This window comes from Canis lupus, chromosome 34, assembly GCF_003254725.2.
Source record: "Canis lupus dingo isolate Sandy chromosome 34, ASM325472v2, whole genome shotgun sequence".
Taxonomy (NCBI): Eukaryota; Metazoa; Chordata; class Mammalia; order Carnivora; family Canidae; genus Canis; species Canis lupus.
The window spans coordinates 10,827,515-10,895,148 of NC_064276.1; the positions used below are offsets into that span (position 1 = coordinate 10,827,515).

Below are 67,634 nucleotides of genomic sequence, written 5' to 3' on the forward strand. Positions count from 1 at the left end.
TGTGGTGCCCAGGGTGTGCGGGAAGGAGAGGGAGGGGGTGCCGCCCAGTGTGGCACCCAGCTGCCCTCAGCACCCCAGTGACTGCACTTGGTTCCTGGGTGTGGACCGAGGGGAATGGGCTGGGACAGGCGCTGGGAGGAAGGACACTGGAGCGGCGTCCTCCAGGGAACATGGGCACGTGGGGGGTGCGGCCAGGTGCCCCTCAAAGTCGTGCTTCGACCAAAAGCATGTTCAGGGGACAGGCTGACTGTGCATTGGCGTCTGGAGTGGCCGGCTTGCGCGGAGACGCCATGGGGACTTCAGGTCCTCCCTCTGAGGCCTCGATGGAGATAGTCTAACCAGCATGCCTGGGCTCCGCGGGTAAGAACAGAGGCCCCCAACCCTGGACCCAGGTCCCCCTGCCTGGCCCCTCAGGATCCAGAGGACACCTCCTCCACGCCTGACCCCATGGGGCACTGCCTTCTCCTGGTCATGACCCCCAGGGCCACCAGGGTGTCCCTGAGACCAGACCCCCACTCAGCTGCTGCTCAGGCTCCCAAAGGCTGCAAAGAGCCCGGGGTACAGACTGTCACCCCTCCCTCCCACCGCCCGCGGCTCCTACCCCTCTGTGGGGCTGCTTCCCAGCAGCTACACAGGTGTGAAGAGGCCCCGTGGGCCGACTCGGGTCGACCCAAAGGCGCAATCATTTCAAAGTCCACACACTGCCCCCGGCTGTGTCTCCCCCACTTCCTCCCAGCCGGCACCTGTTCCAGCGGAGGACCTCATGGCAGTGATGGCATAGCTCCTGGTCCACACTGGTCTCCACTGCGTGGGAGCCACGCCGTCCTGTGCTGTGTGCCCCACACTCAGCGCAGTCCACAAGGCACACTTGTCCTGTCATCTGCCCACATTTCTCCACTGCAGCCCCGGCCGCCCAGCCTGGGAGTCCTTCCTTCCTCCCGGAGTCTTGCCTCCCCTGCGTGCCCTAGTGGCCCGAGCACACACACACACACACACACACACACACACACACACGTCCGTATGGAGGTATGCAGTCCACATGCTTGCACAGGTGTGCACACACACAGGTACACACACACATGCACACACTTGCAAGATGTACACTCATACACTTGCACAGGTGCACACACTCACGCACACTGACTCTGGCAGAGGCCAGGACCCTGGAGGTGAGGGGTGTCTGTCCTGCATCCTGGCCTCCATCCCTCCTCCCCAAGGCAGGTACCCCTGGGATGGATCTTGGTTCGCCTGTCTGTCCTCTGTGAGGAGGGGGGTCTGGGATTTGGGAAGCCGTCTTAGTTCATCATGGTAATCCCTGTTTTGGGGGATGTTTATCTTGCCATAAAATCCAACATGTTATTACTATTTTGGGAGTAAAAAGCTGAAAATTGACTTTTTTCTTGCATTATTGCCTTAAATATTTTTACGACAATAACAAACACCTTGGACTAAGGTTGGATTAAAGAAACGTGAAGAAGGGTAAGTCAGTAACATCCCTCACAGAGATTCCGCATCCAGCCGCAGCGAGGAAGTGGGTGTGGAGGCCGGGCAGGTGCGGGGGGCTGGGGAGGGGGCCAGGCACCCAGAGGGACACGTGCTCCTGGCCCTGGACGTGCAGTGGCTCCACACCTGTGCGGGTTTGCTGCGTGCATCCAGTGACAGCCGCAGATGGCGGGGGGGGGGGGGGGGGGGGGTGTACCACACACGCATTCTCCCTCACGCACGCATCTGTTATGCTTCATCCCTGGTCGATCTGTAAGGCCTCAGAGGGGACAGTTTCCTGAGGCTCCTGCGCCTGTAGGACTGTGGGCGCCGCGTCCTTCCCTGGTCTGCCGCTGACTGGGGTTTGGTGTCCCCAGTGTCCCCGGTATCCCCGGTGTCCCCAGGGCAGAGATGCTGGGAGGCTCTGGAGCACCAGGGAGCGAGTGGTGGTCTGACCTGAAGCCGAGGCCCCCGCGCCCCACTCCCCACCAGCCACCCTCCGTGACGCAGCTTCATATCCAGCCTCTCACCCATTTAACAGTGTCTGGTCCTCCTTGGAAGGAAAGGCTGTGTTGCAGTGGAAGGTGTGTTCGAACAATTGCAAAATAGCCAGCGATGCTTCCCTCCTGCCCGTGTCCACATGCCCGGCCATGCTGCTTCCCAGCTCCTCCCACTGGAACGTGGGGCTCATCCCACTCTTTCATTCCAGGTGCCCTGTGACCAGCTTTGACCATGAGAATGAAGCCAAGCATGCTCCCCTGCCCTGTGAGCAAGCCCAGGAGGGCCCCCTGGAGGATGACACACACCTTGAGCCGACACGAGGCATCCCACCCGCAGCACCTGGGGACCAGCCCGCAGTCAGTGGGCAGCTGCCTGTGGCTCCTGAGTGAGTCCAGCCGAGCCCCATCTCACCCTCGACCCACAGAACTGTGCATCGAGTGATGATGTTGTTTGAAACCCCTGTGGGGATGGCTGGCACGTGCAGCTGTGCGGGGCCTCCCCTGGCCAGCACTTTCCCCCACACAGCCGCACCGGCCTGCTCTCTGCCCTCGCTGCACCCCGTGGACACACCACTCCTGCCGTCCAAGCGCCTCCAGACACCAGGTAGCTCCATTCATGATGCCAGAGACCACGCTGCTCGTCAGGGGAAAGAGAGCCTTGGGTCAATCACTCGGGGAAGCAAGGAACCCCGAGATGTGACCACAGAACCCGTGGCTTTCTTGGGCGTTCCCAGCGGCGGGGAGGCTCAGCACAGCCCAGCGGGCGGAGGGGCTGTCTCCACCCTCGCCCCTCCCACCAAAAACCACCCAACACACCTGCCCATCCAGCTGGTCGTTTGTGTTCGTCCTCCTTCCCAGGGCCACTTCACACCCCTCCTGCCCCAAGTCCCAACTGTCTTCTCCAAATCCTCTTTAAGATTTTATTTTTTCTAAATCTTGTGTTTTGTCCTCAAAAGTAATCCCATCAAGTTTTACTTCTCATCCTGCTGTCCCTTCTACATGAAGAAGCCGGCCAATCCCCCCCACACACACACACTGGCTCCAGGACAAGGGTTCATGAGGCACAGGGGTCACAGATGCTCACACTGCCTGGCCACAGCTGTCATACCACGAGAGGGCCGTGACTTGCACCCCCACTGTCCCGGGCCTCTGAAGCAGCCCTGCAGGTGAGGTCTGAAGCAGACTCCCTCCACCCCGCAGGGAGCACATTGGAAATCAGGTAAGTGATGGGTCTGCTAGGAGCCCATCCTCCCTTCCCATGGGCGTGGTGGCTGCATGACTGGTGGCTGACCGCCATGCACAACGCCTCGCAGCAGTGTGGCGGCAGCAGGATGTGGTGGCCCGGGGAGGCTGGTGCCTGGAGAGTGTCCCCACGTGCCCTGGGGCGGCCGGTGGACCTCACCCAGGATCTCCCCCCAGGCTCGCGGGTCCTCTGGGACCCCAGCCATCTGCCATTACTGAGTTAGCATCCTGCTTTCTCCTGAAAAATGCCCCCAGAGTCAGCTGGGACTAGTGGACTGCCCCCCACACCCCGTGTCACGGCAGATGGGGACTCAAGGGTGGGAGGCGCCCGCTGTGCCGCTGTCGGCACCGAAGCCCAGAAGCCACCCCGACACCATCTTCAATGAGCAAAAGAATTGCCTGAGTGAATCATATAATCTGAAAATGCTGTTTTGGAGAAATGCCTGCTGTGCTATTTATCTGCTCGATTTTATTTCTCTCTTCCACACGGACCTTTTTAGGCTCCCAATCTTACGGAACGTGTCTGCTTTCCAGCCCAGCGGGTTCCATCTGCAGACCCACGCCAGCCTGTTGTCAAAGTCCTACTGAAGCCGCGTGCTCTGCGCACGTGCTGTCGTTCTCTCCGCTGTCTCAGGTCAGCGGGAAGCACGCCAGCTGTGAAATTGGCCCGCACGCCGCGCGTGAGCGCGTGAGCACGGCCCAGGAGGCGGAGACGAGAGCCCACTGGGCAGCCGCCGTCCGGGCACTGGCCTCTGGTTCCGAAGCCCGTACTGAGGTGGAAGCTTCCCATACTTGCCTCAGCACCAAGGTGAGTTTGTTCGGAAAAGCTTCAGTAAAACCCACGCGTCCGTTGGTTGTGCGAGACCAGGAGCCAAGAAGCAGCAGTGGGAAGTGAGAAACATCAGGGTCACCCACAAAGTCCCTCCCTGGGGTTAAAAGGGAACAGGTCCAGGATTTACAGAGGAAAATACAGACCCCAGAGGATGTGCTCCTCACTGCTGCTCTGATTCTGTCCCTCGAGGAAACGCCCCACGCCCCTGAGAGACAGGGACGTGGTACTCAGGACGCACGGCTCCTGGCACGGTGGCCACGGCAACACTGCAGGGTCTCACGTGAGGACCCCAAGTGCGGGGTGTGTTTTCGGGCAGCAGGTCACTTAGGAGGACTGGAAACAGAGGCCAGGTTTGGTATTTAGGGCGAAAGCACAGGATGGAGGCTCACGCGTTAAGGATTTACACGCAGGGTCCCGACCGCTCTCCGGATCCCTGGAGCTCCTGCTGGTGCCCCTCTCGAGCAGAGGTGCCGTCCCCCTCCTCATCTCGCCCTCCATCCTCTCCTGATTTCCTGTAATCCTGCCTCCCACGCAGAAGGCAGCCACAGAAGGCACCCCCGGGTCTGTCCCCCCTGAGCTTCATCACAGAAACCGCAGAAGAAATACAACAAAATTTCAAATCTACATCTTTTCTGGATTTAACTCACCGACCCTCGAGCTGCCCTCTGCTCTTCCTTGCGGGCTCACTCGTTCATGCCTCTGCATTGTACGCAGTTCCCACCAGACCCCCTGGCTTCACCACGTCCTCCCTGGAAATGCAGGGAGATGTTTGCACACCACAGATCACCTGAGATCCGGCCACGGAGCACTTTGTTGGCTTTCTCTGAAGGCATCTTCACAACCTTCCTCCATGAACACCGTGACTTGACAGTGACCTCTGACCTTCACCTCCAGCCACTGCCCAGGACCTTCTCAGCAACCTCCAGCCACCAACATCCAGGACCGCTGACCAGGACTGCAGAACAGCCGTCTGTGGATCTCACAATGCAGGACACAGGACAAAGGAGGATCCAGGCTTCTCGTTCTTGGAGAGAAAATTGATGCAAACACTTCACCTGGGCAACATGCACGGAGGAGTGACCCTGGCAGCTGCATAGCCTCATGCTCTCTTCTTGTGCCCTGGCAGCCCTCGGACACCCACTGAGAGCCGGTTCCAAGGCTGTGCCAGGTGCCAGCGAGGCGGCTCTGCCCAGGTGACACACACCCCTGGAGCATCCGTCCTGCAGAGGTAGGAGCCTGGGAACAATAACTCTTCCCGAGCACAGCATTTCAAAAGATTTGCTTCTGGTCACTGTGAAATCCAGAATCTGGCATTTCCAGTAAACAAATTAGGTTCATTTCACAATATATGAGTTTCCGAAGAAATGCTATTTATTAACCTGTGCACCACACCTAACAGAAAAGGTGAGGAGATATGGACCCAAATACATACCTGCCTTGTCCAGTGTAACAAGAACAGTGATTGCAAAGAATATCTGAACATGTTTTGTCCTTTTAAAAAGTAAGAACTCTGGGGCATCCCAGGTGGCTCACTGGTTTAGCGCCGCCTTTGGCCTGGGGCGTGATCCTGGAGACCTGGGATCAAGTCCCACATTGGGCTCCCTGCATGGAGCCCGCTTCTCCCTCTGCCTGTGTCTCTGACTCTCTCTCTCTCTCTGATCTCTCATGAATAAATAAATAAAATCTTAAAAAAGAAAAAAAAGTAGGGACTTTTTTTTTATCTACTCAACACCAGGACAAATTTTAGCAGTTGGGAAATGCTAATCTATGGTTAGAGTGCAACAGCCCGCTCCCCCAGGCGAGCTCCACACTCCTCATCCTTCGAAGCACCCAGCTCATTTCTTAAATCCCATTTGCCTGGTGCATCTGACTTTGAAGGCTTCAAACAGAGCACTTTCCCTCCCATTCACCCAGCAGGGCAGGTGGACAAGGGTGCGCGAGTTCGGCCTTTCACTTTTACTGACCCTGTTGGTTATCGGTTGTTATCTTGCCTGGAGTTTGATTACTTCCCGTGGAAGAGATTTAACTTCTTATTTAATTGCTGAGCCTCTGTTTTAAATTAAGCCCACCTGCTCTTTCCCACTTTTCTGAAAAGTAGCTGATGAAATACAAACGGTTAAATATTCAAAAGCATACCTGGTACTTGTGACCATGTGAATAAATATCTTTGTGTGTATAAATATACGCATGTGTATAGACACAGGTGTGTACAGTGTGTGTGTGTGATTTACACGTCTTGTTTTGTGTCCAGATGGCCCCTTGGTGTAAAACTTCACCTAAGTGGGAAAAAATAAGTCAAAATTGCTTGGATCCTGGAGGCTTCACATAAGAATCTATCCTTTTGCGAATCTCCCTCCATCATAATGCAGCATAGAGACACACAAATATTAAAGATACAAGCTTTAATATTTAACCAGCGGCCAGTCCACTGAGGTGTGCCTCTCGTCTCCACGGGGGCCCCGGACAAGCCGCGGCTCGTTTTAATAGACATCACACATTAAAGCGGGGAGGACTGTCGAGTCACGGCGCAGCCGGGAGCCGCAGGGCACAATATGTTCTGTGGGTCACAAGCACGCGTCCTAAAGGAGCTGGCGAGCTAGAACAGCGCCTTTGTTATTAATCCGGAAATTGGCTTTTTAGAACTGATACTGTCGGCTACATAAGTCCCTCTACTTTCCCCGTGGAATTCCTCCCCCTGAAAATCAAACAACCTTCCCTTTGTTTCCTCCAAGGTGCATTCCCGCCCCAAACGTGCTGAGGCTCTGGCCCGCGTCCGTCCTTCTGCGGCCGGCACTCCGGTGGCACAGACGAGGCCCATGCTGCGTCATTCCCCCACACGATGACCTGCACAGATGGCCCCTCCAGGAGGCTGGGCGGCGGGGCTGGCTGCACCTCCAGAAGACAGATTGTCGGGCCAAAGGCTAGCAGGGCAGGTGTGGGGCGCTTGCCGACTGCTGCTCCAGACGCGGTGTGGCCAGCGCTTCCTTCCTTGCATCCAGGCTGAAGGTCGGGCCCGGAAAGCAGGACAAGATTACCCAAGGGACCTGCAGCCCGTGCACGGCTTCTGAGAGAGTGGACTGCGTGCCTGGTGACGGGGATGCACGCTGCCCAGCCCTCCCAGCCCAGGACAGTTTACTCAGAGGGAAAGAAAGCCAGAGGCCTCAGGGAAACGTCCACTTCTGAATGTGTCCACCACCCCGGCCCCTCTCAGCTACTTGTGCTGCGGGGTGTTGTGGGGTGGACCATACTTGAGGGAACCACAGGCCATCCACCTGGGCTCCAGGGACAAGGCTCCTCATCTCAGCTCAGCCACTCGTCCGTGAACCCAGGGATGACCACACACTGCGCTCCCTGCCAGGGCACGCATAGTGTGGCTAATGCAGCATGCTCTGCAATCGCAAAGTCTCATCCAGGCTCTGATGAGCCTTCTCTTCCCACGCCATCCCCCGCCCCCCCGCCCCAGGTGCTACTCCCTGAGGGCGTAAAGGGGGCAGAGTGGGGGCCGGCCCAGGGAAGCGGGGAAGTGGTCTTAGGTGGCACCTTTAGAAATCGTGAATGCCACACTCATGGAAATGGCTGAGCAGTGAACCTGCTGACCTGTCGTGTGGATCCCTCAAGCAATGACCCCTCCATGTGAGGCTGAACACTCACCTCCCCACCCAGCTGTGTCCTGGCACCTGGCGCCTGGTGCCGGGGGCAGGTGCACGGCCTGAGCGCCGGCACGGCTGCTTCTGTGGCAGTTTGTTAGAGACGCGTGAGGAAAGGGCTCAGACATCCTGCAGCCGCTGCACAAGCCATTTCAGGAAGAGTGGGCACTGGAGGCCCTCGCCTGACGCAGGGATTTGTAATTGCTTGAATGCATTTCAATTAATACCGCCTTAAACGCTTCCCATTTATTTACACGGCCGTCATTAACCCATTTGGTGAGGCTGAGCAGGCTCCAGTATCAAAGATAATGCAGACAATTAACATAATGTAATGCGTGCTGAGTGTTCCTTCGGGCTCCTGCGCACCGTAGCACTACGGCAATAAAATAGTTTCCTGTCATTACTTAAACGGTGAGAACCAATGTTCAAAACACATAAAACATTTCTTTAATGTTAGGAAATTACTTGCTTGTCCAAGACCTTGAAGCTCTGCAGAAAGGACATTGTTTAAATTTCCTCCGGTGGAGACCCAAAAAGTTGACTTGGGTTCCAGACATTACAGTGGGTTTCAAAACGGGCTTTTACAAAGTCATGCAGTCATTAATCAACACTCCGATTTGTTCGAACAACTCCTGGATGTGTCCCCACACCCTGATCCTTGGCCACGTATTTCAAGTGGACGTGAAGTTATCTGCTTTTGCAATTAAAAAAAAAAAAAAAAAAAAAAGCACGCCCTGCCGCTGGGCTCCCCAGATGTCTCTGCTGGATTCCTGGGAAGCTGGTGTCTGGCAGTGTGTGGAGGGACCACCTCCTGCGGCTGCCCGGAGCCTGAGTTCTGCGCTCCGGAACGAGGGAGGTGCCGGGACTTCCACCCCCAGGTGACTTGGTTCCCTCCTTCTGTCAGAGGATACAGTGCTGCCCACGCAGGCCAGCGGCGTTCCATGGCTAGGAGCGCCAGAGGCCGGCGGGCCGGCTGGAAGACCAGCGCCCCATCCTGGGGAGGCCCACCCCCTTATAGGCACCATGTCTGGCATGAGCTGCCACAATCAAGCTACAAGTGGCAGATGTAAAATTAGACAGTGAAATAGTCAACATGAGACTATTGTAAAGATCTGGAATTTCTTCAAGATGCGCTTGTGTTTCTCTTCTCTCACTTTGGATTTTATCTGCTCCTGTTTTTCTTAAGTGGACTCTGACATCATTGATTTCAGACTTTTTTTCTTTTCTAATAATACAGGAATTTAGTGCTATAAAATTTCCTGTAAGCACTGCTTTAGATGCACCTTCCAATCTCTCCTTTGAATTTTTATCTGACCCATGGATTATCTGGGGGTTTTGTTATCTAATTTCCAAGTATTTGGAGATATTCTGGACATCTTTTTGTTACAGAGTTCTAGGTAAATTACACTGCAGTCAGAATATATACTTTTGATTATATGTTTTGTTGTGTTAATGGGCGGCTTTGGGGGACACCATCCCAAGATGGCCCCCAGGAGAACCAGCCATGTGACTAAAGAACTAGAACCTTCAGTTCCCAGCGCTGACCTCTGGAGAGTAGAGAGGGGCTGGAGGATGAATCCGTGTCCAATGACCCAAATCTCCACATAGAATGTAAATGTCTTGTGACAGTGTACGTCATAAAAATGAGCTAATAGTAGCCTACGGGTGTGTTACCTGTAAGTCGCTGCAGTGACTTGTGTTGTACCCAAACCAACAAAGATTTGCTGACAGTGTGCGGCATACACGCTATGTGAGTGCTGTCCTTGCTATAAACCCTCCACAGAGGGAGCAACTTATCTTTTCTTTCAGGGCAGGGGATACACTTCAATCCATCACAACAATGCTGTGTTAGAATAGTTTAAATCAATGTACGTGTTTTGTAAAAACAAGACTAAATTCGAGTCCCTTATGTCAGGGATGAGATGGAGACAGTCAATGCAGGTTCATAAAGGAAGCAACCTAATTTTACAGGAATTTGTAGCTGCTCTCGAAATCAGCAGAAACGCCCATGGGCCATCCTGAGATCCCTTGCTCCCCTGACTCAGCTGCCCCGATCCAAATAGGAGACAACACCACTAAGCAACCAATCAGCTGGAAAAGCCAAATAATTTCCCACATTTACCCCATAAAAACCCCTTAGTCTGTGAGCAACTCAGATCTCATCGGTCCCATAGCCCTGAGACTCCAGGCTTAAGGGACAAAGCTTTGCAATAAATTCATCTTTCCACCCTGTTTTATTTGATGTGCACAGCTGGGTTTTTGACAATTCCAATAAAACTATTATTTTATTAAAACATTCATTCTTATTAAAACATTCGTCATTTTATTAAAACATTGACCATTCTAGTAGTACAAATTGGCTAGGGTTTTTTTCCATAAAACACGCCTCTTTAAAGGACTTTTCTCTAATGACGGCTACAGGAAAAGTAGTGAAGAATTTGGTGCAAAAGGAAGAGTCCAGCATCTGACCGTGGCAGGTGACCAGCCGCCAGCAGGGCAGGAGCAGCTGAGAGCCAGATGCTGTACTTTCAGGGGAGGACACTAGAGTCACCCAAGGACGGGGGAAGGACACTGCAAATGTGCCCACTGCCCACCGTATACCTAGTTAGTGGCCCCAGAGGAAAACTCAGAACATGGAGGAAAACTAATGGCATTGATGGGGCAAGTCCACATGGAGCGGCAGGTCTGCCACATGGAAGACAGAAGATAAATCACCAGTCCTCCGATTTCTGCCGCCCCATGGTGGCTGAGGGTGTGCCTGGTGGCAAGTCCAGCTGCATCACCACCTCATTAGCAATGAGGACCCATGGCCATTGCACATCAGAACCCCAAACATGGCTCAAGACACAGTCCACACCAAGTCGACTGTTCATCTGGGAGACTAAGGAGAAAGACAGAATTAGGGGCGGCTGGCCTGGATGAGCAGTTTGGTTGACATTAGTGCATACACGTGGCATCCCATTTGTGACAGTGGCTGGATGCTGGCTCCTCTCATCAAGGTGATCACAGCACACTGGGAGCTCACTCTGATAATTACCATGTGTTCATCATGGTGACATTTTCACAGAAAGCCATGTGATGAGTTCCAGTCTTGGAGGGCAGTTAGCCACGTGAGAGGTAACCAGAGGACCTGGTGGTCACGTGTGGGGCTCTGGCCGAGGCCGTAGGGCAGCCGTCAGGGTGGGGTGCAGCTCGAGCCCCATCCAGGCCCCAAGGAGCCAAGGACCCTACCACCGATCGTTTTTCTTTTCAGTCCCTCCTTATTTTTATACAGCAATAAACACAAAAACATAATCCCTCATCCCAACACCTTTATCACCTCAGCTGTCCCCCCCACTGACAAGATGTTGACTAGGCCAAAGTCATAACAACGGGCAATTTGGATTTTGCTTATCAGTCATTATTATCTGTAGGTTGAATATATGAAAATTTAGTTCCCTGCAGTTTTTTTCCCCTCAAACAAGATGATATAGGAAGACTAATAAATATATCCTCCCACCCGCATCAACTTGTTACTCTCATCTGTTGCACTGTTGCTAACTACTGCTTAAAGCAAATACTGAATGTTTACGAAAGCAATCATATATGTATGTTTATTGTTTGGGCAAAAATTTTTTAAAGACTTTATTTATTTATTTGAGAGAGAGAGAGAGAGGAGAGCAAGAGAGCGAGCACGATCTACAGGAGCAGCAGAAGCAGAGGTTGAAGCAGACTCCCTGTAAGCAGGGAGTCGGATGCAGGGCTCAATCCCAGGACCTGAGATCATGACCTGAGACAAAATCAAGACCCTGAAGCTCAACCCGTTGAGCCACCCAGGCGTCCAAGAGATTTCTACTTCTGCTTCATCATATTAGAAACATTAATTACAAAAAACCTTAATTTCCTTTATTTCTACAATATATCATACTAAGTTTTTCCATATTAATTTTTTATAATATTGTGAAATACTGGTGAAAAGCTGAAGCTCAACACCTTATGATGTGTCACATTTTAAATTGAAACGGTGCTCATTAATTTTTAACCTTTACTAGAATACAGTTTTGTTTAAGCTGCCGAAATCACACTAAGAAACATAACAAGTTATATACATGTTGTACTTAATGAACTAAAAATGGATTTGAAATCTCTAAGGGACCTAACAATTTAAATGCAACAAAGATTTTAGTTTTGGGGTGCCTGGGTGGTTCAGTCGGTGAAGCAGGCGGTTCTTGGTTTCGGCTCAGGTCATGATCTCAGGGTAGTGGGATCGAGCCCCATGTCAGGCTCTGCACATAGCAGAGAGCTTGCTGATGATTCTCTTTCTCTGTGTCCCACCCCCACCCCCCACCTCTCTCAACTAAATAAATAAATAAATTTAGGGGAAAAATTATTTTTGTTTCTCTGAAATTTGTTTTGGTTTGTTTGTCCCCTTTAGATACTTTCCCACTCACATTCCTGTCTGCACAGAGCCTGCACCGTGACCAAACACTACCCAGGTGCTGGTAATGAACATGGGGATCCCGTGGATCAGCACACATCCCTGGGGTACCACTGCAGGACATCCCTGGTCCCTTCTGGGGTAAATGCTGTCAGGAGAGTCTGAGCTTGTGTTTACAGCCCCTTTTGCAACAACTACAGCCACAATCAGGGACAGGAAAAGACGGGTTTGGATTCGCAAGATTAGAGGAAAGAGACACAGGGCTGAGTTGTCACACATCTGGGTGGCGATGGGAGTGAGTTTGCACCACATGTCCCTCCATGTGGAATCGCATCTGCTTTCACAGGGATCCACTTCCAGGGGTTTGCTTGCAATTGAGTTTAATGTCCGATATCCCTAATTTCAGCAATGATCATATTAAATAACTGTTTAAAGCAGACTTCAGGGATCCCTGGGTGGCTCAGCAGTTGAGCAGCCACCTTCGGCTCAGGACATGATCCCGGGGTCTTAGAATAGAGTCCCACAAGGGTCTCCCCTCGAAAAGCCTGCTTCTCCCTCTGTCTCTCTGCCTCTCTCTGTGTCTTTCATGAATAAATAAAAAAAAATCTTAAAAAAAATAAAAATAAAAAATAAAGCAGATTTCAAAAATGCCACAAAACTAACATATTCAACTGAACAAGGCAGCTTCACAGTAAAGTTATTGGGTGGCACCTTATTAAAACAAGCATTGACAGAGTTTTGGCTAAGGACAAAGCCTGATTATCCTGAACTAGAAAAAAAAATCCATGAATATAATTTCATTTTCTTTAATGTACTTATCTGGAACAAATGTTCTCTACATTAGTGTTGAAATTCAAATGAAACACCTATTTTAAAAGACCTGGTTCTCTCTACATGCTATCTCCTTTATTAAACTGAAGTTCTTGAAGGAAATATTTACATTTTGCATTTTCCTCTTCCCAACATTGTCTAATATATTGGTGATGATAAATATACCTATGAATAAACAAAACATCTTATTATATTAATAGTAGTAAGCTTAGAAATTTTAGGATAAATCAAAATAAATACGTTTCCTTCCTTATTAAAATAGTCAATAGAATGAAAGATTTTAAAATCTGCTATAACTATGAATCCCAAGGAAATCAAAGACTTATTCAGCATATGGCAACAATTCAATATGTGTATTGCCAAATGTTTTGATATAACACTTTATCTATTAGTATTGTTTGGTTTTTTATCTCATACTCAAGTTTTCTGATGGCACAAGTAAATGGAAACAACACCTTTCTACCATAAAATAAAGAAATTGAAATAAAAATTTTAAATCACCTATAACCACACAGAACTAATTTCATCTTTTCCTTTTCAGTCTTTGCTTATGTATATGCTGTTTTAAAAGTTGCTATTATAGTATATATGCAACTTTGTACTCTCTTTTTTTCTGAGCATGATTACTACATTTTGCTACATATTCATCATAATCTTTAAAATGTCTATATAATACTCACACGGAGTATAGTTTCACAATGTTTTTTTAATAATAAATTTATTTTTTATTGGTGTTCAATTTGCCAACATATAGAATAACACCCAGTGCTCATCCCGTCAAGTGCCCACCTCAGTGCCCGCCACCCAGTCACCCCCACCCCCTGCCCTCCTACCCTTCCACCATCCCTAGTTCGTTTCCCAGAGTTAGGAGTCTTCCATGTTCTGTCTCCATTTCTGATATTCCCCACTTATTTTTTCTCCTTTCCCCTTTATTCCCTTTCACTATTATTTATATTCCCCAAATGAATGAGACCATATAATGTTTGTCCTTCTCCGATTCACTTATTTCACTCAGCAAAATACCCTCCAGGTCCATCCACGTCGAAGCAAATGGTGGGTATTTGTCGTTTCTAATGGCTGAGGAATATTCCATTGTATACATAGACCACATCTTCTTTATCCATTCATCTTTCGATGGACACCGAGGCTCCTTCCACAGTTTGGCTATTGTGGACATTGCTGCTAGAAACATCGGGGTGCAGGTGTCCCAGCGTTTCATTGCATCTGCATCTTTGAGGTAAATCCCCAGCAGTGCAATTGCTGGGTCGTAGGGCAGGTCTATTTTTAACTCTTTGAGGAACCTCCACACAGTTTTCCAGAGTGGCTGCACCAGTTCACATTCCCACCAACAGAGCAAGAGGGTTCCCCTTTTCTCCACATCCTCTCCAACATTTGTGGTTTCCTGCCTTGTTAATTTTCCCCTTTCTCACTGGTGTGAGGTGGTATCTCACTGGGGTGTTGATTTGTATTTCCCTGATGGCAAGTGATGCGGAGCATTTTCTCATGTGCTTGTTGGCCATGTCTAGTTTCACAATGTTTTAACCATATGTTGTTATGGGGTATTCAAGTTGTTTCTAGTTGTTCACCGTGTAAAATAACATTCCAGTTAATATTTTTGTACATGTGGGGATTGTTAAATCAGTCTCTTATAAAATTCATATAACATTAAATTTACCATGTTAATCACTTTGAAGTGTATAATTCAGTGACTTAGTACATTTACAATGTACTGCCACCATCACCACTGTCTCATTACAGAACATTTTATTACCCCAAAGAGGAACCCTGTATCCATTAATCACTCACACCTCACTTCTCTGTCTCCAGACCCTCACAACCGCTTATCTGCATTTTTACCTCAAAGGGGTTGCCTTTTTAGGACATTTCTATAAGTGGAGCCATACAATATGTGCCTTTGTATCTGGCTCCTTTCACTTAGAATGTTTTCAAAGTTCATCTGTGTTAGAGCAGGTGTCAGTACTTTATTCCTTTTTATGATTGAATAATATTCCATTGTGTATATGTATCATATATTATATCTTGCTTATCCATTCATCTGCTGATGAACATTTGGGTCGTTTCCACCTTTTGTCTATTGTGAATAATGCTCACACACACACACACACACACACACATACAAGGAGTGGAATTGGTGGATTGTATGGCTAGTCTATGTTTAACCTAATACAATAATAATAATATTACAATGATGGATACATATCATGGTAAATTTACCCAATTCCATAGCATACACATAGCACCGCTTGTTGAAAAAAACTATTGTATTGTCTTTGCTCCTTTGTCAATGATCAGTTGACTGTATTTATGAGGGTCTGTTTCTGGACTGTCCACTCTGTTCTGTTGCTATATTTGTCCTTTTTCACCAATAACACACTGTCTTCATTACTGTAGCTTTACAATAAGTCTTGAAGTTGAATGGTGTGGATTCTCCAACTTTGTTCTTCTCTTTCAATATTGTGTTAGCTAGTGTGGGTTTTTGCCTCTCTATATAAACTTTAGAATCAGCTCATTATATACAAGACAATGTTCTGGGATTTTAATTTGTGTTACATTGCATCTATAAATCAAGTTGAGCAAACCAGGTAACAATGCCGACCTTCCCTATCCATGAACATGGGATACCCCTCCATTTACTTAGACTTTCACTTCCATTCATGGGAGTTTTGTGGTTCTCCTCATGTGTCTTGTACGTGTTCGTTAGACTTACATCTATCACTTGTGGGGATGATAATGTTAATGATATATGTTTAATCTCAGATTCCCCTTGTTCATCGCAGGTATGTATGAAAGCAATTGACTTTTGTAGATTAACCTGTGTCTGCAGCCTTGCTGTGATCAGTTGTTACAGCCAGGAGTTTGGTGTTGTTAATTCTCTCAGATTTTCTATACAGATGATTGTGTCATCTGCAAACAAAGATAGTTTTATTTCTTCCTGCCCAATTTTTTACATCTCTCACATCCCTCTGTTCTTCTTTTTCAGGATTGTTTTGGTTTTCAGTGTTCCTTGCAATTACATATGCATTTTAGGATCAGGATTTTCATTTATGAAAAAACAAAAGGCCTTTGGGATTTTGATAGGGATTGACTCAATTGCTTTTGAGAATATCATCTTTACAATATTAAGTCTTCCAATTCATGGGAATGAGATGCTTTTCCATGTATTTACTTTTTAAAAATATGTCTTTCAATAATGTATTGTGGTTTTTGGTATACAAGTCTTGCATCTCCTTAGTTAAATTTATTCCTAAGTATTTTGTTCTTTGTTGATACTATTGTAAATAGTACTTTATTTATGATTTCATTTTTGGATTGTACATTGCTTATGAATAGAAATACAGCTGATTTGTGTGTGTTGGTATTGTATCCTGCACCTTGGCTGACTCACTTATTAGGTCTAATATTTTTTCTGTGGACTCTTTCAGAGTTTCTCTAAGACTCTGTAATCTACAAGTGGAGATAGTTTTGCTCCTTCTTACCTATGTGTTTTCCTTGCCTAATTGCCCTGTTTGGAGCTCCCAATATGACATTGAAGAGAAGCAATGAGAAAAGGCAATGTTGTCTTGTTTTTGACCTTAGGAGTTAAGATTACAGGCTTCACTATTGAGTGAGATGTTAGCTTTGGGTTTTCATAGGTACTCTATCCACTTGAAAAAATTTCCTTTTCTAGTTTATTGCATGTTTTTATCATGAAGTCGTGTTAGATTTTGTCAAATGCTTTTTCTGCATCAATTGAAATTATGTTTTCCCCTTCGTTCTACTAATATGATGTATTACATTGTTTGATTTTTGTATATTGACACACCCTCATATTAATGGGATAAATCCCATTTAGTCATGGTGCTTAATCCTCTTAAAATGCTGCTACTGGGTTTGGGATGCCAGCATTTTGTGGAGGATTTTACGTCTATATTCATTGAGGATACAAACCTTTAGTTTTCTTTTCATGTGATGTGTTTGTCTGCTTTGGTATCACAGTAATTGTGGCTTCATGAAATGAGTCAGGTACTGTCCCCTTTTCTCACATTTTTGGAAAAAAATGAAGATGATTGGTGTTAATTTCTTCTTTAAATGTTTGATGGAATTCAACAGTGATGCCTTGTGGTCCAGGGATTTTATTCATTGGGAGGTTTTTTATTATTGATTCAATTTCTTCATTTGTAGATATCTATTAAGATTTACCCTTTCTTTCTAAATCACTTTTGGTACTTTGTGTGTTGCTAGGAATTTGTCCGTTTCATTTAGGTTACTACTTTATCAGCATAAAATTGCTCATAGTGTTCTCTTATGATTGTTCTTATTTCCATAAAGTCAGTAATCTCCTTACTTTCATTCCTGATTTTAGTAATTATAGTTGTCTCTATATTTTTTTTCTTTGTTGGTCCAAGTAAAAGTTTGTCAATATGTTTATCCTTTTAAAAACTCCTACTTTCATTGATTTTTCTCTGCTGCTTTCGACTCCACGGCACATTTATCTCTGAGTTAATCTTTATTATTTCCTCCTTTTACTCCCTCCAGGTTAGATTTGCTCCTCTTTTTCTCATTCCTTTGGGTGGAAGCGAGGTTGTTGATGTGGGATCTTCTCTCACATAGACGTTCGCAGCCAGGAGCATCTTTCTGAGCATTGCTTTCCTGTGACCCCAAGTCTTAGTACATCATTTCCACTTCCATTCATCATGAAGTATTTTCTAAACTCCCTCATGATTTCTTTATTGACTCATCGGTTGCTTAAGAGTGTGTTGCTTAATTTCCACATATTTCTGAGTTTTCTAGATTTCCCTCACTTATTGATTTTTCATTTTATTGCATTGTGGTTGGAGAAGATACTTTGTAGGATTTCAATCTTTTTAAATGTATTAAGACTTGTTTTACAGCTTAACGTGTGGTCCTGCTACATCCCCTATAATGATAAAATTGACAATGCACTAAAACAATATAGCATTCCACAGTAATATGCACTTATACCACAGCTTCAAGTATATAAAGTAAAAGTTGAAAAAAATTAAAAAGCATAAATAATCAAATCCACAATTTTCATGAGAGATTTTAACACAATATACTCAGTGATGCCAAAAGGTATATGGATACAGAAAATCAGAACAATGTGAGAAACCACCTGACCTGATTGGCATGAGGAGAATAATCCATCTGACCCTGTAGAATATATATTTCCTACAAGTGCATGGATTGGCGTGCAATGATTCTTCATAGATTGTGTTATAATTTAGGTCACAACAAATTTGAAAGGACTAAAATCACTCAGAGAATGTTGTCTCATCACAATTGTGTCTCATCACAATACAATTAGCTTGGAAAACAATGATAGTAAGACAACTAGAACATTCACATATGTTTGGAAATTAAGAAGTAGAGTCCTAAGTAGCCAATGGATCAAAAAAGAAATCATGACAGAAATGCAGCAATAGTTTGCAATGGTTTTAATTGATTGTGATGAGCATATTATATATGAAAAAGCACAGCATACAGTCATTTATGCACAAGGAGATATTTGAACCTTGAACTCCTATGTTAGGAAAGAAGAAAAGCTGAAAAACGATGTTGCTCTCAATTTATTCAAATAATATTTATGTGTCTCAGTAAAGTTTCTAGTTTTCTAGGCCCTGCATACTTCTGATTGGGGTTTTCTTCTAGCACATCATGGTTCCCACAGCCAGCACACTGATTAGGATGAGGATGATGAGGTGCTGGCCTGGGCACAAAAGTCTAGGAGATATTAACAAGACTCAATAATTTAGTAGACAATATTGTAGTGTGATCTTTTAAAAAATAAAAATTAATGCAAATAATTGATAATGACTAAAACACCAACATTTTAGAGACCCAATCAATAACACTGACCCTCCCCATTGCTTCCAGCCTCATTATGATGAGGCACAGCCCTCCTGGGCTTCTGTAAATTAAGTTATTTTTCTGTTTTATCTACCATTTGTCTTATCTGGTCTCTGGTCAAGGTTTGTTTTCAGGGAATATTTTGGGAAGAATGGGCTTTATTAGGGTTTTGACTGGCCTTCAGGACTGTTGGAAAGGCTGAGGAAGCTTGTCCTCTGCTCTCAGAGGACTCTGGCTCGGGGGCTGTCATCCCAAAGCCCCTGTGATTGGAAACAGTGGGATTGGAGAGCCCCTTGATCTGAAGACCACTGCAGAGTTGGGCACCAGGCACAGCAGGGCCTGCCCCATGGGTGAGGAGGCAGGCTTCACCCTTGCTGCTACTACAGGGTCTCAGGCAGGTGCACTTGACAGGTGGACAGGCTGGCTGCATGGGAGCTTGAGGAATGTGGGATTTGGCATTCTTGCTCAGTGATGATACCAGCAGGGAGTCCTCTAGCCTCTGGACTGAAATAGCTTCTCATGAGTGTCCACAGCCCCAGACAGAGGACTGCCTCTCCTGTAACTGGGCAAGGTAGCACCTGAGGCCTACCCAGTCAAAAGTGGTGCCTCATCTGGTCAGTTCAAAGATACAACAGAGTCCCAGTAGACATGGATGCTGGTGACTTTAGGGGCCCCAGCTGCTCTTGTGAGGATGTTCTCCCCATGGAGCTACCCAGTGGCCTCAGTATCTCCATGCCACTGGCTCAACAGGAAGTATGTTTGGTGCTGTGGGCAGGCTCTCAGGAAGCCCGAGGTCCCTCTCCCCACAGCAATTCTTTCCTCCATGGGGACTTTCTCCAGAGACCCTGGGAGAACCAACGGTCTTGTTTCTTTTAAGCTTCTGGATCACGGGAACCTCACAGAGCTGGTTTTTTCATCCACTGCCAATCTACACTCACCTGTGACTCCTGGAGGTGGACTCTGGTCATGGATTAACATTTGTTCCAGGGGAAGCTCTGAACTAGTGCACTGAATTAATGTCCATGGTCCCCCATCTTTCCATTCAATGAAAACACTGTGATCCCACTACATGTAGCCTGAGACATGTCATCAAATCAAACTCCCAAGATGGGGGTGCTTGATCTTAGTCTCCAGCAAAACTCTTTAAAAGCAGGACTTTGTTTTACTTGTCAATACAATATTAACAGGAAAAGAGGATCCTGTGCTAGATTTAAGATAAACAATCTCAGTGTCTCGACATTTGCCACCTGGCCTTCAGAGGAGCCCCCAAGCTGTGTATGTCCCCGAGGACCACCACACATTGACGTACTGTTTTAAGAACCCCCCAAGGCAGTGAGTGCCTGGGAATATTGGTTACCTTAGAAAGATGGTTTACTGGAGCAAGAAGGCTTCAGAAGCTGGTATAGATGTAGAAACTCCATGTTTCCAAGCTGAACAAACAGCCCGTTCACACACCCCTCTGACCAAGCTTCATCCTGCTCCAATCACTATCTGGATACTTGGGTTCAGATGAGGTAGGCCGAGTTTCACAACTTGCTCCCATCTCACTGCTCTTGACAGGGAGGAGCTCAAGTCAGCAAGGAAGCATGGCCCCGTGATGCATCAGCACTTCCAGAGGAAGAGTCCTTAGCCCATCATTCAGTCTCTCTCTCGCATTTCTCCATTCACGCATGGGGCTGCTCAGAGGAAGATGCTGCACCCACCATTCACCAAGCCAGGACACAGACAGGTGAGCAGGTGGTATCAGGGGAGCACAGGTCCCACACCAGCTCCCTGGAGGTAGGGTAGGGATTGCTGGAGGAAGGGATGGATGTTTGCAGACTTAAGGAGCTGGAAACATCTGAATGGTGGGGCTCCAGCACAGCCATGGCCAGGATGTGTCTGGAAATGCACTGCTCACAGCCCCTAGGACGTGCAGCTTACCTATCAGGTGTGTGGGGCTTGACCCCATGACCCCCGACGGGCCTGCAGAGCAACACCTCTACTTTGTAGACAAGAAAGTGGAAGTCAGAAAACAGAGGAGACCCACTCCAGGGAACCTTCCAGCTCCACTGCGGCCCCCAGCCCCCAGGCCTATCTTCACACAGGGAGCTCTCCCCTTGCAAGTCTGTGTTTGCACATGGCCACCACGGTGATGGGAGCTGAGAGGTGCAGGATCTAGACCACAGCCACCTCTCTGTGCACCATCACCAGGGCACCTGCCTCCCTGCTCACTGGAAACAGAACCGGCCCCCGCCTATGGGCGGGCACTGTGCATCATCTCCGGTCAGCCACCACGGGCACAGCCATGGATCTCAGCCTGGGGAGCCCAGTGGGCTCAGGAATGAAACCCGGGATTCTTTCCATTTCCTTGGTTGTGTCTCAGCTGCGTGGCTTGTTTTAGAACTTCTTGGATTCCTTTCAGACACGGAATTTGCGCTCTTCTGTATTTCCAAAGGTAGAGGAAGACATTTATTGATTGAATGACAAATGGATATTCTTCCTTTTCTCTCTTTTGGGTTCCTAAAAAAGGTTCGTGGTGGAAGCCAGTTAATTGGAGGAGCACACTCCCTGGGCACGCCTGCTGTCAGCCACCCGAACCCATGGACACCTGTGGTCACATCCCGGGCAGGAGGGAAAACAAGGCTTGGATTAGCTCATGTCCAAAACGCTGGGAAAGGAGAAGTTACAGAAGCAAAGACCTCGTTCAGATAAAGACCTTTCCTTAGAGCTTAATCCTCTGCTGTTGTGTTGTATTACCGTGTGCGATCCCAACGAACCTAGTCAGCATATTCCCTCAGTCCTATGTGTTGGAGTATTTTGAGAAGACACTTCCTTATCACGCTCATGTTTGCTGTGCCTTGGGAGGGGCCCACTAAGGACCCAAAAGATGCAGCTTCAGGACTAGGACAGCACAAACTCTTACTCCCCCGAATCACAGGGCAGAGCTGCTCCATGCAGTCATCCGGGGACCCAGCCTCACATGGCCTCACCAGCAGTAGCACGTGGCCTGAGTTGGCACATGAGAGTAGAGGAGGGCTTCCTTCATGGGCGAGGGCTGCAAGCAGCATCCTCTCTCCACCCCCAAACTGCCAGGCATGTCTCGGACACAGAGGAGCCAGGAGACGGGGATCAGCAGCCTAGCCATGCTCCCTGCAGGGAGAGACGCCCCGTGACCACCAGGACACCCAGCACCGTGTCCTAGTCCAGCCCTTGAGGGGACAGGTGCTGGGCCTCCTTCTGGGAAACACAGTTCGCAGCTGGCCTGACCCAAGTGTCAATACACATGGCCACCACTTGGGAATGCCCAGCAGGGTCCTCCCAGCCTCCCCTCCGTCCTCCAATGTGAAGCTGAGGGAGACGGCGGATGAAGGCGGAAGCACCTGAAGTGATTTCTTCAAGATAACCAGTGTTCCCAGGCCATTCCTGGGCTTCTCTGGTCTCAGGGTTCGCGGAGCCCACTGGCCTGCCCTTCCGTTCCTTGAGTGCCCACGTCACCCTTCTTCCCAGGAGACTCCATGGAAACCAGGGCTAGGGAGCGAGTCCCCAGGGGCAGGTCCTGAATGCTGTGCCCTTGGGGACTGTGGTTGGATTCTGTCCTCTGACCAGAGCACCACTGGCCCAAGGCTGCTGGAGGGCAGGCCCTGCATCCCACGCACGCTCGTGCGCGCAGCGTGGCCCGGGGCAGCTAACAGTTCACAGCGAGGCTAGCGCAGGCTCCCAGGGCAATTCCTGGCGAGGCCATTATGGTGCTTCCCTCCGTTGCTGCTGCCCTGACGTGTCAGGTCTCATCGGTCGGCTCCAACTCTCTGCCGTAGGTTTCCGCGGCCGTGACATTGTCTCCGTTGTCCTCACACCATCTGTTCCACGATTATACCCAATGATGCAACCCTTAGACCCAAGGGGGTTAATTCTCACCACGGTCGAGGGCATGTGAGGGGGGCTCCGTGTCCTCTCCCAGCTTCTCATTTTTGTGGCTGCTTTATTAAAACGCACAGACGTAATTCTAAAAAGGAAGACTCAATGAAAAAAAAAGTTATAAGCAGGGAACTGGCAAGATTTTTTGACCTTCAGATGGTTCTCACAAAATGTTTTAGATTAGCTTTCCCTTAAAAAGTCTCATGGACTTAAAATTTGGTGAGGAGGGTGTTTCAAGAGGAGGGCTCCACCCAACCTTGGAGAAGCAGAGCCGGAGCCGGTGTGAACTTCAGAGACGACGGGATCACCAGGAGAGCTCCGGAGAACTCCAATCTTCCTCCAGGGAAATTTTTTTTGTCCTCAGGACACTTCATGAGATGCCTTGTGGTATCTGATAGGACAGGACAAGGTTTTCTCTGGCTGTCCTTCCAGAATTCCCGGGAGATATCGTGAAGTTAATTACAAACGTAATTTTGAAAATGACACGATCTGGGCCTCGCACACCCGCTTCGCCGGATGCTAACGTGGGCCGCCTTCCTTGGCTGCCGAGGACAGGTGTTCAAGTCACAACGAAATCACACCTCCCTCCCTCCTTGTTGTAAAATCACACGGCTCCTGCCAAGCCACCTTTAAATACACCCTTCCTCTCAGCTCGTCCCAAACGAAGCAGACTTAATGAATTGGTTTGCGGGGAGGCTGGTGAGTCATCAGCACCTGGGTACAGACTACGCTGCATCAGATCATGGCTCCTGGGTGCTTCCAGGTGCCAGAAGATGCCAGGAGGGAAGAGCCCTGCTCTGAAGAAACACAGACGCAGGCAGAGCCGTCACCCACGCACAATGGGCAGAGCCGAACCTCGGGGAGCCTGCCGTGAGATCAGATGAGGCCTGTCCTTGGGCAGGCGCAGGCGCTAGGGTGCGGGGCCCCTTCCTCGGCCACAGAGGCAGAGCCAAGACGGCCCAGGAAGATATTGATTATATCTGTATGCATAAAACCAGTCCGCAGCTCTTTGAAGCCCCAAGCACCTGGCCTCCTTTAAAAACAGCAGCCTGTCTGGACGGAGACTCGGGTCGGTTAGCTCAATTCCTGAGCCGTTTACATGGAACGTGGACAACACTCAGTGCAAACAGAGGGCCACTGCTGCACCTGAAGACACATGATTCTGAGGGGGGAGGTGTTCAAGACAGCTGTTGGGCACCAGATGCAGAGCATACAGCTGACCTGCCCCAGGCCACCTCCACTCCAGGACTGGACTGGAAAGGTCTTCTCTCTTCCTTGTGATTTTCTTAGTGATGTTTTTTCTCTTGCTGACTGTTGTGAGAACACAGCGTATAATACATATTGCACGCCAAATATGTGTGGATTAACTGCTCGTGTTATCGTAAGGCTCCCAGGCCACAGTAGGTCATTTGTAGTTATGTTTTGAGAGATTCAAAAGTCATGCGTGGACTTTGGATGGCATGGAGGGGTCAGGGCTCAAATATAATCATCTTAATATTTTGTAGCTTCAATGGCAGCATTGTTCTAAGGCTCCTGAGCTTCGTGCCCCTACATAATGCTGCTACCTGGGCTGGACCAGAGTCATCAAGGCAAGAGAAATGGAGAGAGGAGGAGACAGCTCAACAACAGAGAGATTTGCTCCCCGGGGATACCTTATCCTCTCCGAGAGTGAGGATCATTTCCTTTCTCTTTGGTCAGAAAGCCTAGAGGAAAGTTTTGTGCAGTCTCCAAGCACTCCTAGCCCATACACTTCAGTCAGCCCCGCTTCCCAATGACCCCAGGGTCACTACACTTTCCCCCAGGTCAGGGTGGTGCTCGGCCAAGGAGAGGAGGTGCCACGGCCAGCACCAAGGACGTGTGGCCCCAGCATCACACAAGAGCCATGCGTAGAAATGCCTCGCTCCTGGTTTAATTCTTTGCCATGGCCGTCTTGAAATGCGTAACCAAGTTTTTTTCTAAAGATTCTATTTATTTATTTGAGATAAAGAGAGAACGTGAGCAGGGAGGAGGGGCAGAGGGAGAGGGAGAAGCAGATGTCCCACTGATCAAGGACCCCGATGTGGGGACTCGTTCCCAGGACCCTGAGATCATGACCTGAGCCCAAGGCACACGCTTCACTGACAGAGCCACCCGGGCACCCCAATGCTTAATCAACTTTGAAGAAGGAATCCCAAGTTCTCGATTTTCACTGGGCCCTACAATTCCATGGCTGGTCTTGCGTCAGGCTGGGTGCGTCTCAACTGGGTCCAAGAAGCAGCCACGCGCTGTTCATTTCCAGCCCCACAAAGGGCTCGCTCGCTGCTGACACAACCACAGCATCCCCCAGCAGTGAGACCAAGACAGTGCCCCACCCATGGGCACAGTCTAGTGAGGTGGGCAGAGAAGCCTGGCACGGGGACCCCAAGGACTCCACCATATTTTGGAGGATCCTGAATCACCTCTCAGTCACCTGAACTCTCCCTCCGATTTTAATCATACTCACACAGTCTTTTGAGGCAAATACAAGGACTTCATAAGCAACAACACAGACAACTCTTCAAACTGCTGCCCCCCTTGAGCTTTCCATCTCGTAGATAGCACAATTGGCTTCAGGTTCCCTCTGATAGCCAAATCTCATGATTTACCTGAATCCTTCATCAAATGGACAATTCCCAGATTGCCTTCGTTCTGATTTTTATAGGAAAAAAATCACAATTGTCTTTATTCAAGGAACCAGGGTCATCTAGCTCATGGAACAGAAACATAAGGCATGAAACAAGCTTTACGTTTGATTGACCCAAAGAGTATGGCGGCCACTGCTCTTCCTCTGGTTTTTGGAAAGATAGGGAGGAAACTGTTTAAACTGCAAATATGAAGAGGAGTTTCCTGCCAGTGGGGCTGCTGAGCATTCCAATGCCGTACCCGCGGGACAGCGTGGAATTTCCTCCTGCGAAGATCTGCCACGGTCCAGACGGAGTGGATGGTCCCCAAGCTGCATCTTCCAGATGTGCTTCGTGTGGGGTTAAAATCACCCTGGCTTGCCAATGACATCAGTGCTCATGGCACCACATCCAGCCAGAGCCCAGTGAGAAGAATGCTTGGAGGAGCTGGAGTGGGAAACACTGTTCCAGAAACTTCCTTCTCACATAGGGAGCCCCATGCCCAGCACCGCCAGGGCCACTGGTGCCTCATCGGCTTTGGTTGTCAAGCCTGCTCTCTCCTTCATCCTTGTGAGTCCTTCACTGTTTTCGGTCCTTCAGACCGGCGCTAGCCCACAAGTCACATGTGCATTAGTGAATTTTCCACCACCACATTACAGGAAACAAAAAGAAACAGGTGAAAATGATTTTAGTAACATGTTTTATTTAACCCAATAAATCCAAGATACTATCATTTCAACATGTAATCGATGCTAAACAATTATTAATGATGTGCCTCATATTATTTGTTTGCACTGAGTCTGATATCACAGAGCTCACTGTTGGGCACATTTCAATTCGAAGCAGCAGTACTTCCCTTGCTCAGCAGCCATGTGTGGCCCAGGGCTGCCCTGTGGGACAGCTAACTCTGCACAACGTCCAAATCCCCTTGTGTGATCTCATTTTAAGTATAAAATTGATATTCACATGATTTGAAAAAAAATCTCCCAATGAATGGATTTATTTCCTTCTGTGATTTTTTTTTCCTTTGACTTTATTGAATTTTTAAAGGTAAAAGATTGGGGGTGGAGGGTTTTAGCAACTTCTCTGATTTGGAGATTGCCTGATGCAGTGGGAAGAATCAATCTCAATGGTTTCTGGAAGCAGAGCCTGGGGCAAGGATGCTTGCACAAATGATCTCCAGGGGAGATGCTCCAGGGAAGGGTGTGAGAGAAGCAGAATGGGGTGGGGGATGAGGCTGAGCAAGGAGGGGACCCAGCTGCAGAGGAGATCCACCCTGATCCTGAGGAGGCTCTGGAGCCCAGCAGGGCTGGCTAAACATAGATTGTAGGCCCCACCCTACAGAAGCGGTTCAGTAGGTCCGGTTGGGGCCTGAGAAGGTGCATCTCCAGCAAGTTTCCAGATGGTATATCGATACTGACTCCATAGGTTGGGCTCCCTTTGAGAACCAGCTCTAGTCTGGAGCATTAGTAGCACCATGGAGTACAGCCCACGTGAGTCAAGCAGTCAGGCCTGTGCTCCTCGCCAGGTAGTCACTGGCTGTGTGTGGTGGTGCACGAATTCCAGTCAAGGTGGCTCCCGGTGGCTCAAAGGAAATCGTAATTGCTATTGAAGCAGATGGCTGCCCTGTCCCCTGGGCACTCCCTGCTCTGGGGACTGGGAACATCAGCCGGGAGAAAGGACCTGGACAGGACCCCAGCCCACCCCTGACCCCCAGCAGCTCCATGCATGGAGGCCGCCAAGGCGCTCTCCGACACGGCCCAGGCACACGTAACTGACTGAGCACAGTTTCACCTGCCACAGACTCACCTGCCTCCTCTTAGCTCCAGGATTCCTCACCCGTTTTTGAGCTGCCTGCACCCAACCAGAGAGGATCGTGCTGAAACAAAATGCCCCTGCTAGCTAGGGGTTCAAATTTTCATTTTTTAACATGTGGAGATGGGCAAGTGCCTATGAAGGGCACCCACCATCCAAACAAGGTGGGCTTTCAAGAATGTTCGAAGGCTCCCTGGAGCCCTCCACCGTCTGAACAGGGAATCTTAGGGACACTAAGGTGCTGGACACAGTGTTCAGGGCTCCGGTCCCCAAATGGGGTGAAGGGAAATTAGGGGCTCCGGGAGGTCTAGTGAACTGAGGAAGGGAGGCACACGAGATGCTGGTGCCACAGCAATCCTGAGAAAACCTCGGCGAGGGGCTCAGAGCAGCGATCTCAAGGACACCAGGGTTGGGACACTCAGCCGGGCTGTGATTTTCCAGGGAAGTCCCTACTAACTGGGAGGAGATCTCTTCAGATCGAAACCTGCCCAGGTCTGCCAACAGCAGCCCGGTCTGCCCTCCTGCTGCAAGTGCTGGGCACACATTCTCATGTCCTGCCAGGATTATTTTAAGAGAAAATTAATAATAGGTTCCAAATTAGATCAGCGAAGACACAAGTGATAACAACTAGTAATCTTGTAAAATGAAGACATAGACAATGCCTCCTTTCTGAGTTGTGGGAAATCTCTTTAAAGAGAACCATCAGCCCACTTTATCTTGGCGGATTTCTCAGGCTGAACTGAAGCCTATTAAAGAGGGCGAGGACAGCCATGATACATGACTGAACAGAGAATATTCTCTGCAACAATTTTAAGTGAAAATGAAGTAAACTAACTTGACCTCTGCAAACAAGAGATGTTGTGGACAAGAAGGGCCCCGGGGCGGGGCAGGGGGGGAGGGCGTGGAGGGCCGCAAGTGATACGGCCTCAGGTCAGGTGGCCCTAGGCGGTGTGGTACCAGGCGCCGTGGTATCAGATGACAGCATCAGGCAGTGTTGTTTTAATTGTCAACTTACCTGGAATCAGACCAGACCTGCAGTTCTCAAATGCCCATAGAGTTTTTGCTTATGTGGGTTGTATCGGACCTTTTGTGCTATTAAAATTAAAACTGAGAAAAAATTAAATATGCATGTTAGTCTTTAAACAGTAACTATAATGAATCTACGCATCGTGCCTTAGGATCCCTGTTGCATCTTCTTCTGTGTTTCGTTTTTCAAACAGCTAAAAATGTGAAAACTGTCCTTCACTCGAGGGCCACAGTGACCAGGACGACAGCACCATCCGGTCCATAAGCTGCGGCCATAACACCCAGTTCTGTGGCCCCTGGCTCCGTGTGGCCCCTGGACACATGAACTGTGTCGATGTAAAATAGACACTGCATGTCAAGGAATTAGTACCAGAGGGGACCTGAAATACCTCCCAACACTTTTTATATTAAGTGCATGTTGAAACAATAATATTTTGGATGTTTCAGGTCAAATAAAATACATACTATAATCAAGGTCCTCTCTGTGTCATTTCTTTTTTCACTGTGAGTACCAGAAAATTTAAAATTCCCTGATGTGGCCAACATTCTATTTCTACAAGGCAGGGCTGATCTGGGGCAGCATCATATTGTACCAGTTGTCTTGCATGTCCGTTAAGAATCCACAGTCTTAAGAACTCAACCCTAGAAACAAAAGTACAAAACAACACCACTTGGAAAATACTGGAAAAAACAACCTCTAACTCTACACCAGTTACACAAATGTATTTGTCAAGAACAAAAATACTTCCCAAGTTTACAAGGCAAGATTCCTAAAAATGAAATATGCTTCATTTTGGAAGGAAAAAAGAAAGAAAAAGAAGAAAGAAAGAAAAAGAAGAAAGAAAGAAAAAGAAGAAAGGAAGAAAGAAAGAAAGAAAGAAAGAAAGAAAGAAAGAAAGAAAGAAGAAGAAAGAAAGAAGAAAGGAAGAAGAAAGAAAGAAGAAAGGAAGGAAGGAAGGAAGGAAAGAAAGAAGAAAGAAAGAAAGAAAGAAAGAAAGAAAGAAAGAAAGAAAGAAAGAAAGAAAGAAAGAAAAAGGAAAAAGGAAAGAAGGGGAAAGAAACAGTCCTGCAGTCCTGCCGAGGCTGAGGCGGTCGCCCGGAGCACAATCGCGTGGCAGGCTGAGAGCCACTCTGGGTCTGCATTGATTGAGGAGGCTATGAAGTCGCTCGTAGCCAGCAGAGAAATGATTCTAATTCCACTGCATGTTTGAGCAAATTGCCAAAATGTAGCGTTGGTTTCCCTGTGTTACCAATTAGTGACCTGGCAGGATGACGAGTTAGGCTCCGAAAACACCACGGACGAGGTTCTGTGTCTTTGGGAGGGAGGAGCCTTGCAGGGAACTTGGTGGTGAAACAAACTTCCCTACTTCTATTTCCGGGGTGACCGTGTGCCACGCTTGGGAAATCACCCTGCCTGCACGTTGGTGTGACATGGACCACAGGTGACAGGCATCCAGAAGGACGGGGCCGCCTAAGTGATGGTTATTGCCCCAAAGACTGGGGAGGAATGCGGGACAGCACTGCTGCGGGGTGGGGGGCGCTAAGGGGGTGCGTCTGAGCGGGCCTGGCTGACACCACGGAGCGTGTGGGTGAGGGGGCAGCGGCCCTTGTTGGAGGGACAGCTCAGAATGGCAGGTGGGGACCAGGGGGCACAGAGGTGGGGATGCAGGGAGCCTGCAGCTCGCCTCCCTGGACGTGGACGGCCCAAACCCCCAGCCTACCTGCACACGCCTGTGCAGCGCGTGGACTGGGTGCACGAGGGGGACTGGATGGGCAGATGCCTCAGCTCCGAGAACTGCAGCCAGGCGCCAAGGGAAGGAGGGCAGGCAAGGTGTGGACGCCTGCCGAGCTGGCCCAAAACGCTCCTGCGTGGGTCCTTGCCCCCATCCTCATCCTGGGCAGGTCCAGCCAAGGGCCCACGGGATGGACGGCCACAGACGCCAGGAGGGCGGCTCCCAGGCCAGCCATGGGAGAGAGCTCTGGGCCACCGTTTGACGGAGTCCTGAGCCAGCACATACGTCTGCTATAGCAGCGCCCGTCTCTATCCCCACGGCGTGTGCCATCTTCAGGCATTGAGGCAGACACGCGCAGTGTGCGCAGTGGGGCAAGGCTGGAGAGGACGCTGGGGAAGGGGCCCGAGCAGCCAGGAGGATCACAGTGGGAGGGGGCAAACAGCTGAGGCACTTGAGCTTCACGTGGCCCATGTCAGCGGCTGAGCTGAGATCAGACTGCAGGGCCGCAGTGTCTGCAGCTTTCGGATACGTCAAGAGAAATTGAACCTTCCTAGGCTTGGGTGCATGAGGGAAATCAAGTCACAAACCTAACCAATAGGAATAGAACAGGAAACCAGTGTCCTCGATAGGCCCAGATTACACGCTTTGCCCCTAAACTGTGAGCAGGTTCTAGGATCCCCGTGACCCTGATCCTGTGTTCCCTGAGATCCCGGGGGGTGTCTGTCCCACAAGAGAGGGAGGGTCTTGCTCACTGAGAACCACTGGTCAGGGCCCCTGCGGGTGGTTGTGAACTCATCCTCTGCCAGGACCTCCTTCAGGGTCGTGCTACCCCTTCTCATGACCTTCCAGATGCTCCGAACAAAGTGTCCACACTCAAGTCTCACTTCCCCAAACACGGTGATGCCACCATCTGCCTTCCCATGCAGAAACATCTCAGAACCTGTGCCACCTTGCCATCTCCAGCTGCTACCACAGGCCAGTCTGTCTTGGGTCTGGACATGGGGATGGCCAGCTGCCCAAGGCGCCCACCAATGGGGGGCTGCCCACATCAGCCACCCCATTATCATCTCACCATCAACAGTTGTCTTAAAAGACGATGTGAACACGGCTGCCAAGCTCGTGGCATCGTCCTCCGCCAGAGGGAACCTTAGCCTGAAGGCCCTGGCCATCTAGCTCCATCTGTCCCGGTGCCTCCAGCACACGTGGCTATGGACACAGACACCTGGTGGCTCCTCCGACACTCGCTGCCAAAGCGGCTGGGTTCCTGCGCCCCACCTGCCATCTCCACTGCGCTCCATTATACGGTGCTGGAGGCACCCCTCCCCGCTCTACTCACTACCTGGGCCTGCGCAGGGACATGGTGGGGAGATCAGGGGACCCATGGGCTCCTCTTGGCCCCTGCTCTGTCCCTGAATCCAGGTTGTCACCAACAGGAATTTCCTCCTGCCCCATAAGGTGGACATAGTGAACATGCAGGAGCAGCGTGAGATAGGTGTGTACACCTGCACGTGGGCCGTGACACTCCCCACAGTGGAGACTAGTTTCAGGCTCGCTGACTCTGGTGACTTGCAGTGCTGGGTCCCATGACCTCACAAAGATCAGTGAGCCAGTGGCTCCTGACCCTGGGAGGCCACGGGCATACTCTGAGAGCGTCTGCCAACACACAATTTTGTCTTGTGAGTGTCTCTGTGCAACGACACCTGTTAATACATAATGTAGATTCACAGATGTGGACGTCACAGCCAATAGCTCGAACCTCAGGCCCAACGAGGTGATCCTTGCACACGTGTCTTCCCTGAGGGGCACTCCCAGTCCATTGTGCTCAAGGACACCAGAAAGCTCTTCTGAACACTTACAGGGGACATTCTAAACAGCAACATCACCAACAAGAAGGAAAAAAAATGTGGGGAACGTGTTTCTGAGCAGACCACCAGGAAGACACGTGCCCAGAGCAGGACAGCCGAGACAGGAGATGGGCACATGGGTGTCCAGAGACTCAGTGTTCATGCTACGCCCTTCGGGGGGTGTAAGCCTGGTGCATATCAGTTCCATTGAGTATGTAAACAATGAGGATCTCTTATGTGTGAGCATGTCGGGTTGTAGGGAAGACATGGGTGGGAGACCATGGTGAGGCCTAATCCAGTTGATACAGAAAATATGAGTTGCAGACATGGTGCTGTGAGTTCAGACCCCAGAGGGAGGCCAGCACAGATCTAAAAAGTCAGAAGAACATCTACAGAAGACAGGAATTGTGTGGGTCTCACAGTTGAGTGGATGGTGGACAGATAGTGAGGAAAGAGATGGACGGGGAAGATGGTCAGGGGAGGAGCCCACTCACCGTCCAGGATGACTGTGAGGTTCACCCAAAGGGCAGCAGGAGTTTGGTCCAGCCCTAGAGCCACAGATGGACTGGCCTCACTTCAATAACCTAAGCACGAAAGGTGGGTCCATACCAAGTAAAATGTAAAGAGTATATAAAATGTACAGAAACTATTTCTAATTTAGAGTGCAACATTTCTTAACAACTACATCTGTCTTGGTAAGAAATGATTTCCCAAGTGGGCTCTCATCACATGTTCATAAATGAAATACTTGCCTATGAGTGTCCTGATACAGCACACTCGGATTTCTCTCTCAATTTCCCCCGCCTTACAGAAAATGAGGGGGAGTTCCGTTATGTTCATCCCCCACACACAAGCAGAGGATGGAGAGGCAGCAGCTCCCCTTCCTGAAGCCCAGGCCCCCGCACTGAGGGTGCGGTGCACACATGACAGCTGAATGATGCCTGTCGGACGTCAGAAGGGCTACGTTAGTGCAAGCACTGGAAAACTATCTGCAGGAAGCCTTTGATTTCTGGGCTGCCCTGCATGCAGGGTCCACTCAGCACGTGTCGTCACCACTTGAGGCAGGACCAGATCGGTGCATGCGGGCAGGTGGCAGGCTGCTCAGGGGGCTCCCACCCATGCGCCTTGCCTGCCCCATCACAGACAGCAGCTGGCTGCTGAGCCACAGGTGGTCGGCCCTGGAAGTTCTGAGATGCATTACCGTGGAAGAGGGATCCTGGAAAACACTCCTTTTAATCAGCTAACTATGGTTGCAGATGTGTGTTTCTTCCTTTGAGGGAGTGAGGACAGGAGTCCGCGGGAGAGCCTCTCTTCAGGGAACCCAGGGCTTGGCGAGGCTGCTGGCCATCACCATAGTAGATGCAGCCTCGCAAGGTGGCCTCGGATCTGCACAGACTGCCCGCCTAGACCACAAGGCCCCACTATCTCGTCCCCCCCCCCCACCAGTCACTCTGCCTGTCCTGGCCTGTCAGGCCATCCAGAAGGTGAGAGGCTGGCCGCCGTCCACGTGTGAACCCTGGCCTTCAAAAGGACCTCAGTCCACAGCGACAGTAACAAGAGGAGCAGTGGCGACCACAGCAGCAGAATCAGAAGGCCAGCACCTTCGTGTTACCTTTGAAGTTCCCAGGAAAGATCCCTCCTGTAGAATGCAGCCAAGACTGAGGGTGCCGAAGGAGCTAGGGACACAGGGTCCCAGGGATGACGGCGTGGGGGCTGCATACGGCAGCAGGAAGCCTGCAGGATGTTCGGGAGCTCCCTTTGCCAAGGGCCTGGGAGTGCACGGACAGCAGCAACGCTGCAGATGCAGAGTTCAATGCATCTGAAGGAAAGCAGTGAGCAAGTGCTGCTGAACCAGTTTACACCAACACCACACGGGACCAAACTGGGGCCACAGGACGGGACGGCAGGGGCAGCACCCAGAAATGCTCCGTCCTCTCTCAAGTCCCACTGGCTTCTGGACATAAGCAGAGGGACAAACGTCTGTTTCCTTTAACGCATCATAATTGCTACCACACAAAGCATCCTACAGCCGCCGGGTGCCTGGGTGAGCGTAGGGCACGGAGCAGGGCATTGGGACAGCACATGGCGAGCCTGGGCTGGGCACCTGAGCAGAATCCAGGAAGGAGCTGGCAATGACATCCTGACGCAGGGGCCAGCAGGCAGCCCCAGGGGGAGGCATGGGCTGTGCAGCCGCCCGGGCTCTGTCCCTCTTCACCCACACTGGCTTCTTTCCCCAAGTGTCACTATCGCTTTTCCTGAAAGAACACAGCCCTTGTGAAGGCCATTCCCAGCCCCAAACTCTCGGTCCACCTGCTCCCAGTCCCCCGGGCTGGCAGGCTAGTGACACCCCCGGAACCCCCAGGGCTGGACCCCGTCCGCCCTCCCTCGGCCCAGGTCGTCCTGGCTCTCTGTGAACTCAGGGCTGAGCTGTCTTATCTTCACGCCCCTGAGCCTGAGGACGAACGGGCTCGCCAGTTCCCAGAGCTTGTTGGCCACAGGATGGGAGGTCACGATGGGTGTGGACAGGAACCACATGACCCGCAGGGCACCACGTCCAAATCCCCCATGACCTACTGCCCTCCACCATTAGGACTCTTCATGTGTGAAGACACCCACGTGTCATCGTGGATGCGAACAATCACGACCACGCTTAGTACCTTTCATCCATGGTTTTAGATTCCGTGCTTGAAAAGGCCTAGAGAACCTACTTTTGTAGGCCCCCTCCCCCCCCGCCCCGCGAGGGTCCAGCAGAGAAGCGGGGTCACTGGTCTCGACAGGGAGCGCTCCAGGGGCCGCCATTGTGAAAACTTGGCCAGGTTCTCCCCAAACATTCCAGACTCACATTATCTCAACCCAAGGAAGGTCACTCAAGGTCATCACCCCCGTTTCCTGGGGAATTGCTAACTCTGCCAAGAGCCCTGCTAAAACTGTGTTTCCTCCACTAGAGATGCCTCAGCGAGCAGGACAGGGAAGCTGCCCAAGGGCCCCGAGTCCAGGGACCGACATTGGGAGTCTTTCCTTTTGTTCCTCGCACGTGCCGGGGCACGTTGGCAGGGGACGCCGTCAGTGGGGGCAGCCCTGGCCGCTGCAGGAACTGAGGCCACACACAGGACGTCCTGTGGGTTTTGTCAGGCCCACTCCACGGACAGGGTCACCGAGGCTTCTGGTCAACAGCTGGAAGGTGACACACTGAGGCTCTCATCCAGTTTGTCTGATGCGAGCCCCGAGGACGTTGTGCCTCCACAGGTCACTCTTGAGAACCTTGGGACACCATTCAGTCCTGGCTCCACGAGGATACCTGGTAGGACCCCGCCTGGAAGGGACTAACACAGCTGTGAGGGCACCAAGCCATGCTCTTCATCAGGGACCACGGAGGAGTCCCTGACCCGGGACAAGCCAAGGCACCCCCGCAGAAAGAGCCACACGTGGTTGGGCGCTCAGCCACACTAGGCCTGAGATCAGGAGCTACACAAACGAGGCCTTGTGGGACCATCAGACCCTGAGGGTGGGAGGAGGCTCCAATCTGGAGCAGGGACCCAGCGATGCAGGGTGCTGCCCAAGGTCACCTTCCAGGAGCAGTGGGGCCAGCGGCTAGTCCTGGCCCTCAGACACTCAGGCTTTCCTCCTCTACCCCTTCTCTTTACCTGGAGCTGGAAACACCAGGGAACGTGAGGACACGGTGAAATCAGAGAGGGAAGCACGCAGGGTGCAGACAACCTGACCTAATCTCTTAGACTGAAAGCACTTGGTCAGGGCTGACCAGTCAGGCTGTCCGGCTTGTCCGAGGAGGGCATCCATGCATCCGCTACCCCACGTTCACTCAGCATCATCATGTGCCCAGGCCCAGGCAGGTGCTGGGGGAGCTCCAACCTCGTATTCCATGGGCCGACCAAGACTCACCTGTGAATGTCTCCTAACTACACATGTCGCTGAGGGAAACCCGCCCTGGGCTGACTCCAGGGACATGCGCTCAATTCTTTTTGCACCAAGTAGAAAGGTAACATCCTCTTGTTAGAGAATTATGCCCGACAAGCCTGATTGCTGCAGGGTCCTTGCAACATTTCCGAAGGTGTGGTGAAGGTTCTTTGTTAGTATGAGGTGACGCGTCTCGGAGCCCAACACCTGGAGTCAGAAGCTGAGAGTGAGAAATAAAGAAATACCTTTAAAACAATAATTCCAGATCCTACAATGAGCCACTGGGTCCCATATTCTTCTAAGCATCTTATAAATAATCATGTTCTGGGTTGGTTTTTTTTATAATAGGTGATTAATCATCATAAAGTGACCTGTGGTAGCGTAATTAAATCTAATAGTGTGCTGCGGCTGTTACACGAACAGACCTCTGATTTATGGAGGGGATGATTGGGCGTTCAGAAGGCCAGTTCCACTTGTAGCACAGCCCCCAGGGGAGCTGGTCCAGGATCAGTACCGACCCTTGGGAAGGGACCACACGCGGGGAGCTCTTCCACAAAACTTAACCACATGAAACGTTTCACAAAACTTGGAGTTTCCCATTCAAAGCAGGACAATAGCTTTTCCCTTGGGGCAGCAGAAAGGAGATGAGGCCACCTGAGAAACATTCGGGGTCCTGATTAGAGAGAGGTTTGGGGTTTGCAGGTTCTAAGGTGATGACAGGTCAGACCTGGTACCCAAAAAAATACCGTCACGGCAGGAAGTGAGTTCTCCTAAGTCAGGACACTTGACACCTGGAATTTCTGAGAAAAGTTAGAACTGTATTATACAAAAAGAAGAAGTGACCTCTGGACACCTGGATTTGTGGCCCCTGCGGCCGGGAGGGAGCTCGTCCTCGGCAGAGCGCTCCTCGCACCTGCACACGGAAGGCCTCCCGCGTTGTGTGAGCGCAGAGAGGCCCCTCTAAGGAACCGCATGCAGGAATGTCTTTTTTCTAGGATCCCAGTGAGCGCCCAGCATCCAGTCCAATCCCAAGGTGACAGTGGGGACCTGGATGTCAGCCCCCTGGGAAGGGAAGTGGGCAGATTGGGACTTCCCTTGTTTGTTTCTCGTTTGGACACGTGCTGAACCGGAGCCCCCTGGACTCAGGGTGTCTGGCGCTCGGTCACAGCCGCCCGCCGAGGGGAGGGGTGCGAGGGGAGGGGGCAGGTGGGGACAGGTTGGGGACAGGGTGCGGCTGTTTGAAGCGGAGCCCCCCCCCCCCCCGCCCCACGAGGGTACAGGCAGGGCGCTGGGAAGCACAGAGCAGCTGGAACCGGCGATGACAGACGGGAGGCAGGAGCGCCCAGACCTGTGATCACAGCCCCCGCCTGGGGCAGCACCCAGGTGCCGTGGCGCACGGAGGCAGGGCGTGCAAAGGCAGCCTCCAGAGACAGCCCTGGAAAATCCCCAGAAACGCCGCGATCTGACGCCACAGCGGGCTTGTTTGGCTGAGCACGAACAAAAGGCCCAGGGCCTGCCAGCGTTCCATCAGCCGCCCTGGCGCTGGCCGCAGAGAGCCGGTCCCGCCTCAGCCTTCGGGCCGAGACGGGGCTCTTCCCCGACTTGAAAGAGAACCGTACGAATCGGGGACGTCACACACGATTGTGGCAGGATTTGCCTGACAAAGGTGCACACATCGTGCTCTGAGCCTGGCTTTTCAAAGAATCCACCAGTCATTAGCTGTGGATCTCTGTCCTCACGCCTTCAGCCTCACGTTGTTGATAGTACACCAGGTAGGTGACTGTTCACTCGTCCCCGAGGGATTCATGTTGTACAAGTGCAAACACCACTGGTGTCCCAGGGCCCACCCATCCCCTGCATCTCTGCGGTGCTGTCCCAGGGCCCACCCGTCCCCCGTGTCCCTGTGGTGCTATCCTAGGGTCCACCCATCCTCTGTACCCCTGAGGTGCTGTCCCAGGGCCCGCCCATCCCCCCGCGTCCCTGCAGTGATGTCCCAGGGCCCACCCATCCCCTGTGTCCCTGCAATGATGTCCCAGGGCCCATCTGTCCCTCGCATCCCTGCAGTGATGTCCCGGGGCCCACCCATCCCCTGCGTCCCTGCAATGTTGTCCCAGGGCCCATCTGTCCCTCGCATCCCTGCAGTGATGTCCCAGGGCCCACCCATCCCCTTCGTCCCTGCAGTGATGTCCCAGGGCCCACCTGTCCCCCGCGTCCCTGCAGTGATGTCCCAGAGCCCGCCCATCCCCTGTGTCCCTGCAGTGATGTCCCAGGGCCTGCCCATCCCTCGCGTCCCCCACAACCCTTCAGTGACACCCCTCAGCTCCACGCCTGCCGTGGGGGGAGGCTGTTCTGTTCATCATGACCTCTCATGCCGGCCGAGCTCAGTGGACGCTGGCCGGTCCTCCCCCAACTAAGGGGATCATGAGGAGGCCCAGTGAGGAAGACTGTCCCCGTGCCTGGAGAAGCGCCCTGGCCCAGACATCCCCCTCACATTACCAGCTGCCTCTGCATCATCAAACCCACATAGAAAGAGGGACACAGCGCCCGCAGTATGGGGTCTGAGCCCCTGACAGCAGAAGGGGCCTCTCTCTTCTTGCGAGACCCTGGCTGCATCAGCTCTACTTCCCATCCATGCTGCTCAGGGCTCAACCCTGAGACACGTGGAGTCACAGTTGGCTGGGCCCAGGGCAAGGCAGAGGCTTAGAAGATCAGGGTCTGGCTAGGCAAGTGTGACGTCACTGGGCGGGCCATCGGGAAGAGCACCCATGCACGCTGCCCTTCCCAGGCAGGACTTCTGCTTCCCTGGAGCCCTGGCTCTATGCTGAAGGCACTTCACGTGATTAGGCCAGGCTCACCCCAATGACTCAGGATACTCTCCTTTATTCAGCAACTTAACTGTGGAGTTTAGTCCTGTCTACACAGTACCTGGATGAGTGTTTGAGCCAATAACCAGGACATGGGCTCCAGGCAGACACAGGCCGCTCCACCCCACTGTCTGGAACTAAGCGTGAATGGCCAGAAGCTCCAGGGAGGAAAGCATGCCACATGCTTCACTAAATTAACAACAAAACTGAGGCTCCATCTGCTTCCTTCACCTCAGAGGCATGGTCAACCGGGCTCTACCTGCCAGCCGTGGGGACAGGTCAGTGCAGGGGCCATAGATTCATGACCACAGGACAGACCACAGGATGACAGCCCATACCGCCGTGGAGAAGCAGGTCTCCTTCTTGCCCAGCGTGCACACGGCCTACAGACCAGGCCGACGCAGCATCACGTGAGCTTTGTGCCTTGGAAACAAAATACAGACGCGGAGCTTTTGCTGTGAGTGAGAAGCTCTCCCGTTTCTCCAGCGCACACGGCAGCCCCTTGGTCCCCAGCAGTTGGCGTCATGCGCCTGAGGAACCCAGGATGTGGTTTCTCCAGAGCCGTGAGGGCTGCGAGCCCAGGGGCCTGTTTGCACCCTCACAGGCTGCACACTGAACCAGCAACCAGTTCACCTCCAAGCTGCCGGAGCCGTCCCTGTAGCCGCCTGCTCCCTGCTGTTTGTTCCAGCCCTGGGTCTAGGAGGATGGATTTCCCACCGTGGGCCCTCGCCTGGCAAGGAGGGAAGGGACACATTCCAGAGAAGGGACACAAAGGCAAGACTCACAGCAATGACCAGGGGAAGGTACAGCCCCTGAGCTATGATGAGCAACATGCATGGGGTGGCTTGGAGCTGGGGAACAGGCCTGGCCCTCAGGTCCTGGGGGCTCAGGAATGGAGCGACCCGAGTGACCTGCACACCCATTCCCCGGGTGGAGGGGTCAGGGGCTGACCCCTCGGAGGTGCGGAGAGCACCCCCACCCCACCGCCAGAAGTACCGAGGGTCCCGGCGCACCCTGGGGCTCAGTGGGAACAGCAGCCACTGCCCCCACAGAATCCTAAACTTGGCCCCATGTGACTGACTGTAGGGTCTGAACAGAAGCCACCTGCCTCGTTTACAATGCTTAATAGGAAATGAAACTAAGAAGTGATCTTAAACCAGTAAAACTCTCACCTGCTGAGAAGACCTGACCGTCTGCGTGGGGGCCAGTGAGCCCCAGACAGGACGGGTGACAGCCGGGCTCTGGGAGGCTCATGGGCACAACTGGCAAAGGAGCTGCCTCGGCAGGAAAGATGAAACTGGAAGTAGGACGAAGGGGTGAGGAGAGCTGTAAGCAAGGAAGCCGTCAGGTGAACGATAGTGGCCTGCAGGGAAACCGCGGCCCTGGACGAACCCAGCTCAGTGGGCAGCGCGATGAGGGCGCCAGACCAGAGCCACAGCTCCGAGGACGCTGGCCAGCTTCAGCCAACTCCCAGCGAAGTCTGGCATTAACCCAAAACCAGGAAGAGAAGGGGAAAAAGGGGGACGTGTATTCACGTAAGAGAGACAGGAAAACGCAGGAGCAGAGCAGGAAGGCCACGCAAACAGGCAGTGAGGTACAGCACGGTCTGTGAGGCGGCCAGGCCTGCGCTCCTTGGGACACGTCCCGCGACAGCAGCAAAGCAAGCGCGCCACATCGGACGTGATTGAGACGCAAAGCTTGAGGTCACCTAGATGCAGCTGAAGAACAGGGACACGTAGCCACAGAAGGACAGAGGGAAAGTACCCCAGAAGCACGGGCCCCACAAGGGTTTGCAGGGCGCGTGGAGAATCCCAGGACCGCAGAGCGGGAAGACAGCCTGATCCAACGGTGACAGGAGATGCGCTCAGTAAAACGTGTTCGGCATCATCAGTCATCAGGAAAATGCAAATGAGTCCACTGGGCAATCTTACAAATTGTTGTAGAAATGAGAGACGGTGCCACCACATCGGGCCGTACCGTCTAGAAGCCTCTTAAAATTAGGCGTGCTCACCATCTCCCCCAGCCAACCTGCTCCCAGCTACTCGTGTGGAGTGGACGCAGGCATCCCAGGGAGTCCCGGCCACAAATGCTCATAGCATTTTACTCACCCAAAGCCAAGGTCTGGCAATGCCCTGGGAGCCCCTCGGTGGCAGAATGGAGACACCAGGCAGCGAGCTCATGCGGCAGTGACTGGGGCTTGTGCCTGCGGCCGGCGGGGACACGGACCAGCCTCATAGAAGCCCCCCCGGGCACCTGCACCAGGAACCACCACATGTCATGCTCTGGATGAGGCTTTTTGTCCAGTCAACAGAAAAAAAGTGCTGATGGCAAACAGAGAGGCTGTGTCTGGGGTCCCAGGGACTCGCCGGCCGGGGAGCCCTCCAACCTCTCAGGGGTTTGTGTCTCCCCATTTCCTGGGGATCTACATTTGTCAAAAGTGAGAGGGGGTTAGCTGAGTTTTGGATGTTTTACCTACACTTGTAAATGTTCATAATACGGACCTCTATATAAAAGAAGCTGTCACAGCACAGAGCTCTAGGTGAGGGAGCCTCGGACTCGTGGGGAGGACATGTCCTCGTGTCTCTGCCCACCCAGATGTGCGTCAGAGACCAGCCAGATGCGAGAACGTGTCATAAAGCAGGTGCAGGAAGGAGCAGGGAGGGACCCCAGGAAGCAGACCTACATGCATTTAGGATGAAATCATAAAACTCTCTCAATGTCTCATATTTTTAACTTTCATAAACATGTTGATAAAGTAAATGTGAAAAAATAATTAAACGGTGGCTTGTGGACCGAACGTATCAGCCAACCAGACAGAGGGGAGCGGGCGCCTCTGCCGGCTGACAGGTCACAGCTGTCACCTCCTGCGGAGGCTCCTTGCAGACAGCCTGCCCCTGGGGTACACGGGGAAAGGGCTGCCAGGGGCGCAGGGAGCGTTTCGGGAGATGGCCTGGCGGGGTGGCCTCCGTTGGGGTTCAGATCCTCCCAGGTCCCCTTGAGGTCCTGCTTCAACCATGTGCCAGTGCAAGACCGCCCAAGCCCAGAGGCACACCCCAGGCCGCACCCCCACCCCAGGGCAGCGTCACAGACTCCAGGAGACCAGCCTCTCTGTGAGTCTGTGCACGAGGATCTGTGCACACATGGCTCAGCCTTCAAGAGGCCGTGAGGCCTCAGCTTTCCACACCACGAGCCTATCAGGCCCACCATTTGTTCTCCAGGCCAGTTAGACCCAGGGGCTGGTGCCAAGCTCCCACCATCGGGCCATGTGGACGTCTGCCAACTGGGCTCTGGGCCCTTCCAGCCCCGGGTGTGAGTGCATGCTGTGGGGACCCCACCCCTGGGCCCCATCCTGCTCCTGCTATGGAACGCCATGCAAACAGTCCTTCCAGACGCCGCACTTTGAGAAGGGACAGCACACCTTCGGGGGAGAGGCCGCCCCGTGTGTCAGAGGCGGAAACACTCGCTGCGGTGCTCCTGTGGCAGCACGAGGAGCAGGACGTGTCCTTTCCGGCTGCCGCTCGTGGTCAGGGCTCCTCCTGGCACAGAGCTGACGGCAGCAGCCAGGTTCCTGGACACGTGATGAGACCAGAGGGAGAGAGGACGATGCCACAAATAAACGAATAACAATGCTCCATTCTCGAGCTGAACTCAGAGGCAGTCTAAGCCGGCACCTTCTGGGCTCACGACTCAAACCATCCCCTTTGTGTGTCCCCTGGCTGCACAGAACCCTATGAGCACTGACCCCAGAGAAGTGTCAGCCCACAGTGCCGGCCGTTAGGGACTGGCCTGGGGGTGAAAGTCTGCGGGGCATGCTGTCGGGCCCTTTGCTGAGGCCCTAGGAACATTTCCAGACATGCGTGTGAAGACCGCAGGGCCTCCTACGACTCTGCCCCCCACCCCGGGCCCTTCCAGCCTGAGGGAAGGGCTGCTGAGGATCCCTGAGCCTTGTCCACAGCCTGGGAGTGGTCCTAGGGGGTCCTAGGGGGCCTGTCCTGTGCAAACACAATAGATCATAGTCCCGTAGTCCGATACACGGGAAGCCCACAGGGTTTAAGGAGCAGGTGGCCGAGATGGTACAAACAGTCTCTGACACCCGCCAGCCTTTCACAGGCCTGTAAAGCACACAGAGAAGCCTTCTGTTCTGGAAACATTTGCCGTTGCACATGGAGCAGGAGGGATGCCCCAGAGGGCAGAGCCAGGAGCCCCGGGAGCAGGGGCCCCGAACAGAGTCACCGACAGCATGTGCTTCGCTGCACGGCGCAGCTGCTGGGGGCCGGCGGCTTCGGCTGTCATCCTTCATCCCCTTGCAAGCAGGCCCATCCTCTGTAGTTCTGCGTGTCTGGTCCCCTCGCTGAGGACGGGGTGGGCGAGCAGGATGTGAGCCACACCCAGGATCGGGGGGCCGCCACCCCGTGCAAAGACGGAGGCTTTCGCTTGCTCGCTGCTCCTCAGAACCATGAATCGTCACAGAACTTGGCATCTCCAGAGCCTACTTTTATTATCATTTTCCTTGAAAGCAAGTGTCCTTTTTCTGGTCAGAATATGTGCGGCAGCAGGAGGTAGGCTGGCAGCCGCTCCCTGACTCGGGGCTGCGCCCGCTCCTCCAGAAAAAGTCGCTTCCCAACTGGGGTCAGGATTCCTTGTGCCTGTGGCGGTGCCGCCCAGTGGGCAGTGGGCTCGCCATCCTTAAACACCGAGTTCTGACGTCCACCCGGCGTCCGTGTCCTACCCTCTCTGGCCCAGCAATCTCAGCGTCCGGGACTGAGGAGCGAGGAGCGAGGGGTCTGGAAGCCCGCCCGCCACGGCAGCCCCTGCTAAGTCCCGTAACAGAGGGTCTGCAGCACCTCAACAGGTGGGCACGTGAGCACCGGGACGTTCTTGGCCGAGCTCAGCGTCCACGTGATCAACATCCCCCTTCCTGTCCCCGCAGCCGCAGCTCCGGAACCCACCTCAACAGCAGAAAGTTCATGTTTGGCACCTGCAACACCTGCCACGGTCCACGCGGCAAGGACACGGACCTGCGGCGCGTCCGGGCTGCCACGCTGTGAGACATGCGCGTCCTCGAGGCAACGCCTGCAACTCAGACACGCTGAGAGGCGCCTCTTCAAACATCAGCTGATGTAAATTCTGAAAGACGGCATTCTGCTCAGTAAATTACCACTTAATATGTCGGAAAAGCATGCCGGATGAGAGAGAGATGTATTTATTGAATGGCACAGACATTCGGGGATAAAGCAAAGATATTCCCCATGTGGCTTAGGCCATAAATGTGGAACCCACAAACATACAATCACTCGGAAAATAATATTGCAGATTTCAAATTTCTCTGACTTGGACTCGTAGGACTTAAAAATTCAAAAAAATACCTTCAGCCTTCATTCCTTTAAACGGCCGAAGTTCTAAAATCCCAGTTGATTAGAGCTGTATTCTCCGTAAACAACAGTTCTGAGAAATTGAAAGATATATTTTCTGTGAGGCTCGTGTATTCATTTCACTGTACAACATAACCCAGGAGATTTGAGGCATTTAAAAGAAATTTTCCTGCTTTCTCTCCTTGCCATTGATCTGTCACAGCACGGAAACGCTGCTGTCCCTTCCGACTGCTGACACTGGGGCCTCCTGGCCTCCCTGGGCTGCAGGCCAAGAGGTCAGTCTGTGGGTGGGGGTCGGTGGGGCGAGCGGCCCCCGTCCTCCCCGCAGGGCAGGTGCACGGCAGGGATGGGAATCCAACAGGTGGGCGTCCCTTCTGCTGTCCCCACAGCTAGTCCCCTGTGTCCACCTCGAGGCCTCTAGACAGGACAGGTGGGCACGAGGCTCCCGGCAAACCATCAGGAGACCCGGTGTTGCCATGGAGACCTCAGCTCCCGTATCTACAGCAGAACCCCAGGGTGGCACAAGCCCCTTGGCGGGTCTGACAGTGGTCTAGGACCCTTGGCGCCATCCCGAAACACCCCGCACCTGCACCCAGTGCTCGGGATGGCGGGGACGACCTTCCGGGCCACGGGGCATTGAGGCCAGGCAGGAGGGATGGAGACACCAACCACAAACCAGAAGCAAGCACCCCCCGGGCAAGGGGAGAGTGGAATGCAGGTATGGATGAGGGACAGGGCGGCCAGCCCGGCAGTGAAGGTGGCGCCACGCATGTGGTGGGCAGTGGGAGAAGCTCAGATCCCGTGGCAAGGAGACGCAGCCTATGAGGACCCGGCGGAGACGCCCAGGCGCATAGACAAAGCCATGTGGCAGCAGCACCCGATGGCTGCGAGGCCCAGTCCCAGGCACTGGGAGACAGGGAATTCTCTGCAGGCCGATGTGACACCTGGGCGTCCTCAGGTGGGAGTGGCATGTTGGCGTCACAGGCTTCAGCGGTCACGCCAACTACAGCCAGGCCCGGGGCACACAGAGAGGACGCAGGGAACGGGACACAGGGCAGGAGGTGACCCCCGGGGGACTGGGGCCGCAGGGGTGTGGCTGGGGACTTGTTGGCTGGCTGGGGACAGTGGGGAGAGAGCCCCCGAGTTCCTGCCCTTCGGTTGGCTTTGAGCGGGAAGCGGAGGCCCATCTCTGAAAGGACACTCGGCAAGCATCTGAGCAGGTGAGTGTCTGAGCAGCGGGCAGACGGGGACGAACCCCAAGCACCAGCCCCTGGGAAGGGCTCGACGATCCCGTGGGGAGACAGACATAAGCAGTGCTCCCATAAAGATCCCTGGCTTTGTGGGCCTCTGTGTGCTGAGTGTGGGCTCCGGGATTTGAGAACCACCCCCAGGTCCAAGACCAAGGTTTCGGGAATGACAGGGGAGGAGCCCCCCGGGCTAGCGGCATTCTGTGGACAGGGCCCCTGGTTTCTCTGTGGGATGTTTGTCCAACCGGGAGCCCTGCAGGAATCCCAGGACAGGCTAAACCTGGGAAGCTCTCGCTTTTCCCAAAAGGTGGTGACACTTAAGGGTGATGGAATGAGGGCTGAACCTTCTGGAAGTTTCCACCCCCCCCTTGTGGTATAACCCATTCCCCTGCAACCCCTGAATGCTGCCCTTCGAGGCTTCTGGAAGGGGCTCAGTGAGCCCTTGCCACCTAATTGCATGGCGCCAGCAAGGCCTCTTGAAGCGCAGGGTCCATGCTCCCAACCAGGCCACGTGGGAGGCCACGGAGGCCACTGGTACTCAAGAGCTGGTCAGCACAAGAAGCTCCTCCCGAAGCAGCCTGGTCATCGTGCACCCCACGGCACAGTGCTCCCCAGTCTTCCCTCATGGAGGACAGCAAGCAGAGAAGCAGGGATGGCCCTGCTCATCTCGTGGGGCACACATCCACCAACGTGGGGCACCGTCACGGGCGGATAAGAACTTAAGGGATTGTTTCCAGGTTGCGAGGAGGACCCTTTCTCTCCTTCTTGGTCTAAGTATCCAGCACTCCCAACCACAGAGGCCTGTAAATCCCACACAGGGACATTATTCGTTGGACAGGTCTCAGCAGTAACCGGGCCCTGGGACAGTTCCCCAGCTCCAGAACCCGATGCCACAGTGCTGGCTCTTCAATTATGCATCAACCTCAGCAGGAAAAAAACCAGTGCAGCCTGTTTGGAAGAGACCATCTCTCCCCCGAGCTCCTCCCCAAACATCCCTCTAGGTGGACGGGAAAAAAAAAAAAAAAAAGATACTCGAATGCTGGGAATTACAATCTTTTTATATTAAATGAGTTTATGTTGAGGGAAATTAATGCCATTAAAACCCGAATCAAAGGGTGGTGGCTGGCTGGTTCCTCACCATGGTTCAGGCGCACCGTTGTTTCCAGAAGCTTATCAGGCCCAGGCTTTGGGAGCCAGGGACCACATGCCCGACGCTCAGCCCTTCCCTTGATGCTCAAAGGACCTCAAAAGCAGAAAACTTGTTTCTCTAATTCCACAAATTACACCATAAACCCTCAAGCCTGCGGAGCCTCAACAAGCCTGGTCTCCACTGACGGTGCCCATGTCCACACCCACAGCACAGCGTCAGACGCTTCGGGGGTGGAGGCCACACTGAGTGGCCAAGAAAAGCAGAGGGTAGGTGGAGAGACTCAGAAAGCAAGGGGCCGCACGTGCATGCTGTTGACTCGGCCTGAGACCTGGGGTTCGGTGTCGGTCTGCCCCACACTCGTTCCTGCTTCCACAAAGGTCTGGGTGCGCCATGCCGTCCAGCCCCCATCTGATGCCTTTGCTTTGAAGCATGGACAGATTCAGGCTGAGTGGAGATGGGGTGGAGACATGGCCTCCTTCCGCCTGGACCTCCACCTCCCCTGCACAGGCAACAGCTCTCCATGGGGACGCAGGAGGAAATGGGGATTTTGGAAGAGCAACCGTCAGTCTTCAGGGACAGGACCCTCCCTCAGGATGTCTTGGGAGGGAAGGGGAGAGACTAAGACACTAAGTAAATCATCAAGTTTAAGGGACATATCACCACATATGCATTCCTTGTGGAAATAACTTGGTGGTAAGGATGGAGAAGACGTGCAGGCCGACCTGCTCCACGCAGGCTCCAGCAGTGACTTCACTAAGACTGTTTTGCTTCTCCACAGACTTAACACCTTGTTTGCAAAGATAAGAAGGACGTTAAGAACTTTTTGGGCCCAGAGTCTACAGCCACGCTCGTGCTAGAAACCAGTGCAGACCTGTGCGTCTTACCCTTGGTGCTTTAGCAAGACTTTAATGCCAAAGACCCCCAAACATGTGGCTTGGCCATCTCTAGTATGTGCATAAGGGAGGGGACATCTCCCAAAGCCCCACGGCCACTGTCGGCTTCCTCCACAAGCTGGATGCCCCACATGGCCCGGCTGTGCCAGGACGGCAGGGGCCCCATGACTGGACCCTGAACGTCTTGTCCTCAGTGAGACAGAGGCTGCAGTGGCCCGTCCTCCACCAGCCCTTCCTGACGCGGTCTTCGGTGCCCCTGGGTGCAAAGGACAGTGCCCCCGACACCTCTTAAGAACAGGGTGTTACCCAAGTGACAAAAGGGTGACAACAGGGAGAGCTGGGGACCTCACTCCAGACCCCTGGGCAGGCAGGGACGCCTGGGGGCCGACAGTTGCTAAAGGTAGTATGTGGGTGTCTGGGAGGAGGGCAGCCTGACCGAGGACCGGGTGGACAGGACCTCAGTTACCAGCTCAGCAGGACTCCTGCTGCAAGTGGGCTGGTGGCCCAAGAACAGGCTGAGCTCAAGGAAGGCTTCGGGGAGCTGGGCCCTGGATAGGGTGCACTCCGAGCCAGCGTGTGTCCTGCCAAGACCTACACTCTGTTGAGTTATTCGGATATCCCATCTGCCTGGTCACATGACACCTACGGACACTTTTGGAGGGCTTAGTTGAGACTCTTGGCTGCAATAATCTGTATTTCATGATCTAAATCTCTGCCTTCATTCCAAGCTTTCTCAACATCATGGGCTATTTGATGGCACCACAGGCTGGCGTGCTCCAGGCCATCTGCTCTCCAGAGGTCCAGAGGCAGAACCAGGCTGGGGTTGTGCACAGTCTCAGTTACCCACAGCTTGTCAGGGCACATTCTGACTTAGGAGAAAGAGACAGCCAGGTTACAAAGCAAAGCCAGGATGGCCCTTCTCCATGTCCAAAATCACTCAAAAAATCCCAGTCAAATCTCTAACATTCTCACTAAAAGAACAATGGCAAAAATGTCAGAACATGGTCACATTAACATCAGCCAGTGCCTGCCCTTACGCTTCTTATTCATGAATTTATCCAATCAGTCAGAAATATCTATGGCATGCCTACCATGTGCCAGGCCCCGAGCAAGGCCATGGGCAGGGGGTCAGTCCTGCCCTGTGGGATCCTGTGTGACAGGCATCAGGACAGCTGGCACAGAGCTCGGTGCCATGGAGCAGGCGCCACACAGACTCCTCTCTTGATTTTTAGCGCAAGGTAAAGCCATCTAGTAATTAGGATGAGTCAAGAAGAGGTAGGAGCAAATCAAAGTGGTACAGCTCTTCTATTTCCACACACACTCAGCTCAGGTGGCTTCCCTCAGTCACGCTGGGAAACACCTTCATATCAGCAAACACGCAGAAAGTAATGCTCCAGGGGGTGGAAATGAACCAGAAGCCCTTGCCCTAAATTCCCAGGCAGAAAAAAAACCTTCAAACTCACTTAAGTTCTTTACAAAGAAGACCTAATTCATGCTGCATCTCCACATGGGCCAGAGGGAAAGGCGTCACTCACTGGCCTCTGCACACAGGAGGCAGGAGGCCCCCGAGGAAGGGGAGGTGAGCATGTCTCAGAGGCCCTGGCAGCCGGCCTGGGACCCACACCCCGAGGGAGCAAACCCGGCATAGGCAGTAGACAGGGAGCCCCTGTTCCCCCGAGTGGAAGGAGGAGCGTTCTGATGCCTGGATGGTCAAGCCACCTCCGTGCCACCTACTGAACTCCCAGCGGCTCCAGAGAGGAAACCTGGAAGTGCAGTGGCTGGAAACGAGCCCACAGTAATTGCCGTGGGTCTGCTGAGATTCTGCTAACTGCTTCCAGGAAGGGAAGAGCATCCCCGAGTAGCAGCGGCAGGTCCTCCAGAGGGCCACAGCCCAGCCAGAGCCCATTCGGACAGAAGTAACACGATTTTATCACCTTGAGTTACAGATCCAGGTGCGCTAATGGAAGACCATGTGGATCCCAAGTGCCCCTAGGTGGGGACTTTCCTGGCTGCTTTTGTCTGCTCTTCTCAGGGAAAGGTCTTTCTTTGGATACAACTTTGGTCTTTTCTCTTTAAAAAAAAAAAAATAAATAACCATATGTTCCAGCTGATTGTTGCTTCATTTTCTAGACACCATGCATTGCCACCTGTGCTGGCTTGTCACCTAAGTGGAGTAATGGGTACAGATACAGCAACCCACTGAACTCCCATAAAATAAATACTTAAGAATGCTAGCAGACAATCAAAGAGGCTCTGAAGGCCCTCCTGTAAGATTCATCTTTTCTTTATGAATTTTGAGGTTTCTTATCGTGATATACATACAAAATTTTTGAACCCATGAGGATAGTGTGAAAACACATCAATAGAGACTCCAGGGCCCCCTCAGTCGTAATAGACAAAAATTGGAAACAAACCATATATCCATCTTCCAGTGAATCTGTACACAAAATGTAGCATAGGCATCATGGAATCCTACTGGTAATAATAAGGAACAAACCACTGTTTCGTGCCACATGTAGACAAACCTCAAAAACATGCTAAAAAAAAAAACTAAAACAGTATGCTGAAAATGCCAGGCCTATAAGAGCATATACTGAATTATTTCATTTATGTAAAAGTTCTAGAAAAGGGAAAAAATAACTACAAGAAGAAAATTATAGAAGCAGACCAGTAGTTACCTGACATGGGGCTGGGGTTGAGGTTGGGGGGCTGTTACACTACTTGATGTGTTTGGACATCTGGAAACATTATTACTAGGTATTTGACAGAGGATGAGAATGTGTGGAAAATGTAGTACTAGCTTCATAGAAGATCATGTCATGAAAACAATCATGCAAATATTAACTCCAGGAAAAATGCAAAGTCACATGGCAAAGGAAAAATAATCACAGGACATAACTTGACTTAGCAGTAAATAAAAATGATTTATCCCAAACTAGTGGGTAAGTGTGTTAGGAAGTCAGGGAGAGAACGTCTGGGTGGCTCAGTCCATGAAGCATCTGCCTTCAGCTCAGGTCATGATCCTGGGGTTCAGAGGTTGAGCCCCCTGTCAGGCTCCCTGCTCAGTGAGGAAGCTGCTTCTCCATCTCTCTCTGCTGTTCCCCCTGCTTGTGCTCTCTCGTACTCTGCCAAATAAATAGGTAAAATCTTTTTTTATTTTTATTTATTTATTTATGATAGTTACACAGAGAGAGAGAGAGAGAGAGAGAGAGAGGCAGAGACACAGGCAGAGGGAGAAGCAGGCTCCATGCACCGGGAGCCCAACGTGGGACTCGATCCCGGGTCTCCAGGATCGCGCCCTGGGCCAAAGGCAGGCGCCAAACTGCTGCGCCACCCAGGGATCCCAAAATCTTTTTTTTTAAATGAAAGGACATGAGCAAAATACATCATTACAATCTACTTCCTCCACCATTTTGAAAGTAACACTTTAATGCCAAAAAAGTCAGAAGAACAAAAATTAAATACTCATTTAATTTTTTCAAGGAAAGGGATGCCTGGGTGGCTCAGTGGGTTAGATGGCTGACCCTTGATTCCAGCTCAGGTCACAATCTCAGGATCCCAGAGGATTCTCTCTCTTGAGGATTCTCTCTCTCTCTCTCCCTCTGCCCCTCCCTCCACTCACACCTTCACTCTTTTTCTTTCTGTGTCTCTCAAATAAATGAATCTTTTAAAAAATTAGTTCAGGGATCCCTGGGTGGCGCAGCGGCTTGGCGCCTGCCTTTGGCCCAGGGCGCGATCCTGGAGACCCGGGATTGAATCCCACATCGGGCTCCCAGTGCATGGAGCCTGCTTCTCCCTCTGCCTGTGTCTCTGCCTCTCTCTCTCTGTGTGACTATCATAAATAAATAAAAACTTTTAAAAAAATAAATAAATAAATAAAAATAAAAATTAGTCCAAAGAAATACTTTCTTTCTTAATTGTATCATTTTATTGCAGATGAATGAAAATTTCCTCGTGGCCTAGTCGTCATCTAGGATCAGCACCATCATCAAAGAAAGTGGACAAGCAGATGGAAGAGGACATTGCTAAGTTAAGCTTTCAGCAAAGGCCCTTTCTACCTTTCTCTCTCTTTCCCTGCCTCTCACCTGGAATGCAGATGTGATGGTTGAAGCATCAGCCGCCACAGTAAGACTATGAAGCAAACTTAGGATGGCAGTCAATGAGGTAGAGCAGAGGGTTAGAAGGAGCCCTGGTCCCTGAGGAGGTTGAAGCTTCCGTGACTGCACAGGCTGCTCTCCTCCAGCCCCTTTGAGAAGAGGGAAAGTTCTGTTCTACTGTATTCAAGCTGCTGTCATTCCCAGTGTCTGTTATTAGCAACCAAGCTCAATTCTTAGAGGATACAGCTTTGCCGACCCCTCTTTCTATTCTTGCTTAGAGGCCACCTACATTTCCCTGGGTGTATTCCAAAAATGAATCTATGCCTTCAGCAAAGACTATGTCCACAGCGAGGAGCTGGGCCAGGAGCTAAAAGCTAGGCCTCACTAGTCTCTCCTCCTCAGATCGTCTCACTCAGGACTTTTCCTGAATATCAATCCACAAACCTCTTCTCAGCAGTTCCCAGGCTCCATCCCAACAGGCCAGGGCTGCCCAATTCAACTCACATTCAGAACAGCAGGAGACTGGGCTACAGTGTAGCTACAGCGGCCTCCACCTGGACCCAGGAGATGGGAGTATCTGAGGGCACTTTCTGGATGGCTCGCAGAAGCAACAATGCACCGAAATATCCTCTGGCTGTGACTCTGGTGAGCCCAACATTCCCATCTCTGCGGACGTGACAGCTCCCCTGGCTGGCCCGAGCTCTCGGGCACAAGGGTGATGCTCACAGTGGGCCCAATAGTAGCCCCCAAAGGACGCATCCATGTCTTCATCCCCAGGCCTTACCTGGGAAAACAGAGCTTGCATATGTAAGCTAGTTAGGGACTTGAGGCAAGAGCTGCTCAGGACCACCTGGGTGAGCCCTAAATAATGACACGTGTCTGTACAAGAGACACAGAGGAGACGTGCAGACAAGCACTGGCGAGAAGCCATGTGAAGGTGTAGGCAGAGACCGGAGGACAGGGCCACTAGCCCAGAGGCCCTGGAGCCTCCAGCAGAAGAGGCAGGAAGGACTGTCCCCCAGAACATGTGTGGCTCCAGGAACATGAGTACCGATTCCTGTTGTCACAAGCCCCCAGTCTGTGACATTTCTTATGGCCACAGAAGGCTAATGCACCCTTTCCCTCATGCTCATCCCTGTACTGCCAGGGCCCAGGGACCCCACATGCTGCCTGAGGCTCCCTCCTTGCCTCGGACCCTGTTAGTTACAGGTTTGCTCCTGTGTCTGCAGCCCCAGAGGTGAAGCCGGGGCTGGCGGCCTCAGCTGGGGGCTCAGCCCCTCCAAGAGAACAAGGACAGACCATCCACCACCAGGCACCACCGTTAGGGGAACCCCAGCCCAGGGCCTTGCTCCCCATGTGACGCCCCTCCCCTGAGCCCCCTGCCCTGGGCGTCCTGGGGGGCAGCCCTCGCTGAGCCGGTCTCCCTAAGTAGTCCTGTTTGATGCCCTTTCCCCAAACAGAGATGCCCGCCAGGCTAACGTTTCTATGGTTCATTATTTTTCTCATGAAAAGTAATGAGTTTTAAAAGAGTTCACCTTCTGGAGATGAAGATCTGGCTGGAGGACCATTAATGCTGCCGACCCCAAGCCCCAGGTGCACGGAGATCTTTAGAAAGGTCGCGTCTCCCTCACTGGGAACAGGTCCTGGGGGAAGCAAGGGGCGCTCTGATATTTTCCCGAAACACACGCTCAGATAAGATGTGGGAACAATAGAAAAAGTCCTTTAAAATAGTGTTTTTTTAATTGAACACATGAGATCTCAGGGATTTTATTTAGAGACTTTTCAAACATGTGGTGGGTAACAGGCCACCACCTGTTTTTGTGGATGAGGTTTTGGGAGCGCACGACCCGCCCAGGCACTTGGTGTTGCAGGGCTGCTTGGCTGTGATGTGGAGCTGGATGAGTGAGACGGCGGCGGCCGTCGCGGGCAGGAGGGTGTCCCTTTGGGTGGCCGCTCGCGGGGAAAGGCTGCTGATCCTGCAGCAGGGTGGGAAGGGCCAGGTAGTGCGCTCGGGGCACCTCCTGCCGGAGGGGATGGTGGCAGCTGGGGATGGTGGCAGCCGGCGCTAATGCGTCGTAACAGACACCTTGTTAACCTCATCTCTGAGTGCCCTGACTACAGTCGTTTTTAGCTGCCTCTTTCATCTTTTCTGTGTTTTCCAAACTTTCTACAAGGAGCATTATAACTTATCAAAAGACACTATTTTATGAGAGCTGTCGTGTTGTTGAGCCAGCCCAGCCAGCACCATCTCTTCCCTCAGAGAGAGCAGGTAACAGAGGGAGAGGTGGACGCAGGATAATAGAGATGGATGTGCTCCCGCCAGCCCAGGACCCCAGTGAGAAAGGGTCGGGAGTGTAAGGCATGGCCCTGACATGTGTGCAAGGCCCTCTGAATGTCTTGTGTTCCCACCCCTCACGGGGCACGAAGCCACCCACCTGCCCCTCTCTGCACATGTGGGGACTGAGGGCTGCAGGGCTGGAGTTTTCTGACTTGCTCCAGGGCTGATCCTGCAGGGATGAGGGAGCCCGGGCGCATGGCCTCCATTGGGGAACAGGTCATAGGAGGGCTGGCCAGTGCGGTAACACTGCAGGGAGACACACAGGTGAGGAGGCTCTGTCCCAGGCTGCCAGTCACCCTTGTCTGGCCGTGGGTGTGCATACACACGTGGAAGGACATCCTTCCCTCCTCAGAGCAGTGACGGGCCCATTGCAGAGGAGTGACCCAGAGCATGCGCCCAAGGAGAACCTGCAGGGGACACAGGGCAGGATCTGTTCCCTGGCGGCCCAGAGGTCACCGTGTCGGTCCTGTGTGGCCTCCCGGGAGTCCGTTACTTCTCGCTCCTGTCAGCCTCCCCTTCTCAGGAAAAGGACACCTTTTTCTCAAAGTCAGCTAAGGTTCCTCGAGGATGAAATGAAAATATTTGCATTTATTTCAGAAAAATACAAGAGAATGTTGGTGAGGCAGTTAGGCTGGTTAAAATCTAGAGTTCAGCGGAGTGGCTCCTCTCTGGCCATGGGCCCGTCTGTCCACTGAGTGTGGAGCCAGATCGCTGTGGAGCATACCCTGTCCAGCCACCGAGGAGCCTCCGGCTCTTCCTTTCCATCCAGACATGAAGCGCACAGAATGCAAACTGTGTTGCGGTCAGAGAGCCATGTCAGCCCCAGCCCCTCATAGGTGGGCGTGCAGGCCCCTCAGCATCCTGCATGGTGGGGAGCTGGCCATGCTGTCACTACCACCTTCGGGAGACATCTGAACCAGAATGTGTTACCTGTCCTCACTGTGTGTGGCCAAGTTTGCCATAGACCCCAGACGTGTCAGGACTGCAGACAGCAGCTCACAGCTTCACAGCTAGGCCCCCAGGCAACAGTGACCCCCCTCCCTCTGGGTGGTGCAGGACAGGGACTGCCTTCCCTCCAGGTGGTGCAGGACAGGGAGCTCCTTCTCTCCGGGTGGTGCAGGACAGGGAGCTCCTTCTCTCCGGGTGGTGCAGGACAGGGAGCTCCTTCCCTCCAGGTGGTGCAGGACAGGGAGCTCTGTCTAGTCTTCCTCAGCCCTAGGACATCTAGCGTCAAGTGGGCAGTGGCCCATCCTCGAAGAGGCTGTCCCCAGACAAGGGACAGGCCCACGTTGTGCACAGAGTAAGTGCTCCCTTGGGCTCCTCCCCCCTCTCACTCCTGCATGACCACAGCCCTTCCTGGACAGCGGGCCAATGGTGGGGACATCCCAACCACCCACACCCTTGGGGCCCAGGAGCTTCATTCAGCACGAGGGAGCCGCATACAGTCAGCGTGGTGACAGCTCACAACTGAGCTCGGGAAGTGGACAGACTTCTGGAAGGATCCAGGACTCAGGGCCTGGGGGTGTGGGGCTCCCTTCAGGGTGCAGCCTGTGATGGCTACATGTGTAGGAGGCTGAGAGCAGACTTCCCTCTCTGGGAAAGGTGGCACTGCCCACTTGGGCTGGGCTCCCTTGGACACCCCAACCAGCCACCCTCCTCATGGATGCTGAATGTCTCCACCCCCACCTTCCAATTTCTTCCCCTCTGAACCCTCAGTCACCTCCAGCTCCCTGCTCTGCTCCAGGACGCACCAGCCACAGAGCAGGACTTGCATCGACAGCTCCAGTTCCAGCCGCATGGTCCTGTTGTCCAACCCATGCCCACAAGGCCTTGCTCTCACTCACACACTCCAGTCCAGTCCCTATGGAGCAGCCCTGGCATGTGGGACCCCTCGGTGCCCTGAACCTCTGGGCCATCAGGGGCATGCAGGATGAGCTGCCTCCCTCAGGAGACGCACTGCAAAGGGGAGTGCTGGAGGCCCACCCAGAATCTGCCTCCAGCAGCCGTCCCCACACCCAGCAAACTCTCCCGAGAGTGGCCAGTGAGCACCTGCAGTGCTGGGTGAGCTCACATGATGGGTAGGGTCCCCTGGGACGCCAGGGCAGGTGTCAGCGGGGGTGGGAGGCCACTCCCAATATTCCCAGCAGGAAGGGAGTCCTGGAATTCCCAGGGCGGAGCAGGGCCCAGCTGAGGCCACACTGGCATCAGGGACCCCACACGCCACCCCAAGTCTCCTCACCCTCTGGGCTGAGCAGGGGGCTGAGCTCCAAGGGTCTGGGTGTCAGGTGGGGTACTACCCACTCAGCTGTGGAGGTCACTCCCCTGACACCCCGACCCGACCAGGGACCAGAAGTGGCCAAAGTTTCAGGAAGGGCTGACTCGCTGGGACGCTGTTCCCTTCTGAAGCTGTGTGACCAAACACCACAAGCCACGTGTTCCCCGCTCTGCACGGCTGCTTGGGCCCCGGACAGCTCAGGGTGTCGGCAATCCAGACCCGTGCTGCTGTGGCTGGCTTCTGAGATACTGGCCCCTTGGGGGTCTCGGAGTTCCCAGCTGAGCCACTGCTGACCCCCATCCCGGTCTGGACACAAGCACAGAGAAGAGCCATGTCCCCCCGGCAGCGTGCCTGTTAAGGCACCGTGTTGGCCACGGTGTCCCCATCTCAGGCAGGTGACACGAGCCTCCCACTTCTGTGTAAGGGAAGCCCTGACGTGGACAGAAGACCCCTCCCGCGACTGCGAGGGGCTGCTGGCTGCCCCACCGCACCCAGCCCTCCTGGCCACAGAGCCCCGCAGAGCCCGGCGGCGGCGGACCGGGTGCCAGGCCTGCGTGCGGTGGGCGGTGCGCAGCCCGCAGCTGCTGGAATCTCTGAGGTGAGCAGCACATCGCTACGTCCCACACGTTGTTTTCCTTGATTAAAAACTGATTTTCTGCTCTGCTCTCAGAATTGGTTTTCATTGCCTTTGGAGGAATAGAAGGGGGAGGGATAAAAAATCTACTGTAAATAATCTTCCTTGGGAAAGAGATGGAAGAAAAGAAAACCTAATTTGTCTGATTTTCTTTTTTATAAAATAAGCTCATACTTAATGAAAACAGTTTATGCTGTGCATATATCATCTTTATGTTCGGAGTAACCGTGGAGAAATCTCTGCTTTAAAGCATCCCCGGAACGCGCACGGCGGGGAAATGAGCCCAGCACGTCTGCGGTGTGGAAGCCGGGGCACGGGGCTGACTAATCTGTCCCCACCGTAACCCCCGGCACGGGGAGCACGGCCTGCACCGCGCCCGCCAGGATTTAATATTCTGTTGGATAATTGAAACACTTGGGATTAAACTAAATGCACTTTTAGAATCACAGATCTCCTGTTTACTGTAAATCCTTTTTCTTGAAGGAAACTAACAATTTAATAACACGTCTCCAGGCTCTACTCAAATGGGTCGTCTGAAAGATGAGATAAAAAAAAAAAAAAAAAAAAGAATAAGAAAACAGAGCAGACAGAGGCAAGACCTCCTCTCAGGAGCTAGCAGACCCCCAAGCGCCTGCGGCCAGTGGGGCTGTGCTCTGAGCGGTCAGGGGCGCCCTTGTCCCTCTTTGCCCATCCAAACAAAGGGGGGGCCTCTGCCCCCTGGGCCCCCTCACTGGACGGGGCTCCAAATGTGGAGAGTCACCTGGACCCCGCCACCCCCCCGAAGGCGCTTGTCCTCTGAGATGGTGGAAGGGGCTCTGTGGGTGGGAAGCAAAGAGGAAGGTGCCTCCCCCTTCACCCCCGAGGCAGCAGAGCTTGAGTCAGGGGGACTGAAGGACAGACCTGCCCACGGCTTCCCTGCTCGCTCACTCTAGCTTTTCCCACCTTCCTGCAGAAGACAGCTTATCTAGGCGGTGCCCTTGGACCCATTGCATGGGACATGGAAACTGAGATGTGGCAAGGAGTGTCCGTCCCAGGGGGGCAAAGTCGGGACTGGACCCCCACCACGGCCACACGGAACCCCCCAGCTCCTGCTTCGTGATCTCCCGAGATGGCACTCGACAGGGCAACCTCAGGGCAGGGGCAGGCATCCAGGCCATGCCACGTCCGGCCAGTGCCCTCCTCCCGGAGCCCACAGGTTACCCGGGGCTGACCGCACTGTCCTGGGGAGGAGACCCCAGGGTGCCACGTCCGGCCTGGCTCATCACCCCTGCCTCCCCAGCCTCTGTCCCCGACAGGGACCTTGGAGGCACCATGGGGCAAGGCAGCTGAGTCAGGGAGAGGGCTCGGTGCTGAGCCTCTAGGAGCTGCAAGGCCCTGGGGCCAACCCTGGGAGCAGACTGGTTGGGGGATGTGCTGCCTGCACCCGGCCTGCGCCCAGACCAGGCCAGACATTGCAAGAGGCTTCCAGCATCCCCCCATCCTTCACCCACTTCCGGGGGGAAGAGACGGTCTAGAGGTCCCGTGTGGTACACTGTGAGCAGCGCCACCACATCTACTACATCCCACAGACGGCACACTCACTGCCTGACTTCAAACCTGGAGAGGTGCTCACAGCGGGAGGAGGACGGCTCCCCGGGACGGGGGACGGGGGACGGTGTGTGCCAACGGCTGTGCGGGCTCCACCTGCTGGCTGCCCACGCAGCCCCTGGCCCAACGGCAGGCCGTAGAGGAGCCAGCAGAGGGGAACGGGCTCTCACATCCAGGGGCCTGGTTATTACCCGCATTTGATGAAGGAGAAGCCAAGGCTCTCATCATCTGTGGAGCATGGCCCGGAGGAAGTGTGCCCGTAATACCCACTGAATGACTCAAGCAGCTTCACACAAAGCCACACTCAGAACCGTCCACGGTCAAGAGATCCCAGGTGTGTGCGCATGTCCGTGCCTCACTGGTGGACAAAGCACTGGCCCACAGTAGCTAGCAGGCTGTCCAGGAGAGCTTGGCTCCCAGAGAGAGGTGGGCTGGATTTCAGCTGGGCCACGGGGAACACGCACACAGTGGCCGGTGCCCCCAGCAGGAGAGGGAAGCCCCACATACATGCACGGTTCCGGGACTTTCTTACATCACTGGGCTGCAGCTCCATTAGGGAAAACTGATCCGTGCCAAGCAGTGCCAAGCCAGCCTCTGCTTCTTTGCAGGGTCGAGGGAGCACTATGGGGTTTGCTCACCATCTATTACTGGGGTGTGTGCAGCCCTCCGTCCTGTGCAATGGGAGCTGTGTGTGTGGAATGAGAATCAGCAAAGTTCACGGCCGCACATGTGTTCTGTGGAGCCCCAGCCGCAGCCCTCGGGCCACTATTTGGGCGCGTGCTGACATTTGAGCGTGTAAGTGTGCAAGCAGATACATTCGTGTGTGAACACAGGAGTCGGGGTAGAAGAATGAGGCAGGGGGTCAGGCAGGAAGGAAAGAGAGCCCACAGGGGGCGTGTGTGTGTGTGTGCGCGTGCACGCAGGAAGCTGGACGTGGCACCTGCCCCCTCCTCTTCCCACGTTGGCAGGACCCACAAGACCAGCCCCTCTGTGCCTCCTGGCATTTTCTGGATCAGCGTCTGGGACATGCCAAAGCTGACCTCGGGCCATGTGTTCTCTGGGACGTCTGGCTTGTATTTTGCTGATTTCTTCCTCTTCTGTTACTTTCTTCACATTTATTGTCCTTTCCTCCATCTAAACTCTGAGAGAAGACATGATGGAGTTTCGCCTCTAAAATACAGCTGTCTAATGCTACAGACCCCCATCAGGGACGGCTGCAGCTGCTTCCAGCAGGTTCCAACGTGTTCCCACACATGGGAAAACATTGTGCTCCTCTCTACTCCCTACCACTCTCCTTGCACCTCGTGACTTTGAGGCACTTCATCAGATATGTGCTACTTCTCCAGCTTTGTGTCCCTAGTGGCTGCCCTGGCCCAGACGCTGTGCACCCCTGACCCACCGCCGTGCACCCAGGACCCACCACCATGCACCCCTGACCCACTGCCATGCACTCAGGACCCACTGCTGTGCACCCCTGACCCACCACCGTGCACCCTAACCTGCCGCCATGCACACAGGACCCACCGCCATGTACCCTCGACCCACCACTGTGCACCTCTGACCCGCTGCCGTGCACCCAGGACCTGCTGCACACCGCAGTCTGCTGGAACGGATGTCGTGGCACTGCATGCACCACGTGGTTGGTCCTTCCCTTTGAGGTCTATGCGTATACATCACATATTTTATATCTGTTTATGTTCCAGAACTCAGAATACATTTTAAAATTATTTTTATTTATTCAACAGATTCCTAAGGAAATTGGAAGAAAGGTATGAATGTTCCGTTCCCTCCCAGATCACTCAGCCTCCCTCGTAGGAGGACCTGGTGGCAAGAATTCATTTAGCTTTTGTTTATCTACAAAGTCTTTTTATTTAACCTTCATGGGTGTGCAATATTCTCTGTGACTATGGAATATTCTAGTAGAAAACCCATTATTTTTTCCTGCAATATTCTCTGTGACTATGGAATATTCTAGTAGAAAACCCATTATTTTTTCCTAATTTCCATGGTTCCTGATGAAACATCAGCAGTCGCTCACGTTGCTGTTCTTTCTGTTTGGAGGGACTCGTACTTTGTGATCTGCCCATTTGCTGGTTTTCTTCATTTTTTCCTGCTTGAGGCTCACTGACCCTTTTGGAACCGTATGGTTGACTCTCTTATCAAATCTGGGGAAAATTCTAAGCAATATCTTTGAATATTTCTTCTCTTTGCTGCCCCTTTTCCCTCTGGGACTCCAAAGTACATGCAAAATAGACAATTTGTCAGACAGAAGGTATTTTAGACTTCATGGGCCATGTGTTCCGTGTTGCAACTACTCATCTCCACCCTGCAGCTCGAAGGCAGAGGTAGATGGTACGTAAAGGAGTGTGCATGGCCGTACTCCAACAAAACTTTATTTACAAAAGCATCTGCTGCTTTGTGCAATCTTCCCACGTGTGCATCTGGGCCTCAGAAATGGGCCCTGCCTTGGGGTGCCGGCCCATCGGGTCTGGGCTGTGAATCACCCTGAGGTCTACACCGCACTGGCACTAGCCAGGCCCATGGGGAGAGAGCCTGCAGCCCTCCCCTGAGGACAGCCTGTGTGCAGCCACAGAGTAGGCCTTCAGCACTGGCCACCCCCACAGGTCACTCACGAAGGGGAGTCGGGGCTTACTGGGTCACAGACACACATGAAGCACAAAGCCCGGCCCCTGTTTATAGGAGAACCTCAACAAATTGCAGCAGTTTACTCCATTTCATTAATTCACTTAGAAATAATGTGTTCCTCCCCCACTATATTCTGGACAGTGTTGTGCACAAAACAGACCGAATCTCCGTCCCCATGGTGCCCACATGGGCCACATGCAAGAGGGGAGCTTGCAGATGATAATCGATGTTGGCAGAGCCCTGCCCAGATAGGTTGGTCATCTCTTCTGTGTGGTACTGGGCATATATCTTGTCTATACACCTGGACCCAACAGCAAGGGAAGCTGCAGAATGTGGCTTTGATGCTGAACTGTGGGGTCCTGACACTCTACTTTCTCACCACCTAGGGATTCCCTTCAGTTTGACTTCCTGTATCCATCATCTCATCTGCACAATGGGTGAATATCCTCCAAGAGTCGCTTCTGTGCCTGGATGACACCTTCCCTGAGCCCTCACCCAAAAAAGGTGGAATATAGGACAAAGGTTGGCTCTGAGGGCCATGGGCCCTGGAGCCAGAGTGGGCCTGGGAAGAGCCAAGGACAAGGAAGGATGCCACTCTGAGGCCATCTTCAAGCCTGTCGCTAGCAGGGCACCTCTTGCATGAGCTCATACTGTTCACAAGGCAGGGCCAGAGGAACAGAGTGTGTGCAAACCGACTCCTGCCTCATCTGTCAAAAATCTTCTCCAGGTGGGGGTGCAGGAGGATTCCACAGTCCAGTGTGCAACAATGTGCAAATGACAAGCTGACTCCCATGAGCTAAATGCCACCATCCGGTAGTTAGGTGGTCCCTGAGCAGGGCAGGAAGGACTGCCCAGGACAAGGGCTAGTGGGCCGCACCAGCCCGAGGTTGCTTGTCCCAACCATTTCCAGCCTCCACGGTGGCCAGGAGTCCATGGGCCGGGCACAGAAGTGTCCCAACAAATGCCTGAGCACCAAATGACGGCAGGGGCTTGGAAGCCGTCAGTGACTGTTGCATCAGCGTTACAGTCGGGAACACAACTTGGGAAAAGTATTTCTTTTCTTTTTTTAGATTTTATTTATTTATTCATGAGAACACACGGAGAGAGAGAGAGAGAGAGCCAGAGACACAGGCAGAAGGAGAAGCAGGCTCCATGCAGGGAGCCTGACGTGGGATTCGATTCCGAGTCTCCAGGATCACACCCTGGGCTGAAGGCGGTTCTAAACCACTGAGCCACCCGGGCTACCCAGGAAAAGTATTTCCATTAAACTAGATGACTGACCTCACAGGCTGGTTTCTAGCTTTGCCACTGAAGCTCGTTTATCATTTTTGGAGAAAAGAAACGTGGATGGGCAAAGGCGGGGCTTCCAGAACTGTAACCAGAAAGTGAGCAAAGGGCTTTAAGTTTTACTGAATGGTTGACGGGCACTGGGTGTTATTCTGTATGATAGTAAATTGAACACCAATAAAAAAATAAATTAAAAAAAAAAAAAAGGAAATATCAGAAGGGGAGACAGAACATGAAGACTCCTAACTCTGGGAAACGAACTAGGGGTGGTGGAAGGGGAGGAGGGCGGGGGGTGGGGGTGAATGGGTGACAGGCACTTAGGGGGGCACTTGACAGGATGAGCACTGGGTGTTATTCTGTATGTTGGTAAATTGAACACCAATAAAAAATAAATTTATTATAAAAAAAAAAAAAAGTTTTACTGAACTTGCCTCCTACTGGCCAGATCCAGTCAGAGGACCACGCTGGCGCAGTAATGCCCTTCTACCCAAGCCCCACTCCAGAGCCTCGGCTTCCCAGCCAGTGATGCACACTGAGCCAGCGGGCACTCGCATGTCTCTGCTAATGGAAGCATGCACATGCTCCGTCTGCCCCGGGCTCACCCTCGAGTGCCCTCAGCTCTCCTCGAGGTGCAGCTCACCGGTGTCATAAGGTCTAGCACCACACAGTTCTGGTTGGGGCTGACGGTAACCGGCCTCCCCAACCCTTGTGCACAACCGTGCACTGTCTACCTAACCCGCCCTGTGCTTTCCACCAGCCTACATAGCCAGCTATCAGAAGGCAATCAACAACATCTAGAAACAAAATTGAATCTAGGAACTAAACCTAATTATCTAATTGTCATAATTATTTTAACCCATTCTTGACTCCCTTGGTTTAGTGGCGATGATCAAGCCCTGCCCAAGGATGCCAGAGGCTCTCCTCCGTGTAAGGCTGGAGGCTTCGCCGGCTAAGGGGATACATTGAGCCACCAAAATCTACGCTGAGGAAGAAAGCTTGGGAGCATGGTCGTGGGAGACGGCACTTAGGACTCTTGGTGCCAAGCAACAGAAAGCCTAGACTGGAACTGGCTTCACTCCAGGTGGACTCGTCACCACCAACGACAGGAAGTCCACAGGCAGGTGGCGCCCAGCCTGTGTCCCACTTCCCCGCCTCCCCACGGATCCACCTGTGGGTCCTCTTTCCAGAGGTCACTTCCAGATACTGCATGTCTGGTGGAAACAGAGGTCATTTCTTTCCATTTCTTTTTATCACAAAGAAATCTTTGCAGAATGCTGAGCTGACTTCTTGCATGTCGTAGTGGCCAGCACTGCTCACGTGCACGTGCCCGGGGCTGCCCGCGGTCCTTCCCCTGACTGCACGCCCTGTGCCTGAGGGTGGGCCAGAGCCGGTGACTCACAGAATGCAGCCAACGTGATAGTTTGTCACCTGTGAGGTTAGGCTGCATGGCACTGTCTTGCTCACAGTCTATTTTCACAACAGGAACCGAGCCCTGTCGTCCAGAATTCCTCAAGGGACTAAATTCTGACCCCAGCCATGGAAGTGACCTCGGGAGCAGATCTCTCCCCCCTGGCTCCTTCCAATGACACCACAGCGCTGGCTGCTGGCTTGCAGCCCCACAGGAGACCCCGAAGCCTGGGCTGCACGCAAGCTTCACCCAGACCCACAGCCCACTGGAAGGCTGAGATAATGACCAGGGCTCATTTTAAGCCACTAAGTCTTGGGACAATTTGTTCGGGCAATTGTTAACTAATGCCACGTTTGGGTCATCACAGGACCGGGAGGCTGAGCTGGTGACCGGCTCAGGATGGGTCCCTGGAGCCACAGACACAGTCACCAGGGGGGACTGGCAGGGAGAGGGAACCTGTGGGGTGAGTGTCTCCATTCTTCTCTCAGACACACCTGCTGAGAGCCTGCTTCCCTTTAGGACTGAGGCTGGGTCCTACGTGAGTGTCACAGGCCCCCCGGGATGCTGTGCATCTAGGCCCAGGTGGTGGTGGTGGTGGTGTGGACCATGGCCGTGGCCTCTTGGCCAGCAGGACTGTGGTCTGTCTCACACCCGGCCCCGAGCGGAGATGTGACTGGATGCAGGGCCAGTGACAGCGGGCCGTGATCAGGGGACTTTCCCACAATGTGATTCTGGTCCTCGGCCAGACCTCCTTGAATTCTCAGAAATGGGCCAATGGACTGAACCATGGGAAAGTGGTTGAGTGAGTTCAACTCTGTTTTCATGTCAACTTGCTGGCAGACACTACTGAAGAATATTTTTCCAGTGAGGTGCTTATGAAAAACATTTCTGAGTACCATAAAATCAATTGAGTTTATAAGAGAAAGCTATTGTTCCAGGAAACCTCACTAGAAAATCAGAACAGAGACACAAGAAATAAGCAAAAGCAAGAAAAGCCAGACCAACAAAGGACTCTTTCAGCCCCGACTTTGCAGCGGGTTTGTGCCAGCCCGGGCCGCGCAGGGACGCGCTCCTGGCGCACGTGGACTGCACGGTTGGGGTGGCCTGCACCAACCGTGCTCCCTCTCACTCCAACGGCTGTTTCTGGTGACGTGTCACTGGGAGGTAGGATCGTAATGTGATGGGAGAGGGGTCTTCCAGAAATGATGAGTGAAGGGGAGCCCTGCTCGCTGCCTCTCCCGGCAGCCTCTTTGCCAACAGCCTCCTTCCGCCACGACAGCTGGACCCCCGGGGGTTGCTTGCTGGGAACGAGCTCCTGGTCAGAGACGTCCTGGGGAAGCTGGCCGCCCAGGGACCGAGGCAGGAGGACCGAGGCATCGCAGGAGGCAGGTGAGGCCACTCTAATACCCATGTTCCTCAAGACCGTCCCCTTCGTGTCACTTCGCAGGGCACAGGAGCCCGCTGACCGCCCAGGCCACCTGCCTCGACCACAGCAAAACAGCCGACGGACCCAGGGAAACGAAGCGCAATGCTTGTTCACCATGCTCCTGAGCTGAGCTCTGCAGCATTGTGTGCTGCCGTTTTCATGAAAATTGCACCTTCCTTGGGAGTTCTGAGCACAAAATGTTACCCCTTGATATAAAGTAACGTTTCTTTTTATGAGGCAAAACGTCATTTCTAGAATAAATAAAATGTGGAAAATATGAAATGTGTAAGGCAAGCAAAAGCGCGCCCTTGGTCATGGTCAGGAGTAGACCGTCCAGCTGGGCTGCGGCCCCTCGTGGAGAAGCCAGGCAGCCCGCGGTGGGTCGCACGTCCCTGCGAGGACAGACAGACATCAAGGGGACTGGCTGTGCCCCGTGGACACCTCCCGTGTCCTTCTTAAACATGGGGTGACACAGTGTCGGGGGCCGTGGCCTATAAATACCACCAGCCTCTAGAAGCAGCCAGGTTTGCGGGAAAGCCGGACAGGGAATGGAAATGTGCAGACGAGCCTGGAACACCTTATCGCACCAGGAAAGTACCGAGCTACCCAGGTTGGCAGGGCCATGTCAGAGGGACGGGGGGAGGAGGCTCCCAGCAGCTCCCAGCAGCTCCCAGTGGGTCTTATTTAAGCCCCAGGAAGGATGATAATGGCTCAAAACACAGGAACCATGTCAAATCCCAGGGGCAATGTGGAGTCTCAAAACCATAGCCCTTAGTGCCCCCTCTGGAGGGTTCTGAGAATCCACTCACGTGCCCTCGGCCTCTCTTGCCACGTAACTGACAGTGCCAGGGCACGTGGCCCTGAGAAGTGTCCCAGCTCCCAGATGAGCGACGATGACAGAGCTCAAACCACGGCTCCCCGAGCCCGCCTGAGCAGCGGCGTCAGCAGCACAGCGGAGAGGACGCAATGCCTCGCGGACACGCACACCTTCCAGCAGTCCCGCTGCTCGGGCCCCAGATGCAGCTGCCAGGGCATCTGACACACGGGGACGAAGGTGCGGGCGAACCAGCTCGGCGGAGGCGCCTTCAGCAAAGCAGGAACCCCGCAAACTCTTCAGGACAAAAGCCCCGTTTCCTCTCCAACGACAAAAAAAAAAAAAAAAAAAAAAAATCAGACAGAGGATAAAGGGTAGAGCTGACCCGAAAGATGAACCAAGACAAGAGTCCCGCTGCCATCCGGCCTCGCCCACCACGCCCCGGGACAGCCCGTCCTCTCTCCCGGCAGCTGCTGGAGAGCCCCTGCCCCTCAGCGGTCGGTCCCTGGAAGGAGCCCCCGCATGCAGCAGCGGGTCTGGAGTGGCTGGGCTCCTACGTCACCCCCCTGGGAGTCAGACTCCACGGGCTCAGAGGGCAGGGTCGTGGCTGCACCTCCGCAGCCACGCCTGCCCGCCGAGCCTCCCTGCCTCTGACGCTGCTGAGGCTCCGTCCGTCACGGGAGGCACCGGAGCCGGAAGAGCGCAGGTGAGTCTGTGGACTGCCGTGCCCAGCGGCCCAGCGCACACCACCTGCCAGGTCGCCCGTGCCACCACGGCCCCAGAAGACGGCAATCCCGGGTTGGGAGAGGCGACACCATAGCAACACCAGACCTAGAAAAGTGGATCACAGGCAAACACAGGAAAGTGCTTCAGAGGCGCGAGGCCAGGAAGAGGCGCGTTGATTGTCTGCTGCGCCCGCGCCGGGAGGACCGGCGGCCTGCACAGCTGCCCAGAACCTGCACACGCAAACCAGCTTCTGGGATTCACAGGAAAACACTGAAAAAACACAGGCTTGCTGTTTCTGGGTTTCCTATGAAAACACTGCCTCCCGTGAGTGCCTGCTGTTCTCCATGGAGTGTTTGGCTACAGACGGAGGCGGACATCCCACGCCCCCATGTGCTCTTCTGTCTTGTGGTGGCTGCAAAGAGAAATGTGGGCAAAAAGCACATTTTCAAACCACCAGCTCAATGTGTTTGGGAACTTTTAGTCTGCAGAAAATTTCTCAGCACTCACGATCTTTCAGGGCACTCAGCCTATTCCCCAGGTCCCGAAAACCCCACTAAGAATTAAGGAGAAAATCAGCAACCTTCCCTCAATGTTGTGGGAGACGCTCACCTAAACTGTGAAGGTGAGAAGACTCAAAATGAGATCCCATCTCTTCCAACTGGTGGCCGGCATGGACAGTCAGAGGCTCCTGGTGTTTGAGGGGCTTCCATTCTGCCTAGACGACCACCCCTCCCACCCCCATCACAAGACCACCAACAGCCAGCACAGTCATGGGGGTCAGTGGGGGAGTCGGGGGAGATGGACACCCCACACCCCAGGCTTCGAGCCTGCTGCCCCAGGGGGCCAGGACCCCAGAGAATCTGAACCTGTCACAGCATACTAGGTAGTCTGGAGAGCACAGCCTCTGGTGACTTCATGTCTAGTGTTCTCCTGTACCAGCACGTCCCACAGCAAAGATATCAGACAGCCTCTTGCCCCGGGTAGCAGGAAGGCCCTGAGGAGGATCTGAGCTGTGCCAGTTGGCTCAGATGGGGGTCCCCTGGACGCAGTACCAGCCTTGACAGTCATCCCGAGAAGAAAGGTGAGTGTAATGCTGAGCTTTCCTTGGTCTGCGGAGCAGAGCTATCCATTCATGTTACCCAGGCTCAAGGAATAATGTCACACACAGGAGCCCCTTTCACA

The 67,634-nt window shown here is 52.8% G+C and overlaps 1 long non-coding RNA gene across 5 annotated transcripts; it reads left to right on the forward strand.

The window, feature by feature from the left end:
• The first annotated feature begins 44,428 nt into the window (after nt 1-44,428).
• On the forward strand, nt 44,429-56,563 carry LOC112662778 (uncharacterized). Of its 5 annotated transcripts, none has more exons than XR_007408252.1 (6): nt 44,429-44,642; nt 51,151-52,904; nt 53,486-54,792; nt 54,825-54,949; nt 55,366-55,710; nt 55,993-56,563. It is a non-coding gene; the product is annotated as an uncharacterized LOC112662778 (long non-coding RNA). The 5 variants fall into 5 exon arrangements; XR_003138823.3 differs by having other exon boundaries at nt 53,486-53,580; nt 55,993-56,550; XR_003138825.3 differs by lacking the exon at nt 53,486-54,792 and having other exon boundaries at nt 51,151-52,926; nt 55,394-55,710; nt 55,993-56,549.
• The last annotated feature ends 11,071 nt before the right edge of the window (nt 56,564-67,634 follow it).